Source organism: Lygodium microphyllum, chromosome 12 (genome assembly GCF_053477565.2).
Source record: "Lygodium microphyllum isolate KBCC chromosome 12, Lygodium_microphyllum_v1.1.10, whole genome shotgun sequence".
Lineage (NCBI taxonomy): Eukaryota > Viridiplantae > Streptophyta > Polypodiopsida > Schizaeales > Lygodiaceae > Lygodium > Lygodium microphyllum.
This window is the reverse complement of record NC_141146.1, coordinates 57,731,952-57,804,040: the sequence shown is the minus strand read 5'-3', so window position 1 is coordinate 57,804,040 and position 72,089 is coordinate 57,731,952.

The window sequence follows — 72,089 nt, the reverse complement described above, 5'->3', positions numbered from 1 at the left end:
ACATATTGTGCCCACTGTGCCCTTTCAACAAAACATTGCAAACAGTAAGTATTTGAAACTCATTGAGAATGAGAAATTTCATGATACCTATGAAACAACTTGTCTTGCATTTATAGAAGTATACCCTTCAAATTGCCGTGAGTGGCAAAATATTAAGAGTTTCACTAGTTCTTTTAAGTGTTACCACCTCGAAATTGGTAGATTGCTCTTTGAGGGGCATACAACTAAGCAGCTCGTAGAGGACCTTGTTTTTTTCTATGACTCCAAGTGCATATTGCCTAAGGGGAGTTGAGAATATGGAACCCTTGAGTCTATGCACATATCGAATCTCAATAGCATAGAATGGCCATTCTGTACTAGCGACATTTTGCACATGTGTAGCACAAAAATTTCAGCAGACATATTGAATTCTGTGAAGACAAGCATCGGCTCAAAGAATGTACATCTAAGCTAGTTCATAACGATTGAAATTTTTGCACACATGTTCAAGGAATGTAAGGGTTTGAGACGTGCCAAAAGCACGTGCGTCATAAAAAGTGCATCAGAGGATTATGTAACAAAGATTCTAGGCAAATATTGGACATAAGAAATAACTCACAGTCCTAACACAGTGGAGTGTCGAGTCACAACAAGGGACATGGCTTTCAGGTAAGATTTTTCTCTCTTAGTTGACTATTACCTTACTTTGGGATGAATCGGCTAACTTTCCTTTCCAATTATAGGTACTTTGTCACATGACAGACTTTATGCTTAGTGTTCAAGTATCGTAGATGGAGGATGCTCAAGGGTAAATGGTTGTGCCTTGATCAAGGCATGCGTAAAGTGTAGCTGTGGATGTTACTGTCATTTGTGAGGATCGCGAGCACCAAGTGTTGCAAATGGAGGATGATTGGTCCTTGAGTATAATGCACTAGGAAATTACAATGTTAATGCAGAATCCTCCTGTTAGCTTCTATTTTAAACTAGATGGCAGGAAAATTCAAAGCTAAGCTGAGGATACTGTTATCAGTGGAAAGTGTGTGGCTCCACATATTTTAGAAATTGTAGAGTCTCCCTAAAAATCCCAACACCACAAGTTGTAATATCACCTATAAATCTTTGGATTTTTTGGCCAATAGAATATTGTCGCTTGCAAACTTGCAATATTTAAAAATTATGGTATTTATGTAAAATTATACACTTTCTATACACTTTCCACATCAACACATTTACATATGCATGTAAACTTTACAAAGACGTAAGTAAAGACATAACTAAATATCGTATGCGAACAACCCTTTATGGTTTAAAACTTAAGGTATTTAAGGTAGAACTAGTTTAGTTCTTGTTTCATTGTTTCATTTCACACTTTCTCTCTTCATCTCTTTATATCCACCACATCTCTCCTACCTGCTACGATGGATGCTCGCACACACTTTGATGAGTGGATCCACGAGACTATCTCTGTCGACCAGGGTGACGATATATTCCAGGTTTTGTCTAAGAACTTCAACCTTGAAAGCATGCTCTCATTGCTGGATCCCCCCTTCAGGTTTTGGAAGACTTTGTGAGCACCATTGCTACCTACACATACTCCATCGAGGGATTCGACATGACTTGGTGCCTCTCGAATAGCTCATGGTATTTCAGGCAGGGAAGAATCACCAAAAAGTGGTGAATAGGTGTCTGGCCCATGTGGATCCTTTGCACAAAGTATGCACTGTTCCCATGGGCAGTGCACCAGGTACGTCACCTTTGGATCTTGTGGAGTGTGATTGCGCATTGGCAATTTACCTCCTTGCATTGGATACACCCCTAGAGGAGGAGAGCGATGAAGATACAACTCCACAGGTTGTTGCTATCACATACATGGAAGAAGAGCTGATTGAAGATCTCATAAATGTTGAAGAGGAACATCGGGTGGTGGTAGAGCAAGGGTTGGCTCTCATGGTGCCATCTTCTTCAAAACAACCACAAGTCGACAAACCCAACCTTGCCTCCTTGACGCCCATTGAAGTAGATGGTGTACAATACTTGCTCCTATCAGATATGCTGCAATAATTGGAAATGAAGGATGGAGAGTTGTTTTCCATCCTAGTTAGGGATTTGATGGAAGACTTGATAGATTATGATTACATGGATGTGCATCCAACGATGGTAGAGATAGGAAGATATGATGGCACAAGCTTACATATAGTGAGTGCCATCATAGCAGCACAGGAGCATATCACCTCAGTTGAAGAAGATTACCTTGTACCGGATGCTGAATTTGAAGCACTATAGCATGATTTGTTCGGACCAAGGCCCCAGCTTTCTACCAAGGAGTTTGTAGATCCCTTTGCCCAAAGAGGTGCCTTGCTGACACACGAGGAAATGAAGATACAAGATGATATGGAGAAGGTGAGATTTCTAACTACCATACATTTTTATGCGATGAAACTTGATGCTAGGGTGTGTCGGGTCCCCTGGAGTCCACTAGTGAAATCTTGGCCAAAAATGATTTCTGCAGCAGCTGCCCTGTCTGAAGTCTGGTATCTGGGTCACTTTTAGATGCCAGACTTTGAACAAGGCAGCTGTAGACATCATTTTTTGCCAAGATTTCACCGATGGACTTCGGGGGACCCGACAAACCCTACCGTCAAGTTTTATCACTTTCTAATAACTCTAGATTAGTCGCTAAATATATTGTTTTATTTGACTTTGTCTTCAAGACATATTGTATATAGATGAGTTTGCATCAAGGCAAGGAGGAGCTCGACATGCGGATCGATGGAAGGATTTAGCTATGAAGGAGTACATTGGCAACCTTGTTGCAGACTTGGTGGTCTTTCATAAGAAGTGCTCACCAGGAGGGCAAGACATAATCATGAAAATTCAAGTTTTGACCAATTTTGGACATTTTCAAGCGATACCTATAATATCGAGCTTGGAGAAGGTGGTGCTAATCAAGCAGTCAAAGCTTCTTTACTAGTTTGACCAAACACGTGGTGGAGCAATATGTGTGCTTGCTACATTAGATGACCTTGCCAAAGTGTCAGATCCGCTTCTCCTGGAGAAAGAGCTAAAGGGGGAGCACATCATTTTTGAAGCAAAGAAGGAACTTATGTTTTCATCGAAAGTTGGCCCCTCCTCTCCATCGATGAAAAAGCCAAGGAACAATTGAGAGTTCTTGTTAGCTATCAAATTTTTGCATCTACCATCACTAGCAGCCATCACATGTATTTTTCTTGATGAATATAAGATAATTTTACTTTGTCCCTATAAATAAATATTAAATAAATTTGTGATTCGTATAAGTGTGACGATAATGTGTGGTACATGAATGACGCATTCGCATACGTTAACATAGTTCAACACATAGTACTGCACTTGCCATTGTGTAAGTGTGACGATAATGTGTGGTACGTGAATGATGCATTCGCATACATTAACATAATTCAACGCATAGTATTGCACTTTCGATTGTGCATAAGCAATAACATAACTTGTATTCGTACATATTACTACTTCGATACGTTTGTATGTTAAACAAAAATTAAGAGTCGTGCGTTTAAAGAAACAAAACAAAACAACTTTACTCAATTATTTGAATTTAGTACATATCGCATGAGATATTATATATATATAAATAAATATTCCAATCTGGTAGAGTATGCAAAATTTTTTGGCCTTCCAAGATGCTATGGTGCTATAACACTCATTACAAAACCTTGCACCATTAATCTAGTAACCTATGGCGGAGTCCCCTTGCCGTATCGAAGCCGAATAATAAAGTTCATATCTTTATCTATGATTGTGACATGCTTTGCATGGATGTTTGCAAGCTGTGTATCATGGAACAAGTCGACGAGAAACCCCTCTATTTGTAGGGCCTCCATAGCTGCAGCAGTCCACCTTCCTATTGGTGGGCCATCCTGCACTCGTGCCCAAAATCTTCCCATCCCTTTTAGCTCCAAGTCTTGCATGATTTTTCGAACAACCTTATGAAAAGAACTTTTCGGGATGAGAAGCTCATATCTGCGTTGGATTCTCCTTATCTCTCGAAGGGCGATAGTGCCAGGTTTCCATCTCCTCTTCTTCTGTGGTGGTCCTTGTGCGCTATGGGGAGCACCTGTTACTGCACTAGAGGAGGCTCCACCTCTTGTGATCCAGGTGGCGGGCCTTGGCGTGAGGTCTTTTCGAGGCCGAAATAGTGACATGCTTGCTTAATGAGTGCCATGCAAGCTCGAGGAGGGCAAGATGGAGAAGGGACAGAGGTTGGGGATGTGAAAATGGAGGAAGAAAAGAAAGCAAGATGTGAAAATGAGAAAAAGAATGAACTTTTAACCCATTTAAACCCCAAAACTAGGTTAACGTAGCTTCATACGCATTGTCCATCGTGTGATCATAAATCCATAACCTTTTATCGGAATACGATGAAACTTCTCCAGACGCCAAACTTCGGACCAGGGGTCTATAGGTATTATTATTATTATTATTTTGGGCTCTTGGCCACCTAATGAGTGCATATGTGAAGTTTCGTCGCATTATGATATACTTTAGTATTTTAAAATTATCCAATATCAAAATTATGGATGGATTGATAGTTTAGAAATCAACATCGTGACTATCGGCCCTTAGAAACTTCGCACCACATAGACTATACAGAGGCATCAGGAGTAAAGTCTGCAACAAGAAATGGCAAATTTTTGCATGTTTTTCCTATTGAAATCGATAGTGCTAACAAAAACTGTAAGTAAGAATTGAAAATACAGCAAAGATGCACAGTCAAAGTTGAGAGCGAAGGACAAGCATACAATTTTAATTCATATTTTAAGGGCACATACAATAGTTTTGCAATGGGACATAGTCATATGTCCAATGCATAAGGATAACACTATGCCAAAAAAGATAACATTACAAACTGTGTTCATTCCATTGGAACGAATGCATCCTTCATTGCCTCAAGATTTCTTACAAGTTGGAAGTCCTTGGGAGTTACAGTGATGCACTTCGCATGTATTGCACAACACTAAGCATCAGTCACATCAAATCAACTAAAAAGGCCTCTCTAGCACACTATAGAGCATGAAGATATTCTTTTGTGAAGCGATTAGGTCTATCCTGACCTTGTGCCAAAAACCACCTCCTACTTTCTGTGCGATAGAGGTCTTGCACAATCTCGCGAACAAGTCTCGAGAAGCTCGCCTTCGGAATGATGAGATCAAAAGAGCGTTGACACCTCCTAATTTCTCTCAAGGCCACTGTATCTGGCTTCCACTTGTGTTTCTTGTGGGGATGCTGCGGAGGACCCTTGTGAGGATGGCTTGAGGAAGGAGGGTTAGGTTAAGAAGGGGGTGGATCTGAGCTAGTAGATGCTCCAAGGGACTGAACACGATATGAGGTTCTGAGCAAAAGCTTATTTGCAACTACCTTAGACCTAGCCATCTTTCCTGCACAAGAGATGTGAGAACTCAATGAATAAGATAGAAAGTGAAACCTAACCCTAAATGGTAAGACTTATTCACATAGATGCACACTCTCTCTTTCTCTCTTAAACTATGAATTGCATTCACATTGAATACATTGTTCATCTTACTATTTTAGCTCTCTTCGAACCCATTTGCTGCCTTGTCGAAGCCTTGTTTCTAGCCACTTGGCATGGTTTTCTTTGGCACTTGAGGCTTCATAATGCACTCTTTTAGTGACATGACATGATTCCATCATGTCAGTAGCCGATTCATCAGCACTTTCATTTGCTCTCTTTTGAGAGAGTTTAGCTTCATTTGCTATTATAATCCTATACCACCAAGATAGCAATTGGATAATCGGATTTCTACCATTCAACCCTCCACCGTGATCAATTTTTCTTTGGTATGCACCACACGCTATCCAATGTGAATTTTCCATCCCTTGTGTGGACCAAATTTTGATTCTTCCCTTTTTTGCAAAGTATGGCCCATGTGCCTCAAGGATATGCTACAAAGACACATATCACATATGAGTAAAATTATGCTCAATAGTTTATACAAGGTATACAATTTTAAAATATTAACTTAGTACGCACCATGTAATGTGTGATAGAGCTTTCGCCCCATGCTTCCACCATGTTTTCATAAAAGCTATGCATAGCATTGATAAATTCTTGCTTATCTTCATTGTTAAACACCATCTTGAGAAGTAAGGGAGCCAATTTGTTAAGACTTATCCAAACCTTAGGTTTGGCCAATCTTGTTTTTCCTCCATTACTTCAATCAAGAACTGCAAAATGTAACTTTTCCACCCATCGTACTCTTGCGGCCTACGAACCATGACATTCTCTTCCTCATTGATAGGTGCTGAGAGAAACTTCCTAGCCTTTATTCCTCCAAATCAAGGCCTTTTTTAGCAAGTTACTAGATTTTCCTGATCTCTTCTCATCTTTTTCAATCGTCACTTGATGCTTGTGTAGCCCAATTTCTGATAGCACTCACTCCACATTCCTACATGTTGCAGTGGCTTCTTTTTCTGGTTGCATCCTATAAGCAAAACAAATGTATTCATATACAAGTTTCTCTATGATTCTGACAAAAGCACGCAATGAACAAATGTGAATATGATCCAATGGAATGTTGAAGATGGGCTTCCAAGTGGGATCTTCTCTATTGCGCGTCGGTGCAACACTTGTCACCATTTGCCAGTTCTTCTTTCCATCCTTTCCTTCCACCCTCTCTATCAAGCAATATAGGCATGGATTCTTTGTATTTGCACCATTGGAGATTCCACACATGCATTTAAAAGTTTTCAAGTTTCCTGCGAGATGCCATTCAACCAAGTATTGACCATACCCTTCAACCGAGAGCATCTCACCATGTTCCTGACAATTAGCGATGCTTGGAATGCTTGTGTGCATAAAGAACAGTTGCAGCACCTCAAATGCTTCCTTCTTAGGAACTTCAAATGCAATGAGCCACCACACATGACACTCAGATTGAACACTAAAGTTCCCTGGGTTGTTCTTGTCAAATTGTAAAGCTCTATTCATCAGAGTTACACTAACTCTTTCAAGCTTTACTCCTTTGACGACCTCACTTTTATCTAATTCTATAACAAATTGCAATTTACCATTAGATTCCTCAACAGACATATTGTAGTACATTACCATTGCCGACTGTACCTTGTACAAATCTAAATAGTAATTGTTGAGTTCGATGAAATTCACCTCATATACATTTTTAGTGCCAACCTTTAGTGTTATCATGCATTGAACATGCATGGGATCTCCTATTAGCTCCAAAACCTTTGTATTAAGTTTCCGTCGGGCCTCTATTAACTTTGAAGGTTGAGGAAGAGGCACAATTCTATTTCTCTTCAGCACATGACCAAACCCATCCTTCACACCTTTAAATATCTTTGAGTAAGTCATTGTGCTAATATCAGCCCTGTCACAAATAGATTGTGCATCCACAGCTGAGAACTCATTTGACACATCTTTTAATGTGCACTAAATCACATTTTCCTTCATAGCCTTAAACTTAGGTGTAACGTGCCGCCTATCGATTGTCCAAGCATGTTTTTAGTAGTCCATCGAGAGACGAGTCTAAGCGACGCCGCCCCACATTCCCATGGAATTTCACAGGGTTTGTTGCCTAGGGTTTCTCGAGTTCGCCACGCAACGGAATGTTTGTGGTCGAACCCACTCGGATTGAACTGAAACTTGTGTCCCTAGTGGTCAAGGTCTCTTGACAGCATTCTAGCTTCGGGTTTTGGACATCCTACTTTATGCAGAGATACCCAAGCCGAAGTAGACTCATGCCGCACTTGGTTCAAAGAGAATGGGAAACGAGAGGGATGCGGCACTCAACCTCTCTGTCCATAGGTATAGTCCCATTTTGGTCCCCTAAAATGACATGAATCGGGGTTTTAACCTAATGATTGCTAAGCATTGATTGTCAAAAAACCCTGTGAGAAGCCTCCAGTTCTTTGGGACCACCCTGCCGTAGGACAGACCCATCGAGGGTTCTACCCTCCCGCTTCCCTCATTTGGCATACTTTAGTTGTCTAATTAGCCCTATCACTTTAGGTGTGACATGTAAAAACAACTTCCTTAATTAACCTTTTTAAAGGACAGGGTTTTTCCACGTAATCTTATGGCACTAACACAGAAACAAATTCAAACAGGTTCCCTGGAAGTAAACTTAATATTAGCAATTTATTAGAGATACAAATCTTGTTAAAAAGGGACAATATCTCCAATCCGCAAGGATGCACTTTATTTCCACCAAGTTTCCGCCTTGTACTAGTAACAAGGGCCCCTCGAGAATCTATCTCGAGTCACGCTGATTATTTGAGTAGGACCTAGAGGTAGGAAATTTACAGCTAGATCCCCTCGTGGCATCCAAGTGTCCTCCTATGTTCAAACCAACTTGTGGAGAGACCTCTCATGGTGGGTTCGGTCCACGTTCCCATCATGACTATTTAGAACCCCCTTGGATAGGGTTGGCGGCCAACTGGGGGTGGTTTGGCACGCGCTCCAAAAGTTCAACTTGATTCATTATGCTCATTTATGAGTTTGGGGTTACATAATATTTTTTAAAAAAATAGAAACAATGTCCCTAAATTTACAAGAACAAAGGTGTAGGTGAGTGCTTGAGACATCTGCTAAGTAGGAGGTCCATAACTTAACACTTAGCGTTTGACCTTCTTGCCTTGGCGACAATTTCAATATCCTTCGAGGGTTAGAGAATACTTTCTTCCCGACCGCGCTCCTGTGTGAAAGGAGTGAGCAATTATGCAATTGGATCTATATTCGATAATTCTTGGGATGGAAGCTATCCTAGCTTGCTAGTCTTTAATCCAGGGTTCTTGTCATTGGAAGAAACGACACTCAAACCTCTTGTATTAACGACAGATTGCATCATGGTTGAAGGTGGTATCTTCAAGGTTGTTTCAGCTTTATCGAGGTTAGATTTGGAATAGAGACCAGTGAGTGTTTTACTTGTCTCATGGTCCACTTATGAAGTACAATAGATTGGCTCAATTATTATTAATCCTAAATAAGTAGAGTTGAGCCCCATATAGGATTTATCTCATTGAACTACCTGATCAATTAAGGTTAATGCTTCATATGTGTGTCTTATAACTGTCTTTAAGATAGCTCGTTAGCATTACCATTGAAACCGTCCATAATACCACGTAATCTAAATGCGAGTCTTTCCTAGGACGATGATGTAATATGGAGTTCTACTCTTGGGAATTTCTTTTCAATGCACTTACGCAAATTATAAACAAAGGCTTGTGTTTTTCTTTTGTACAAGGAACATGAAGTCATCGGCCTAATGCATGTGCGAGCTACATTGCTCTAAAGGATTATAAGAGCCCGAAACCCGACCTATTGTTGCAATGACCTAAACATACTTATTAACCCAATTATTGTAGCATTCACGACTCTCATGGACTTGATCCAAGCCTTTACCCCTACCTTTTCAGTTTAACCAATTTTGCGATGCAAAAAGTACGATTTTTGCTTAGTGAAGAATATGCATAAGCATCCTAACAACCCATTTTTCAGTATCTTCAAGCATGCCAATGTTAGTGCATAATCTAAAGCATTATGTGCACAATCAATAAGGCCCCTTATTTTTTTAGTGTGCATGAATGCAAAATCTTTCGTACAATTTATTTGTTCAAAGCATACTAAAGTGAACATAAACACAGTTTCCAACATGATAGAATGATGCAACCTAAATGCTGGTTAGTTATCATAGACCTTCACTGAATACTTCTCTCTTCCCAATGAAGTCATCCTATGTTCTTAAGGCCTCCCATCAAGGTAGGATTTATGGGACACACCTGAGTACCAAGTGACGCGGTTCCTTGACCTGCAGTTCCATCGGTTGAAGCAGGATTCACGTTTTATTGGACTTTACTTCGCTTGGGAGGAATCGTATAATTTTGGTTTTTCCTTTGTGGCTACATGCCCAGGTTACGAGAGAGATGAATCATTGTAGAGGGAATTCGTCTGTGAGAATCTTCTCGAAGAGGGGGAAAAGAGAAAGATGGCAAGCTCGGAAGTCTTCAAAGAGAGAGAAATTCCCTCTCTCTCTCTCTTTCTTTCTCTTTTCTCTTACTGTCATTTTTTTTTCTTACTCTCCCTTTCCCTCTCTTTCTCTTTCTCTTAGTATCTCCCTCTCCCTCTCTCTCTCTCTCTCTCTGTCTCTCTCTGTCTCTCTCTGTCTCTCTCTGTCTCTGTCTCTCTTCCTCTTACTCTCTCCCTTACTCTCTCTCTCTCTCTCTCTCTCTCACTTTCTTTACAAGTAGCCCGTAGACAAGAACCAGGACCACGGCCAACAACGATCCCCCCTCTCCCTTTTGTTCAATGCCCACAGTCCTTATATAGAGGGGGGAGCTTGGGTAAGCTATGGAGGCTCTCCCCCTCCTCAATCAGCATGCGGTAGCCCCCCTTGCCTTCTTCATGGCACGTGGCACCCTCCTGCCTCCTCTTGAGCACACGGCACCCCCCGCCTCTTCTCCGCCATGTGGCACCCTCCCCCGTTGACATCACGACCGCAACCCCTCCCCCCTGGTGCCGACTGCTAGTTGGTGGCATGAGTGGGGGGATTTATCTCCCTTTTTTAAAATTATTTTTAATTTTGTTAGGGGGAATCCATCCTACGGTGAGAATGTTACATTAGGATTACTCAAAGCATTTTCCAATGTACTTGCCTTCAGCAATCTACTAATACATGATCCAACCTCACCCTCACCTAGGTTCTCTTTCTGAGCTACCGTACATGCTTTGATACGTCACTTCCACTGGCCGCTATTCACAATTAACTGATTGATTGGCTTCTCCTTTCATTTGTGCTCCTGTGTTAGCTTGCTGTTGATCTTTCTCAAGTCATCCAATTGTGCATTTGCCTCCTCATATGAGATACCAATGTCATGGATAGTGTCCTGCATTGAAATAATTTGATTATTTTGTTGAATTATAGTGTCATTCAGCTATACCACTTTTCCTATGAGTTGTTTTATATAAAGTTGATGTGCAACGATCACATCATGGCAATTTTTTATGGTTGCTTGGGAAGTTGTGAATACTTTGAACACCTGATCATTGAGCCACCTAGTATAATCGAGTAATCCATTTTCACCCTCGCACACATACTTCAACAAATTTATGATTCTTGAGAAAGTTGGAGGTCTATTGTTTAAGGGGTTAATTGGGTAGATTCCCCTATCAACCCACAAATCCACATGTTTCAATCCCATTTGCCTGTAACTTTGCAAAACCTGAGGGTTGACACTGGTATGTTGGGTTCTTTTGAATAATGGGGCATATTCAATCTCTACCTCAATATGCAACTCCTTCTTTCTTGTATTCATTTTACTACTAATAGAAACATGGAGCCCTTTGGTTGTCATAGAAGGTAGAGTGGAGATGCATAGAGAGGCACACAAAGGTGCCAAGGGAAAGGAGGGTGTAAGTAATTCACTCTGTTAATGAAGGTTGCATAAACACAGAGAAGGGGTCACAATAGAGCCATGAGAGAGTATAGATATGGGGAAAATAGCTCAAAGGATAGGGATGTCCAAGACTTTTCGTATTTTAGACATTTCTATTTTACCTCAAAAAACATCTCCAAAAAATACGAAATTTGACCAGTTGGTTTGTTTTGTGACCAAAAGCAAGAATATAAAAAATCCCCAAAATATCTTAAAAGGAACTTTTGAAATTTCATTTTTCTTGTTCTCAATTAAAAAATCAATTACATCGTATCTACTAATCATTTTGCATTGAAAATGAAGCACCACACTCCCGTAACTATCTCATTTTTGAATATAAAATTTGGTTGAAAAAGACTTCTTGAATGAGGAGAGAGATGGAATTTGAGTATATCTTTGTAGATAATATAAAAAAGGCAAAACAAGATTGCAAAAGTGGAGAGAGAAGAGGATTATTTTACTATTCTTCTCCCCTCTTTTCCTGTTTTAAGGAGGAGAGAGGGGGGGCTAAAAGGCCCATTTGTGAACTCATTTTTTTCCTAATGTAGGCTATGATTTTGGACGATGGATTGATTTAGGCCCTATTGAGCTAGACTTTGGAGGTTCTATGGACTTAGCGGCCTGATTCTCTTGTGTTGTGAGTGTCTCTGGCATGAAGTTTCATGTGGTCAAGCTTGCGGGTGGCATTTGAGTAGAGCCTTTGGTTGTTTTGGCTTTAGGCAGCCACAAATCTAGGTGTTACCCGCATAGTAGCCTTGCGCATGCAATAAGGCCTTGGAGACTCATCTGGACGTATGTTGATGTTTATAGTTTTGTCTTGGCTTCCTAGGTTTTGAGTGTGGATCATTAGCCTTGCGAGGCCGTGGGTTTCTATTCCTAGGTTGCACTCTTTGTTTAGGTACCCATTTGAATTGGGGTTCATGGGCATCAGTGTTGGTTCTAGTGGGTTGATGGCATCGAGGCTTGGTAGGTTATGACAAGTCACAACCTCCGTCCTTAGTCTTGATAGTGGGTTCCTCTACCAATGGCTTTGTGGTCTTGGAAAGAGTGGTGCCACCCTTGTTGAAAGCTATAATAATGTGAATGTTGCCCATGGTTAGGTGGATATTCTGCGATTGATAGTTGACATTGCAACAAGCCTGCTTCTTGAAAGTTCCTCCTAACAATGATTCTGTGCTTGTATTCTTAGTGTTGGCCAACACATAGAAGATTATCGGCACGCTTTTAGGCTTGATAGAAACTGCAACCTTGCACTTTCCTAAGTGTGTAGGGTTGGCCTCCATAAGGGGTGAGATTAGCATTAGTGGGCTGCAACTGCGGTTTGCCAATTTGGGTCCAATGGTCATGAGTCAAGATATTAAAATCAGCTCCCTCATTGATCAATGTGTTGATGGTGCATGTGTGTTTAGGAGTGATCATCATTTATAGGTAAGCTAGTGCTATGGCTTCCTCATCATCAATGTCCATCTTAGTGATAGTGGCTACTCGTATGTGGATGGGGGTGCTAGCATTGGGGGCTCATGCAACGAGTGTGTGGGAGGGAAATAATTATTTATGCAGCTGCCATTAAAGAAGCCTATGTCCTCACCCTCTAGGGTTTCTAGTTCGACGTTGCCAATCGGCTGATGGTTTGAACCTTAAAAGGTCCTAGCTCCCCTGAAACTTTAGCTTTTGCTTATGTCCCTTGATTGAGTATAGCAGTACTAAGTCACCTTGTTTGAAGCTGCATTGATATGCTTGTCAAACTAGCTTTTGCATCTTGCCTTCTTGCATATGAGTGCATGGGTGACTAGAAGCTTGGTTTCTGTTAAGCGTTCGAGTTCAATCAAGCGTTCCATCCATGCCCCCTTCCCATCCCATCTTTCTTGAAGGATCCAGAGGCTTGATACAAAGAATTCCAAGGGAAGGATTTGTTGAGATGACAAGCTCAACACATGTGGACATTGATGATGGACCGCCTGGTTAGATGGGTCCACACGTCTACACTTAGCACGTCGGTGGTCATTATGACTCTCACATGGCCACTGACTCACTACTTTTTATATTCAGGTTGTTACACCTATTTACAGCTGGCATAGTTATAGTGCCAGTCGACTAGTGTAGTCGGTTATGCATTGTTTGACTTAGTAGGCCACTTTCCTTTTATCTTGTATCTTATCTATACTTTGTGTATATTGTGAAGTGTGTGGAAGAAGAAGAAGAAATCAGCAAGAAAACGTTTTGGCCTCCATCTCTCTTCTTGTCTCTTGAGTGAGCTTCTCCTTGTGCATTCTGTGTGTGTTCGGCGCAGCATCTTGAGCAATCCCCTCCACCACGCGATTCTTGACATGGTATCAGAGCCGCACCATTGAGAGAGGCTGATTTCGAAGGTTGAAGCAAAGGGGAAGAAGCAAGGTTCGAGCAAGCAAGCCACGGGTAAGAAGCTCTCCCATCCTTCCACTCTTTCTCTTGGATAGTGCCTGTGGAGGCACCGGAAGTAGGGCAGAGCAAAAATCTCAGATTGCAGTGAGATTTGGTGTGCGCGAAGAGCACTGTATATTCTGCAGATAGGCTTTTTAGGGCTTTCCCGCAGTTATTTTGGGCATTTGAGGCCGTTTCAGGGCCCGTTTTAGAGCCGCAAGTTGCGGACAACAGTTTCAGGGTACACTGTGACTTCAGCTGTATCGACCGACAGTGAGTGCGCAGGTTACAGATTTTAGATCTGTAAGATTAAAGGTGTTTACTAGTGAGTAAACACGAGGTTTATCTGCAAACAGGTTGCAGATTGCATGTATTGTTGAGCAGACAGTGAAAAAGGCTGTCTAGTGTATTGCTGTGCACTACAGGTCGAGGATTGCAGAAGATTTGCTTGCTGTTTGGTATTATTCTTGTGATAATGGCAGAGAACAGTGGAAGCCCCATCATTGAGAAGCTTGACAAGAACAACTACCCTTCATGGAAGTTCTGTGTCACGAACTTTCTTATTGGAAAAGGCCTCTACGAGTTCGTTTCAGGTGAAGAAAAGGAGCCGGAGGTGAGTGATCCTCCAACTGCAGAAGAGATAAAGGCATGAAAGGAATGGAATGCAAAAGACAAGAAGGTCATGTATTGGTTGTCTACAGTAATTGACAATAATATGTTGGGACACATTAGAAATGCAGAGAATGCATATGCAGCTTGGACCATACTTGAAAGTATGTTTTCTGTAAATACAAAGGCACGAAAGATTCAACTCAAGCAAGAGTTGAATACATTGAAGAAAGGGAAGATGTCTATCAATGAGTATGCATTGAAGGTAAGGAGCATTGCAGATGCATTGGCAGCGATTGATGCAATGCTCGATGATGATGATTTGGTGTCGTCTACCTTGGGTGGACTTAACAATGAAAAGGCTTGGAAGTCTTTTGTAACTTCCGTATATGTCAGAAAGCCATTTCCAGATTTTGATGAGTTGGTCTCTCTAATGATCACTGAAGAAATCAACATGCAGAGTGAGACATCTGAAAGAAGTGGTGAATAGGTCAAGGCTTTCTACTCCAGTTCAGGAAGGGGACATGGTAGGTTCTCTTCAAGAGGCCGTGGTACAGGACGTGGTAGTGATAACCAGCAAAATAGATTGAATCAGCAATTTGGCGATATGCAGGTTTCAGGAGGTCGTGGTAACTTTAGAGGCAGGGGGAGCTTTAGAGGAAGAGGTGGATGGCAGAACAGAGGTTCTAACAACTCTAGTATTGTGTGCCACTACTGTGGCAAAACAGGTCATATTGCAGCCCAATGTTATGCCAAGAAAGATGATATTCGGAGTGGTAAGTTGTAGCAAGGAAACTATGCATCGTCTTCACGACAGAATGAAGACAAAAATGAACGTTTGTTTGTTATGCAGCATATGCTGAATGCTGTTACAGGAAAGGGAACACATGAAGATGTTTGGTATGTCGATTCAGGTGCATCCAATCATATGACCAGCCATGCAGAATGGTTTGGAGAGATGCAGGATTTGCAGAATGCAGGTTATGTGCAGACGGGTGATGACTCATGCTACCCAATTTCACACATTGGAAAAGTTCCCTTGTCCTTGCATGATGGTAAGACAAAGAGTCTTTCAGATGTATTACATGTGCCATCTATTACAAAGAATTTGGTGTCAGTCGGTCAAATGGTAGAGCAAGGGCTGCAAGTCAGATTTAATGCAAAGGGCTGCTTTGTAGAAGACTTCAATGACAAGTGCAGGTTGGTAGCAAAGGGAAGTAGAATTGGACGTATGTTCACTCTAGATGCCGGAATTCCTACTATGAATGCTGCTATGTATGCCAAAGGAAAAGGTGTTGTTGCAGACATTGAAATTTGGCACAAACGCATTAGACATGCAAATGTACAAAGGCTGAAACTAATGCAGTCCAAAGGGTTGGTTACAGGTTTGCCTACATTTAGAGTTGCAGAATTTCAGAAGGTATGTGAAGCATGTCAGTTTGGTAAGCAGGCAAGGCAACCTTTTTCACATGATAGAGATGTAAGCAGAAATATTCTTGATGTTGTACATACAAACATTTGGGGGCCTACACAAAATGTATCTCTTGGAGGCAGTTCATACTTTGTCACATTCATTGATGATTGTTCTAGAAAGCTGTGGGTATATTTTATGAAGGAAAAGAGTGAAGCGTTTGAGCACTTTAGAACTTTCAAGGGTGCAGTTGAAAGAGAAACAGGCTTGAAAGTAAAGTGCCTGAGGTCAGATGGAGGGGGAGAGTACCTCTCAAATGAGTTCAGTGATTTTTTGAAGTCTCATGGGATAAAGAGATAGTTCACATGCAGGTATACCCCACAGCAAAATGGGGTTGCAAAAAGGAAAAACAGGCATATTGCAGAAGTTGCACGTGCCTTGATGGCTGAAAAGAATATGCCTAAGCATTTTTGGTGTGAGGCTGTTTATACTGCTGTTTATATTATGAACAGAACTCCCACAGTTGCAGTTCATGGTATGACCCCCGAAGAATGTTTTACAGGTAAGAAGCCTGATGTTTCACACTTGAAAGTATTTGGCTGCATTGCGTATGTTCATGTGCCAGATGAGTTGCGGAAGAAACTGGATCCAAAGGCTGAAAAGTGTGTCTTTATTGGATACTCTTTAGAGCAGAATGGGTATCCCTGTTACAACCCTGTCACATGTAAGTTCAGAGTGAGCAGAGATGTCATCTTTGATGAAATGAGCAGCTAGTATGCATCTAGTGGTGATGCATTGGATGTTGATGATGATCATGACACTCATGTGCAGGCTGAAAAGCAAGAATCACGGACTCTTAGTGGACCAGAGACATCATCTAGTAGTCCTTGGTCTGGGAGACTAAGGAGTACCTCTACATCTTCAGGTGCATCTAGTAGCACTACAAGTAAAGACAAAGGAAAGAATAAAGTGTCAGAAGGCATTGATGCAGTTCTTGATGGAGACTCCAGTGGCTCAGAGAGCTTAGATGATGAGCTTGGCATTCCTTCAGTGAGAACTCCAGGTGTGCAGAGAGCACGGGCTGATGCAAAGACTCCATTGAGTGATCCAGTGGTACGCAGGTCTAGCAGGGTGAGATACCCTGTTAAAAGATTTGGTTTTGAAGGTTATGCAGCTCACCATTATGCTTATATGGTGAAACTGGTTGAGGATGTTGAGCCTACATGTTTTGAGGAGGCTGTTGGTCATGCTCATTGGGATGCAGCAATGGATGAGGAGATGGCTGCATTAGAGGCTAATAAGACTTGGGATCTAGTATCATTGCCAAAGGGAAAGAAAGCTATTGGATGTAAGTGGGTTTATAAGATTAAGCACAATACAGATGGTTCTATTAGCAGGTACAAAGCTAGGCTGGTTGCAAAAGGCTATGCCCAGACATATGGCATAGATTATGATGAAACCTTCAGTCCAGTTGCTAGGATGGCAACTGTCAGATGTGTGATTGCTTTGGCAGCAGCCAAAGGTTGGAGGTTGCAGCAAATGGATGTAAAGAATGCCTTCTTGCATGGTGATTTGCAGGAAGAAGTGTATATGGATCAGCCAGCAGGTTATGAAGATTTAGAGCATCCCACGTATGTGTGCAGATTGAAGAAGGCACTCTATGGGCTCAAGCAAGCACCTAGAGCATGGTCTGACAAGATTAGAGAGTATCTTGTTAATATTGGTTTTTATGTTTCTGATGCTGATCACTCACTTTATGTGAGAAAAGGAGATGCAGGTTTGGTCATCATAGTCATCTATGTGGATGACTTGATTATTACAGGTGATAGTGATAGTGGGATTGCTGAAGTCAAGGGTTGTTTGAAGATGAATTTTGAGATGAAGGATCTAGGTGAGCTAAGGTACTTCCTTGGCATTGAGGTGGTCAGATGTGACGATGGTATATGGCTGTCCCAAAGACAGTATGGCTTGGATATGTTGTCCAAGTATGGTATGACAGCATGCAAACCACTTTCAGTCCCGTTGGAGCAGAATGTAAAGCTGAGTGCTGATGTTGGGGATGAGATAGAAGACCCTACTATGTTCAGGAGGATAGTGGGGAGTTTGATTTACATGACTATTACAAGGCCAGACTTGAGCTACGCTGTTGGTCTTGTGAGTCAATTTATGCAAGTACCTAGAAAACCACACTTGGATGCAGTGAGATGCATATTGAGATATGTCAAGTCCACATTACATTATGGACTTTTCTATGAGGCAGGTACAGATGTACATGTGTTTGGATACACAAATACAGATTGGGCTGGTAGTATGTCGGATAGAAGATCTACCAGCAGATACATGTTCTCTCTTGGTAGTGCAGCAGTTGCTTGGAGCAGCAAAAAGCAATCTACAGTTGCTTTGTCGAGTACAGAGGCTGAGTATAGAGGTGCTGCTGTTGCAGCATGTGAGGTAGTATGGCTGCAAAAGTTATTGGCTGATTTGGATGTGCAGGTGGAAGGTCCAGTTGTCATTTATTGTGACAACATGAGCAGTATATAGTTGGCTAGAAACCCTGTGTTTCATGCCACGATAAAACATATTGAGGTACACTACCACTTTGTGAGAGAGAAGGTACTAGCAGGTGAGATTGACTTGGTGTATGTCAGCACACAGGATCAGATAGCTGGCATCTTCACGAAGGCATTGGGTATAGAGAAGCTTCAAAAGTTTCGAAGCTTACTTGGAGTTGTAGAGTTGCAGTTGAGCTTGAGGGGGAGTGTTGAGATGACAAGCTCAACACATGTGGACATTGATGATGGACCGCCTGGTTAGATGGGTCCACACGTCTATACTTAGCACGTCGGTGGTCATTATGACTCTCACATGGCCACTGACTCACTACTTATTATATTCAGGTTGTTACACCTATTTACAGCTGGCATAGTTATAGCGCCAGTCGACTAGTGCAGTCGGTTATGCATTGTTTGATTTAGTAGGCCACTTTGTCAAGATTGTGGGAGAGAAGGAAGGAGTCTCGCTTGAAGCTTTCTTGCTTGCACAATGGGGGAAGACACACAAGGGTGGAGGCTGAAAACAGTTTTCCTCTTCTTAGTTGTGTAAGCCAAAAGAACTCAAGTACAAAGAAATAGAAGAACCCTATATATGGGTCTCAAACCAAACTCAACTAACTAAAGTGGCATACTAACTGAGCCACGAACTAGAGTAGATAAGGATAGCTATCATGTAGCTATTATTCATGGGTGGTGTACCAACCGTGTCTGCAACTGACAAGTTAGTGACATAAATACACAATGGTCACCCTGGCGTATCACGAGTGGAGCTCGATATCTCAACACTCCGCTTCGAGCTCAATCCCAATTTCTGCACACCAAGCAGGTCTCTGAACTTGCGCAGCTTCTCTGTGCCCAATGCCTTCGTGAATATGTCAGCTACCTGATCCTCTGTGTTGACATAAACTAGATCAATAAGACCTAGTAAAACCCTCTCTCGCACATAGTGATAATGCACCTCAATGTGCTTTGTTCTAGCATGATAGACTGGGTTATTGGCCAAGTGTATACTACTCATGTTGTCACAATAAATGACAACTGGTCCATCTGTAGACTGATGCATATCATAAAGTAGCTTATGCAACCAAGCTACCTCACATGCAGCCATTGTTGTACCCCTGTACTCAGTCTCTGTGCTCGACAAGGCAACTGTAGGCTGTTTCTTGCTGCTCCAAGTGACTGCAGCACTTCCAAAAGAGAATACATATCCACTGGTAGATCGTCTATCAGAAATACTACCAGCCCAATCAGCATCAGTGTATCCATGCAATTGTATCTGAACCCCAGTCTCATAAAATATTTCATACTGCAATGTGGACTTCACATACCTGAGTATGCGTCTAGCCGCATCCAAATGTAGTTTCCTTGGAGCCTGCATAAATTGACTTACCAATCCAACAGCATAGCTCAAATCTGGCCTGGTAATAGTCATATAAATCAAACTTCCTACTATGCGTCTGTACATAGTAGGGTCTTCTAGAAGCTCACCTGCATCTGTGCTCAGCTTCACATTCTGCTCCAAAGGAACTAAAATAGGCTTACAGCCTGTCATCCCATATTTGGATAGCATGTCCAATCCATACTGCCTCTGCAAGAGCTGAATCCCACTTGGTGATCTAATCACCTCAATGCCCAAGAAATAACGCAGCTCTCCCAAATCCTTTATCTCAAACTTCTGCTTCAATAGCATTTTCACATGAAGGATATCTTCATCACTGTCACCTGTCATAATCAAATCATCAACATAAATGACAAGTAGCATAATACCTTTCTCTGTTTTTCTCACATAAAGTGAGAAATCTGCCTTGGAAATCTGAAAGCCAATAGTGACAAGATACTGTCCTATCTTGTCAGACCATGCTCTAGTTGCTTGCTTCAAGCCATACAAGGCTTTCTTCAACCTGCAAACAAACTCAGGATGAACAGCATGCACATAACCTGGTGGCTGCTCCATATAGACCTCTTCTTGCAAATCACCATGCAAGAAGGTATTCTTTACATCCATCTGATGTAAAGACCATCCCTTTGATGCAGCCATAGCAATGACTGCTCTTACGGTTGCCATCCTTGCAACCGGACTGAATGTTTCTTCATAGTCAATGCCATATGTTTGTGCATACCCCTTGACTACTAATCTTGCCTTGTATCTATTCACAGAACCATCTGCATTGTGCTTCACCTTATAAACCCACTTACAGCCAATTGCATTTTTACTTTAGGCAAAGGTACCAATTCCCATGTAGCATTTGCTTCCAAGGCATCCATTTCTTCATCCATGACTTTCTCCCATTTTGCTTTTCCCATGGCTTCCTCAAAAGAAGTGGGTTCTGGTTCCTGTATCACTTTAACCATATATGCATAGTGAATGGCTGTAAATCCATCATATTTCAGCCTATCCACAGGATACCTAGCTCTCGTAGACCTGCGCAAAGTAGGTTCACTCCCAGGTGCTCTCAAAACATCCCTGGTCTTCCTTACTCCAGGTGTAACAATAGAAGGAATACCCAACTCATCATCAATGCTCTGTTCTGAGCCACTGGATTCACCATCCACATAAGAGTGACCTGCATTCACATCAAACATGGACTGATCAACCTTCTCTTTTCCTTTTCGTGATACCTGCATATCACTATCTGCATTACTTTGAGAAGATTCTCCTGATCTCAATCTGCCTGTCCATGGCAAAGAATGTGAACCACTGCTAGAGGACGCTCCAAGTCCACTAATTTTTTGTGATTGCTGCTGTGAATTTTGTGCATCATTACCATTTTGTGCATCTACATCATCAATCACATTTACTGGTTTATACCAGCTACTCATCTCATAAAAAACAACATCTCTACTCACTGTAAACTTACGAGTAGAAGGGTTATAGCATCTATACCCTTTTTGCTGCAGAGAGTAACCAATAAAGATGCACTTCTCAGCTTTTGGATCCAACTTGGATCTCAACTCATCTGGCACATGTACATAGGCAATGCAACCAAAAATTTTCAAATGAGAAATATCTGGTTTCCTACCAGTATACCTCTCCTCTGGAGTCATTCCATGTATTGCTGCAGTGGGAGTCCTATTCATTATGTAGACTGCTGTAGCAACTGCTTCAGCCCAATAAAAATCTGGCAAGTCTTTTTCATTGAGCATGGCACGAGATACCTCTCCAATATGCCTGTTTTTCCTTTCTGCAATTCCATTTTGTTGTGGGGTATGACTGCATGAATATTGCTGCTTTATGCCATGCTCCTGCAGGAACCTTGCAAACTCATTTGAGAGGTACTCTCCCCCTCCATCTGACCTTAGGCATTTTATTTGCAAGCCTGTTTCTTTTTCAACCATAGCTTTAAGAGTTTTGAAATGCCCAAAAACTTCACTTTTCTTTTTCATAAAATACACCCAAACTTTTTTGCTATAGTCATCAATAAAACTGACAAAATAATGATAGCCTCCAAGAGATGCAGCTTTAGTTGTCCACACATCAGAGTGGATTAATTCCAATGGCTTCTTACTCTCTTGAACATGTCTAGGAAATGGTTTCCTTGCCTGTTTTCCAAACTGACAGGCTTCACATACCTTATGTATTTCTGCAACCTTGAATTTCGGCAAACCTGCAACAATATTTTGGGCCTGCATTGATTTAAGTTGCTGTACATTAACATGACCAATGCGTTTATGCCAGATATCAATATCTGCAACTACACCGGTCCCATGTGCAAACATTGCTGCACTCAATTCAGACATGTCTGCATCCAATGTAAACATTCTGCCCTTCTTCTTTCCTTTTACTATCAAGCGACCTTTATTTTCATATCCTCAACAAAACATCCATGAGGATTAAATCTGACCTGCAAGCCCTGCTTAACCATTTGACCAACAGAAACCAGATTCTTGGTGATATTTGGGACATGAAATACATCGGACATGTATTTCTTTTTCCCATCCTGCATAGACAAAGGAAATTTTCCAATCTGCACAATAGGATGTGCAGTATCATCACCAGTCTCCACAAATCCTGGTTTTTCCATTTTCCTTGCATCCTCCATCCATTCTGCATGACCTGTCATATGGTTTGATGCACCTGAGTCAACATACCATACATCGTTGCTTTCTTCTGCACTTGTCACAGAATTGTTCATGTGCTGCACCATAAACAAATGCTCATTTCTGTCATCACCCTGTCTACTAGAGGATGCATAATTTCCTTGTTGCAGTTTTCCATTCATGATGTCATTCTGCTTTTTATAGCAGTCTTTAGCCATATGACCCATTTTACCACAATAGTAGCATTCAACATTACTGTTTGCATTTTGGCCTCTTTGCCATCCACCACGACCTCTTTGGCTCCCCCTGCCTCTAGAGTTACCAGGTCCTCCTCCATAGGACTGGTTTTCTTGAGTTTGCTGCATATTCTGATTTCTACCATGGCCTCTAAATCAGCCTCCTCTACCTCTAACTCTACCTCTTCCAGCATTTGAGTAGAAGGCAGCTTCTTTTGAAGTTCCTCCTGAAGAAGATGCACCACCATTTCTTTGCTCCTCAGAAATTAGAAGAGCAATCAGCTCCTCAAAATCAGGAAATCTTTCACGAACTGAAATGGATGTCCGAAACTGTGCATAATCCTTTCCTAGACCATTCAAGGTCACAGAAACTAAATCATCATCTTCCACTGGTGACCCAATGGAAGCAAGTGCATCTGCAATCTTCTTCACCTTCATGTGGTAGTCGTTGATGCTCATATTTTCTCTTTGCACATTGTGCAACTCTTCCTTGAGCTGCATTTTCCTGGCTTGCGTATTTGTGCTATACATTTTTAACAAAGTATCCCATGCCTCCTTTGGTGTACTTGTATCCTGAATATGCACAATCATAGAGTCTAAAATGCTGATAGACAGCCAATACATAACTTTCTTGGCTCTCTCATGCCATGCTTTAAATGCCTGCATTTGCTATTGATTGGGAACATCAAGAAGAACTGGTTCTTCTTCATTTCCTGCAACAAATTCCCAATATCCTTTTCCCATAAGGAAATTCGTCATTCTAAACTTCCATGCTTGGAAGTTGTTCTTGTCAAGCTTTTCAGTGACAATCTGTGAAAGAGAATCACATGCCATTACAGAAGACTGCAAAAAATTTTGGCACTGCAAAAACCACAGCTTCACCCTCACAAGGGAAAATCTGCAAAACTGGCGAAAGTGGTATTTGACCACACAGTCACTTCATAGTGACGATTTTGCATCAACAGGCAACAGGAATGATTCTGTAACTCCCAATGTCTCTGCGCGCAAGCATACAATGCAATTTTTATAGTAACTATTCACCGACCTGTAGAACAGTGGCTGCAAAGCATAAAACTGGGCCTTTTCCTGAGTGCGTGCAGAAAAGTTCCGCCTCCAAAACAAGCCCCGAAATGGCCTCAAATCAAAAAAACAAGGTCGCCAAGGGCTAAAGCCCTTGCGCATAGCATATACTGCCCTCTTGCTTCACCGCGAAGGGCATTTCAACCTGAGACAATGCACTCCTGCACTTTCCGGCTGTGCTACCTGCAGAGATATGCTCCCAAAACAGAAAATGAAAGCAAGAGTGCTCCTCTTACCAGAACACCGCGAGCTTGGCTTGCTTTCTTGAGCTCCTTACCATGAACAAGGCTCTGATACCATGTCAAGATTGTGGGAGAGAAGGAAGGAGTCTCGCTTGAAGCTTTCTTGCTTGCACAATGGGGGAAGACACACAAGGGTGGAGGCTGAAAATAGTTTTCCTCTTCTTAGTTGTGTAAGCCAAAAGAACTCAAGTACAAAGAAATAGAAGAACCCTATATATGGGTCTCAAACCAAACTCAACTAACTAAGGTGGCATACTAACTGAGCCACGAACTAGAGTAGATAAGGATAGCTATCATGTAGCTATTATTCATGGGCGGTGTACCAACCGCGTCTGCAACTGACAAGTCGATGACATAAATACACAACGGTCACCCTGGCGTATCACGAGTGGAGCTTGATATCTCAACACACTTTCCTTTTATCTTGTATCTTATCTATACTTTGTGTATATTGTGAAGTGTGTGGAAGAAGAAGAAGAAATCAGCAAGAAAACATTTTGGCCTCCATCTCTCTTCTTGTCTCTTGAGTGAGCTTCTCCTTGTGCATTCTGTGTGTGTTCGGCACAGCATCTTGAGCAATCCCCTCCACCACGCGATTCTTGACAGGATTGCCTCTGTAACATGTGTCAATCTAAAGGGGTTTTGTCCTACAGTCGTCTTGTAAGTCGTGCGGTAGGTCCACAAGGCCGCCATCAATTTGTTATCCCAATCACTGCGTGAAGCAGAGACGACCTTAGTTAGGATGTTTACTAGGATTTTATTTGTCGATTTAGCTTAACCATTTGCATGTGGGTAATAAGGTGAGTATTTTTTATGGATGATTAGGAAGGAGGATAGAAGGTGAGCTATTACTTCATTGATGAAGTGTGTGCCTTGGTTGCTGACTAGTTTGATGGGATAGCCGAATTGTGAGATCACTTGCTCCCATAGGAACTTAGCAGTGGTCATAGCATCATTCTTTCTCGTAGTTTGTGCTTTTGCACATTTGGTTAGATAGTCGCTGGCCACAATGATGTATTTATCTTGTGGATATTGTGCCGCGGGACTAATGGGTTCAATAAAGTCAATCCCCCATTTCTCAAAAGTTTGTCGTGCAATAATTGGGGTTAGCTCCATGTGATCTTTAGGGATAGGGACTTTAGTTCGTAGGCACTCATCACAATGCTTCACAAATCGCATCGCATCTTGAAAGAGGGTAGGTCACAACAACTCGGTATGCATCACTTTGCGAGCCGTCGTGTCTCTGATGAAATGTCCTCTTGTGATTCCACTGTGTGCCTCTGTCAGTACGTCATGCATCTCATGCTCACACATGCATTTGCATAGTAACTTGTCTTGTCCTAGCTTATAAAGTTGGCCATCTATCAACTGATAGGGTTGGATTTTCAAGATAAGTAGTCTAAGTCGGACCTTTCTATTGCTCATTCTGATAGTTCGTGTTCAAGCACTTGAACTATATCATTTGCCCAATATGGCGTCATGTGAGCTCTAAACAAATCTTTTTTACTGGATAAGCGAAATACATGCACATCTGGTAGTTCGTCCATAATGCCTTGTCTAGCTGCTTCTCTCGTGGGGATGTGAGATAGATGGTCAACCATGTAATGCTATTTTCTCTTACGCACCGTCACGGAGAAATCAAACTCCAAAAGTAGAAGAAGCCATCTAGCAATGCATCCTGTAGCGCATGGTTTGTTAACAAGGTACAACAAGACTTGATGGTCAACAAAGAAAGTAAAAGGAGTAGTTAGAAGATAATGTCAAAATTTCTTTATGGAAAACACCATGGCCATGCCCTCTCTCTCCATTGTTGAGTAATTCATTTCTATCTCAGTGAGTTGCCTACTAGTAAAGCTCATTGGGTAGTCTAGATTGTGTTCACCAGGTTGGCATAACATAGCTGCTACTGCGAATTTTGAAGTGCCGATGTGCATGTGGAACATGAGTGTCTAGCATGGGGCCCGTAGTATCGGTGCGGTGGTTAGAACCTTTTTTAGTTCCTCATATGCGCGTTGGCATTCCGCGGTCCATTCGAATACAATCAACAGCTTGTATAGAGGTCTAGCAATCAATGCATAGTTTAACACAAACCCTCGATAGTAGTTGGTATGTCCTAAGAAGCACTGAACATCCTTGTAATCAGGTGGGGGTGGAAGATTGACAATGATCTTGATCTTGGAGGAATCTATGGCAATGCTATTCTTTGACACCACGTGTCCTAGGATACATCTATGCTTCACCTAGAGCTGGCATTTCAAGGGGTTCAACGAGAGGAAGTATATCCAACATCGTTCAAAGAGTGCTCGGAGCGTGCCTAAGTGTTCTCGCCAAGCAGAGTGAACGCACAAGTCGTCCATGAAGACTTCTAACTCTTTCCTCAGCATGTCTTTGAATATTGCACACATTAGTCATTGGAAAGTGACTGATGCATTAGTCAATCCAAAAGGCATGCCTATGTAGGCAAAGACTCCCCATTCAGTGGTGAATGTCATCTTATGCCTATCGTTAGGATGCACTTGCACCTGATTGTACCTAGAGAACCCGTCCAAGAAATTGTAGGCCTCCTTGGTAGCCACTCTCTCAAGCATGTGCTCGGTGTATGGGCAGTGGGTAATTATCTCTCTTCATAGCTGCGTAAACCTTCTTATAATTGACACACATTGGAATCTTCCCATTTTTCTTTAGGACGATGACTATGGGCGAGACCCAATCCGTGTGTTCAATTTTGTAGATAAATCCCGCTCTCATTAGTTTGTCAAATTTTTCCTAAATAGTGTGCTTTGGATTCATGGGATACAGTCCGTTGCTTGGTAGACATTGCGTTAGGTGTCATGGGTATGTTGTGAGTCACCACACTCGGGTCTATCCCTTTAAGTTCTTCTAGGGACCAAAGACGTCTATATACTCTCACAGGAGAGTAATGAGACTTGCTTCATCTTGCTCAACCAAGTCATCTGCTATAAAGACATGTCATGGGGTCTCCCTTTCCTTAGCTAAATTGACCTCTTTAACCTTGGCAGGTTCCTTGATTGGTTCGCTCGCTTTCCCCTATTGTTTGGCTCAACAAGATCACCACCCTATCTCTCTTTTTGAACCTTGTGAATCATTTTGGTAGGTCTTGCGGTTTTCACTGTTCGTCTGTCCATGTTTCTTTGCTTTGTTTTGCATTTCCTCCTTTAACCGTCTACATCACAGGTGGATGGCTAGGTCCCCTTTAGTGTGTTTGGTCTTGGAAGTCCATGGTATTTCTGGGTCACTATTTGAGTTGACTAATTTGGAATTGAACTTTGCATCTTTGCTAGAAGAGGGGCTCTCTCTTGGTGGTCATAGCTCAAAAGGTGAGTCCGTTTGCAGCAGTGGTATGCCACTTGATTGGGCTAGGCCTACCTGCTAGTAGTCGATTGCACCCATGTACTCCATCCGAGTTCGATCGCAGTCCTTATGTTTGATTGCCCTTTCCACTCTTAGTGCACTCCGCTTGTGCGGTCTGGGGTCTACTTGTATTTGTTTGAGTGTCGTACTGTAGGGTATCGATTTCCCTTTCACTATCATCACCGAAAGAAATAAAGTCCTCATATTGGTTGTCGAAGCTATCTTTGAAGCTATCTTTGTCCTTGATTCTCATGGTTTTGGCAATTCGCTTCTTGTTGGTTGAGTAAGGTCCAGTTGTACTTCAAGTTCAAATCGTGTACCTTGGACTATCGCCATTTAGGCTCATCCAAGAGATCTTGGAGTGGCTTAAGGTTCATTGTTGGATTGCCAACAAACTTATTGGTTAAGTACCCTAGGATCTCATGGAGCTCGCGTCTATTGTTTGGGACCTGGAATGCAACACGAGTGGGTCTTCCACGTAGACTCCTGGTCATCATGCAGACTGGCACTAAAGGTGTATCCTTGAACTTATCAGTTGCCTTGACGGCTTGTTTGTATGCCTCAGTATTTGAGAATGGTAGGTCGATGGTAGCAAGAACGTGCATCCAGTCTCTCTTGTGCTCAGGGCATGGGATATACTTGGTAAGAGCCCCATAGAATCCCCTAGTCTGTCCATTGCCCTTCAACATGGTGGAGATGGTGTCGAGGTCAATTGGCATAGTCTTCCACATGTCCATATCTACTCTCATAGCTTCTACGGGATTACCTAAGTAGATAAGATCGTTCTACAACTCTTGCATTGTGCATCCAGGGTCGGCCTAGTAGGATGTCGTAGTCCACTCCCTTCATGACTATGAAGCCAATAGAGAGTTGAATCCCTACGATCTTTATTGGCCAATTTTTCAACACTGTGAACGACTTCACCTTCATTCCATTTGCCAATGTGACGTTAAACCTAGCAGTCTCGACCGGTGGGTTACCCCAAGTTTGGAGTACCGCATGTCTTAGTACACTCACTCTTGCTCCTCTATCCATGATCCCCTTTCTAGTGACATCTTCCAGTGCTAGGGCTAGTAGGATTGCATGCATTTTCATGCCTCTCCAAAAGGCATTGATGTGCATGGATTTAGGTATGGAGTGCAGCGTCAGGCTTGGTATTTGAGTTTTTGCATCATGCTCAGAAAAGTCTATGGAAATTGGCTCATTTGATTCTTCAACCCACTGCTTAAGCTCCCGCCATAGTGTTGGGTGCTGCCTAAGTAGGTTGCCTAAGCTCAGAGTTATCGGGGTGGTCACAGTGTATTGAGGAGGTTGCTAGTCACTCGCTTATCTTCTAGGTCTGTGGTTCTTGGCCAATGGCCTTGATTATTTTGTTGGCATGAAGCATTTAGACTTTGTCCAGGAGGCCTAGCTTGTACTCCCCGACCTTAGCACTTCCCTTTTTAGCTATTTGAGGCCCTGAATTCCCTTCTTCTACATCAATGACTTTTCCTCCAACCGGCAGTATCGTGTCACTTTTGGTTTTGAGGGTGACCTTGGTGTCTGGTCTCTTCCTCCTTCGTCTTTGACTCTTCTTTTCAACTGAGGTTGCGTCAAGGTTGCTAGGCCTTGGCAATGATATGTCGTCCTGCTTTGTTTGTACATGGGTTATGACATGCATCGGGATAGGTGTGACCTCCCCATCAAGTGTCTCGACACGAAAAAACCCCAATGGAACTGATAGCTCAGTTGCCGAACTAAAGGATGGCCTGTGCCTAGGACAATCGACAAAGAGATGGGTGATTCCACACTCAGCGCATCTCAGGTCAGCGTTATCTCTATTTGCTTGCTCCCTCTCTGGGGGGAGTGCGAAGAAATGCATCCTGGGTGACCGCAACTCCAACGTACGATTGGTTCTTGGGTTTGCCCTCCTAGACCTGTGCCTCTCCCTCTACCCAACACCATCACCAGTACTGGTCGATAGTCCATGAGGACAGTGTTGTGTTCCTCATCGTATGACATGTATGGGTTTACATAACGCTCATCGTTACTAGGCTCGTCCACATAGTGGACTGGAGCGTCACTCAGTGGATGGGTCACGTAGGGTCTAGGCAGTCTAGCGATACATCTGGGATTGATTTCCATCCTAGGAATGGTCAGTTTAGTGTCATTCGGTGCCGGGAGAGCCAATGGGGCTCCCCTTCCAAAGAATTTTGGTGGCCTATTTGCAAGGTGGGGTTGACAGTAAGGTTGTGGGTATGGGAGCCTCCGAGGTAATCGACAATGCATGGTGTTATGGCCACGAACCTACCATAATCAGCACAAGGTTGTGACCTAGGGTCATGATACTCAGTTGGCAAGTGGTTTTAGCCACAATGCACACATTGGACGTGTGGGCGTGTTGGTCGTCTCATCATCTCTTGTAGTTTGGTTATGTCCATCCTAATATCTGCTAGATCTTGTCCCAAATCAATGCCCTTTCCTTTGTCCTGAGTGCTTGAGTCTGCTCTCTCACTCATCATTGAGGCTCTCTTGGAACTCATGGCACTAGACTCTTCCTGATTTTAGCCTCTAGAGACTCTTTCCTTTAGCTGGTCATCCACTCTAATAGCTTCTTCAAAAACCCTTGCCAGTGCATCTTGCTGCAAGCTTGAGTTACCGGCTAAGGCTTTGTAGAGCACTTCCCTTCATATTCCGTTGATGAATACTGTGGATACCGCCCTTTCGATTGGTCTCTCACCCATGGGAATTCTCTTGAAGAGGCTCCTCACATGGGTCACATAGTCTCAAATATCCTCTCTCTCTTTGTGCTTGATGTTCATAAGTCACACTGATAGGTTATCAGAGTATCTAGGTTGGGAAAATCTCTTAATGAAGATATTTTTCAAGCCATTGAAATCGGCATGCTCTGCAGCATCTAGACTTGTGTACCATGTCTGATTGACCCTTATCACCTAAGCATAGTCCGAAGGATTGGGAGTGTTGAGTAGGATCAGTGAGGCCGTTGGCCTCGCAGACCTACTCAGGCAACTCCACAAAGCTGTATGGGTCATCGGTTGCTTGGTATTTATCCAGCTGCTTTGCTACCACAGGGATTTTTGATTGGCTCCTATAGCCTTGTTTGACTCCAGACCCTATTAATAGTGATGTTGCTAGAGCTGCGGCACTTTGTTCTGCAGCCATGTTATCTAGCAGCCACTTTGTCAGGAGCACGCTAAGCATGAGGTCTCCTTCTAGCGCTCTCTTACTTTTTGACCTATTTCAACATGCTAGGGCTAGCAGTCTCTGGATTTCTCGCATTTCTAAACTCTGGCGTAAGTTCCTAGTTTGCTGATCTTGGTTGTGTGCAGCTAGTGTTGGAAGAGAGGGAGAGAGATAGAGTAGAGTGGAAGATGAGCCTCAGCTCATTGTTGTTGTTCTTCCATTATTCTTCCATCATACTCATCGAAAGAGACTTACACACATAGGTATGACTAACCAAGACTAACTGTGGTTAAGTCACTAACTACACTGACTTATTAAATGTCACACACATGTACAACTGTATCTAGCTAATGTCGGTCATACACATAAAGATAGACAGATTGAAGAGTAATGGGAGTTGATATTCTAACACTCCCCCTCAAGCTCAAACCATCTGATAAACTCCAAGTAGCTATCTAAAGTATATGAACTTTTCTTTACCAAGAGACTTGGTAAATATGTCTGCTACTTGGTCTTCAGTCTTCACATGAATCAAGTCAGTCTTCCCTGTAAGAACCATTTCTCTGATGAAATGGTAGTGAACCTCAATATGTTCTGACCTAGCATGGTAGACAGGACTGCTAGCCAACATAACACTGCTGAGGTTATCACAATGCAATCTCACTCTGCTTTCAAGCTATATTTCCAAGTCTTTTAGTAGTTTCATCAACCAAAGTCTTTTAGTAGTTTCATCAACCAAGTCTTTTAGTAGTTCCTAGTTTGCTGATCTTGGTTGTATGCAGCTAGTGTTGGAAGAGAGGGAGAGAGACAGAGTGGAGTGGAAGATGAGCCTCAGCTCATTGTTATTGTTCTTCCATTATTCTTCCATCATACTCATCGAAAGAGACTTACACACATAGGTATGACTAACCAAGACTAACTGTGGTTCAGTCACTGACTACACTGACTTATTAAATGTCACACACATGTACAACTGTATCCAGCTAATGTCGGTCATACACATAAAGATAGACAGATTGAAGAGTAATGGGAGTTGATATTCTAACACTCCCCCTCAAGCTCAAACCATCTGATAAACTCCAAGTAGCTATCTAAAGTATATGAACTTTTCTTTACCAAGAGACTTGGTAAATATGTCTGCTACTTGGTCTTCAGTCTTCACATGAATCAAGTTAGTCTTCCCTGTAAGAACCATTTCTCTGATGAAATGGTAGTGAACCTCAATATGTTTTGACCTAGCATGGTAGACAGGACTGCTAGCCAACATAACACTGCTGAGGTTATCACAATGCAATCTCACTCTGCTTTCAAGCTGTATTTCCAAGTCTTTTAGTAGTTTCATCAACCAAACTGCTTCGCAAGCCACTAAGGCAGCTCCTTTGTACTCAGCTTCTGTACTAGACAATGCAATAGTAGGCTGTTTCTTACTCTGCCAACTAATCATACTGTTGCCCAATCCAAATGCATAACCACTAGTTGACCTCCCGTCATAGGCACAACTGGCCCAATCAGCATCATAAACCCTGTTAAGTCAAGAGATTTTCCATATGCATAAAAAAATCAATAATCTATAGTACCTTTTACATATCTCTAATTGCATCTAAATGTGGTTTGTGAGGCTTCTGCATGAAGTAACTAATTAGCCCCACTACATAACATAAGTCAGGATGGGTAATAGTCAAGTATATCAAGCTGCCCACCATTTGTCGATACATTGTCACATTCTCTATGTCATTCCCAACATCAATCTATCGATTGACATTCTGATCAAGAGGTGTCTCCATAGGCTTGCATTCAGCCATACCATACTTCTACAACATGTCATAAGCATACTGCTTTTGTAGCAGCCATATACCTTGAGACATAGAGACTACCTCAATCCCAAGAAAATACTTTAGTTCACCAAGGTCTTTGACTCTAAATTCAGCCTGTAAACATGATTTAATTTCAGCAATGCCCTCTTCATCATCTCCAGTAATGATAAGATCATCTACATAAACCACTAGAAACACATATCCATGATCTGCATCACCCAATCTAAATCCATGTTGCTGTAAATAACTATTGATCCGAGCATTCCATGCTCTAGGTGCCTGTTTCAGTCCATATAAAGTCTTTTTCAGCTTACATACATGTGTAGAAAGTCCAGGTGAACATAGCCTTCATGCTGCTCTATATATACTTCCTCAACCAAATCACCATTCAAGAAAGCATTCTTGACGTCCATTTGCCATAATTTCCAGCCTTTGCATGTTGCCAAAGCAATGATAGTTCTGACTGTTGCCATTTTAGCCACCGGATTGAAAGTCTCCTCATAGTCAAGGCCATATTGCTGTGCATACCCTTTTGCAACCAGCCTGGCCTTATAGCATTCTAACGAACCAACTAACTTCCACTTAACCTTGTACACCCATTTGCAGCCAATGGGGACTTTGCCTTCAGGCAACTCAACCAATTCCCATGTCTCATTTTTAGCTAGAGCTGCATACTCCTCATCCATGGCAGCACACTAGTTGTCATTTGTAATTGCATCAACAAACTTTGTAGATTCTTTGTAACCTGTCACACTAGCCATATATGCATAATGCCAGGCTGAATATAACTGTAGCTCACTCTGAGCTAGCCTCTCATGAGGTAGTACATAGCGACTCTACCTTGCTCTAAGCATCATAATAGACAGAATGCCCAGCTCAGTATCCAAATTGTTTTTGTTAGATGACTCATAACCTGCTGTAAGTGGATCTACTGTCACATCCTCAAGCATCTTTTCTTTTCCTTTTCCAATGTAACGTGCCCACCTGTTATCTTCAGGACGCGTCTTAGCAGTCCATCGAAAAGGATGTCTAGAAGACTCCGCGTGGCATTCCCATGGAATGTTACGGGGTTTGCGATATAGGACTTTCCACGTCTGCCACGTAGCTGAAGTATTCTGGCCATTCCCACTTAGGACCGACCTGAATTAGGGTTTTCCCTATTGGTGATTTCCTAACGGCAACTAGCGTCGAACTCGAGCGAACTACTTTACGCAGAAACGCCAGGTCCGAAGTGGATTCATGCTGCACTTGGTTCAAGGAGAATGGGAAATGAGAGGCATGCGAAGCTCAACCTCTCTGCCATAAGGCATGGTCCCATTCCGTTCCCCTAAAATAGCATAAATTGGGATCATTTATAACTTAGACTCTAGGTCAGCGCCCTTTTTCTGTTCGTATCCTTTGAAATGATCTTCTCGCTGTCCATCATGATTGAGAAAAGTTCTCGGCCAACCGGGACCACCCATCCGTAGGACGGACCTATGGCCACATCCTCCGCACTTTCCTCAGGTTGTTTTAGTTATTTAATTACCTAACACATTTAGTTGGACATGTATCAATCAGCTTCCTTAATTAGCCCGTTAGGCACTGGTTCCTCCCGTAATCATACCACTTGACATAGAAAAAAAATGTCAAACAAGTTTCTTTTCAATAGGTTATCATTTTATCTTTGAAATACATAAAGTCCAGCCCGTAGGCTTATCCATAATCTGCCTGAAGGCTATCTAGCAATCCACATGGATCACTAATCCAAGATTCCGTCCGTAGACTAGTATGCGGGCCTCGAGATCCAATCCCGAGTCATGTTGGCCTCTTGTGCAGGGCCCGGAAGGAGAGGGATTTACGGCCAGAGCCCCCTCTGGCACCGAAGCGTCATCCTGCTCCAAGTAGCGCTCAACAGAGAGACCTCTCGCGACGGATTCGATCCACCTTCCCGGTGCGGTTAACAACCCCCTTGGTTAGGGTCACACAGGCAGTCCTTGGGGGTAACTGAAGTTGGCTCTCCCTTCAAGCCTTCAATTTGAAGCATTAGATATCCATTTATCCTTTAATTCTTTGAGCAAACAAAGCAAAACAGTGCTCTTAAAACTGTTACACGCACAATCATTTCCATTGGTCGTTATTTTGGCCAACTTCTAAGGAGTGAATCCTTCTTCTCGAATACATCCAACACTTGATCCGGGATCAATTGCGACTTGGCAAGATCCCCAAGGGTTTATTTGTTAACCCTATATCCTTGGGTTAGGGCCGTGCCCTATTAACCCGACTTAATCAAAATCTTAAGTTCTATTAGCAGTGAATATGTTATTCCAATTCATTGATTGGTATTTTGCTTCAAGAAAATATCTAATCCCCGTATCTTGGTCACTTTACCCAAGAAAGGTACTATATCATGACGATTATTCATCCTCTTGCAAGATAAACTTGCGTAAGAATCTGCCAATCTCATTCCGAGGAATTGGCCATTCCCTTGTGATCAAATCACAAGATCATGCGACTCTGCAACTTGTTGCACAAGTGTCGCATCAAACTATGGGACTATTCTACCCATCAACGGTGTCTTCTAATCACGGTATCATGATTAGATATAACAATCCGTTCGTGGTTGCATTAGGCTGACATTGTCGGTCCTACGGTTCCGAGTTTCATCTTTTTAGCGAGAGATTCTTAGGAAAAACCCTAGATCACTTCTCGCAAGTATGTTCCAATGTCCCTACATTCCATGAATGTGGGAAAGTCTTTAGGGTATAGGAGTTTTAGCTTTTTTTTTTGACAATAAAAGCGATTAGGTAATGTCCTCAACGATCTAACCCTAGTTAGCTCTTTGGGAAATGTTGCATTGAATTAACCCTTCCTAAACGAGACTCTCGCGGTTTTTAGGTGTTTAGGTGTAAACCAATTTAACTTGTTTATTCTTGAAGTTAATTACGCTACCATTTTCGTAACCACATGATTCATTGCCTACGTATAAGTTGGTTTACAAACCCTAACTTTTTAGGTTATGATCAAAGCATAGATTAAGTTATAACATATTTCCAATTGATCATCCTATAACATGCAAACATTATTCATACTACTAGGCTTTAGGGTTTTATGTTTAAACATGCAGCCTTTTTCTACTTTCATTTCCAAATGAATTTGTCGTATGTAGAACTTACACAACCTTTCGTTGATTTGAGTTTTTAGGTCACTTGCCTAGAGTTAAATCTTCCTCATGCAGCCCTAGCAATTTCCTATGGTTGCTAGTAACTTTCCCTAAGAATCATCTCGAAAAAAAATGTTCAATAATGCGATAAGTGGTTTATTCCTTCCATGCTGAAGTGTACTATCATAATTTCGTTTTGTAAAGATGGGCATTAATTAATCTAATTAATGCATAAACCCACTTGCTAGACATGCATAGAAACCTTATGCTTGCTTTATTTTGTTCGTTTATTGAAAAATACTAATGACCGAATTCTTCCATCGTGAGCTATTTCCTTCAAATTAGTCAAAGTATTTAAATCAAAAGATGCATCCTATCTCCAAAAATGATCCATGCACAATTGGATTATAATGACATAAATCAAAATTAGGAAGAAAAAACCTAGACTTGTGGTGAAATGTCCACATGGATGTTAGGAGACGATCCTCCTGTGGTGGTTGCGCCTTGTGCTTTCTTAGGAGCCATCGCGAATGCAGCCTTTCCATCTTGGATGCAGATTTATGATGTTGGCCGTCTCCTTTGCACGCGAAACTCCCTTTGTAATTCCATCGTCCTTTATGAAAATTTTTTCCTTCCTTTCGTAGAAGATCCGGTGCAAATTGTATACATGGAAAGGGGTTTAGCACTCGGGCTAATTGGGAGATTGTAGGAAAACCAAGGGAGAAAGAAGGGCTTAACTTCGGGGTTAGATGAGTTTGTAAAGGGCCTTAGGTGAAATGAAAAAGGGAAAAAAAAAAGTGTTTGTGAAGGCCAATAAAAAGGGGTTCTAAGGGACCCCGAGATTAAGATAAACCTTTGAGGGACTTTGTAATATAAAAATGGCTTAAAGGACCCTAAGCGATGTGTGGGGGAAAAACCCACGGGGAGGGTTTTAAATCCTGGGGAGGGTGGAAAAGAGGTTATAAAACCCTTCAAGAGGAAGGCTTAATAAAGCCACGGAAAGGGGGGCTTTGGATTCCGGGGGGGGGGGGGGGTTATCAAGCCCGCATGCACAAGGGCTAGGAGGAAGCCCCACAAGGAAGAATTTGGGGGGTGGAGGTTTTATCAAGCCCACATGCACAAGGGCTAGGAGGAAGCCCCACAAGGAAGAATTTGGGGGTGTAATATGAAAGGGGGCTTCGTAAGGGCTTTGGAAGCTTCCCAAGAAGCTTCCAAAGCTTCTGGGCTCATCGTGGAGATGCCATGTGGGGGTGATGAAGCAACTGTTAGCAGCAGCTTGTACTTCCCAGGTAGCATCTCACGAATCTAGGCGGCAACCTCAGCGGCGCAGACAACTGCGTCTCTGGTCGATCGATGATACTCTCCCCTCACTCAACGGCAGCGTCAGCAATCTGACAACTCTTTTCTCACAGCCTTCCTCCTCCTTTCTACGGCAGCGACCACTGAATCCCCCTAGCTCTCTCCCACACAATCTTATATAGGAGAGGAGAGGGGATCCTCCCTCCCCCACGCAGCGTCACACATGCCTTCACCCCCTCCATGAGCTCCAGCGTGGTGCTCTGTCATCGCGCCTCCCCTCCCTCTCCTCTAGCATGACTGTTGGCTAGGGGAGAAGGAGGGGATAATTAAAAAAATTTGCCCTTATCCATTTGGCCTCGACAATATTACATCCAATCTCCCTTTCACTAACATATCTATGTCAATAGACGTAGGAGTATGACTCTGCAAGAGTCCTGACCAAGGACTTACTGTAGGTGACCCATTACCTATAGGACCACTCATAGATGTACTCATTGTAGGTGTATTTTCATCATTACTAGTGCTAGCTGATTCATCATTAGCCATTGTAACAAGATTACCATACCACGATGCCAGCTCATCAAAAACAACATCTTTGCTGATCAATGTCTCATGTGTAGATGGTACATAACAATTGTAAGCTTTTTGGATTTGTGCATAACCAAGGAACACACTCTTGATAGCTTTAGGATCTAATTTCTTCCTCTTTTCATCAGGAACATGCACATATGCAATGCTGCCAAATACCTTCAAGTGTGAAATGTCAGGCTTATGACCATACAACCTCTCATATGGAGTTACATCATGAATCCATGTTGTAGGGGTTCTATTCATCACATAGATAGTAGTCGCTACTGCTTCAGCCCAATAACCATTTGCCAAACTCTTCTCATTCAGCATAGCTTTTGCCGATTCCATTAGTACCCTATTTTTCCTTTCTGCTACACCATTTTGCTGCGGTGTATAGTTCTGATCCCATGTTTAGCAAGGTACCTATCAAAGTAATTAGAGACATATTCTCCACCTCCATCTGATCTAAGACATGACATTTTACAGCTCAACTTATTTTCAGCATGCTTCTTGAAGTCCTTAAATGCATCAAACACATCATCCTTATGTTTCATTATGTAAAGCCAAGTATACCTGCTGAAATAATCAATGAAGGATACATAGTAACGAGCACCACCCAACGAAGCATTATGAGATGTACCCCATACATCTGAATGTACCAATTGCAAGGGTTGAGAGATATTCCCTACATGTCTCATAAATGGAAACCGTGATTTCTTTCCAAACTAACATGCATCACATACATGCCCAAAGTCATGATACTTGAACTTAGGTAGTTCAAGCACAATCTCCTTTTGCTACATATATTATAGCTTTTGTACATTCACATGGACAATCTGCTTATGCCATATCTCAACATCCCCTATAGCACCATCATCATGTGCAAACATGGATGCTTTCAATTTTGGAATTGACGCATCAAGAGTAAAAATTTTGCCATCTCTTCGGCCTCTAGCAATCAATTTGCAACCATTACCATATTCTTCAACAAAGCATCCATCTCTATTAAATCTCATTTGCAAATTCTGTTCTGCCATCTGTCCAACTAACAAAAGATTCTTGGTTATTGTAGGTACATGTAGTACATCATGCAGGCTCTTTTTCTTGCCATCAGGCATCAATAACGGAACAATTCCTATGTGCTGTGCTGAATGTCATGTTGGGTGTCATCTCTAGTACACACATAACCATGTGAATCTGCAACCATCTCATCAAACCATTCTCCATGGGGTGTCATATGATTTGAAGCCCCTAAATCAATGTACCATCTCTCATCTCGATTTTGCCTAGATGCATTCTTAGACACATGCTACATGGCAAACAATATGTTAACCTACTCATCATGAGCACCGCTAGAAGATGCATAGTGCCCATGTTGTTTGCCCTTTGCCTTCATATCTCCTTGCTTCTTGTAACAATCCTTTGCAATGTGTCCATATCTGCCGCAATAATGATAGTCCTTATCTTTGTTTGACTGATCATTTGACTGCCATGAACCAAATCCACCACCTCTACCACGGGGTGATCTCCCCCTGCCTCTAAAGCCACTGGATCCACATTGGCCCTGTGTATTTGTGCCATACTAGGCATTCTACTGATGCTGTCCATGAGCATTTCGAGTGTCTCCTCGACCTCGAAAAGAGCCACGGCCTCTGCTATTTCTATCATGCTGGCTAGAGTAAAGTATAGTGTCTCTGCTTTGAGATGTACTAAAATCTATATGTAGCCCAGTCTTAACTTCCTCATGCAGCAGCAAAGTAATTAACTCATCCCAATCAAGGGATTCAACTCTCATAGAAATAGACATATCAAATGCTTTATACTCTTTGCCAAGTACATTCAATGTCATTGCAATCATATCATCCTCAGATGACATTGAAGATCCAAAGGTAGCAAGCTGATCCGCTATATTCTTGATCTCTGTAGTGTAGGCATGAATGCTTTTGCCATTCCTAGACATGTTATTGAACTGTTGCTTTAGCTGAATCTTTCTTGCATGTGTTACATTTCCATAATTCTTCATGAGTATGTCCCATGCATTCTTTGGGGAATTGCAGCTAGTAATCTGTATAACCATAACATTTGATATACATAAGAAAAACCAATGTATCTCCTTGCGTACTCTCTCAGTCCATAGCTTATGAGCCCTTTTTTGATCATTTGTCAGATTTCTTTCATGTATTTCAGGTTCAGCCTCATCACTTGTACATAAGTCCCAATAACCTTTGCCAACCAAAAAATTCTTCATACGGAACTTCCATAAAGCAAAATTTTTGTTGTCCAGCTTTTCTCCCACAATTTGAGTGATATTGTTAGTGTCCTGAGCATTTTCCATAGTTGCTGCTTAGGTATTCAGTGATGTATACAACCTGTAAGTATCTGATTCCTTTTCCTACAATTCAGGACCAGTTTCCTACTATTCAGAACAGTTTTCTATAATTTAGGATAGTTTTCCTCACAACCTGCTTGCTGTAAACCGTATTTCAACAATGAAAAAACATAGTCAACTAAAAAACCAAGCTCAAATCAATTCAAAACATTCTATGGTAGTGGCAAAACATCCTAGCAACAAACTATGTCCATACAAGTATCAATGTTTGTACTATATGTAAGTAGTAATACCAATACAGCTAGCCCACTGCTATAACTAGCAGTATTTTCTCTGTTAAAACAAGAGTATTCAGACCTCAAAACATCCCCAAAACATCTCATTCAGTTGCCACTCTATGGAAGAGTTGATACATGCCCAATCGGTTAGAATATATTACATGTACGTCAAGTGAAGATGATAGGTATCCTTCCTATAGACAATAACTAGTTAATACCTTGGTATAACCATAAAAAAATCAGTCCAAAATTTGGAATTTCAACACTCACAATATCCCAAAAAGTATCTACCACTCAAGTGGTATGATCCAAGTATTTCACTAGCAAATAAACATTATAGATACTTCAACCCTGTAGATACATTGTTTCCAAATTCAAGACAACAACCGGTTCACTATTTCCATCCTACAAATAAGCTCCAAAATTGAGCATTTAACACTTCAATATCATGCTCAAATGCATGATAATAAGGGCATATACATTGTTAGGATGAAAGCCACCAGTGCCCTGGAATCACCAGTTGTTTAGTACAGTAAACAACCAGTCTACATAGGTCTGTGCTGAATATCTCAAAATCTGTGAGGAATTTGAATTTTTTTAAAATGCAAAGTTGTAGATCACGTTGAAATGGTCAGGAATAGTGGGCCGTTTCTTCAAAAATAATTTCTGTAGCAAGATATAGCTTCTGCAAAAAAATGGGATGTAGGCACAATCTCCTTTGGTGACGTTTTCTTTAGATCTGATGTCTTGATGTCAAATGGCCATTGCCAAGCCTTCAGGCTTCAGGCATTCAAGCTCTGATGGAAGAGAGGGAGAGAGACAAAGTGGAGCAAAAGATGAGCCTCAGCTCATTGTTGTTCTTCTTCCATTATTCTTCCATCATACTCATTGAAAGAGACTTACACACATAGGTATGACTAACCAAGACTAATTGTGGTTAAGTCACTAACTACACCAAATTTTGGATGTCACACACATGTATAGATGTATCCAGCTAATGTTGGTCACACACATAAAGATAGACTGACTGAAGAGTAAGGGGAGCTTGATATTCTAACAACTAGGCCTTATAGAGCTTTGCAGGCCAATTTTCTTTCCTCCTCTAGGTCTGCTATGATGTTCTCGATTGGTCTACCATGGTGTTCTAGCCGGGTTTGAGTATCGTACACTAACTATTGGACAACGTCAAGAAAGTATCCTAGGTTAAGCTCCTCATTGCTTCTATGGCGTGAGCTGCCCTCTTCCATGTCCATGGCTTCCTATTTTGCCAAGTTGTCGATCAAGTTGATAAGGCCGGGTAGATCCACTTCCACGATAGTGTCTGTTCTTGCTGCATCTGACTTTTTGGCTGTGGTCTTTGCTTGGGCCTACTTTTGGGGATTCGATCACTCGTCTATGTCTTTGGGTCTTATCTTATTAGTGGTTTCCTTCAAGTTCTTAAGTTTGGGTAGGTTCCTTGTTAATTACAACTAGTGCTCAACTTACCCTCACTATGTGTGTGCGTGTTTTCTTTTTCATGCACTATGAGAAATCAAGCTTTTAGCTCTTTCCAAGTGTGCTTTGAGTGATGGAAATCAGAGTGAGTGAGAAAAAAAGGCTTTTGCAGCTCCGATATCCGTGTCTACGGGTCGGTTCCTAGCTGTTCTAGCCAGCTTCTAGGGTTTTTTGTTGTGCTATCCCATTTGGCTCGAGTCGGGGTCTTACAATTAGCCCACAACAGTAGACACCATTTCAGACTGTTTGACCACGATTTCTAGGTCTGTAGCCACATGTGAGGTGCTTGGTGTGTTCTTCCAGTGCTGCGGGTTGCCCTTCTCGTTTGTCAGGATTTGTCAAATTCCCAGATTTTCTTTCTCAGGTTGTGTCTAATTTACCAGTGTCCGATTTACTAGTGTTCGATTCTAGGGATCAGATAGGGTCGGGTTCGATTGTCACAATCGATAGGTGTGTGTCTGATCATTGAACATCTTGAGTTGATCCAATTCTGGGAGTCCCATCCTAGGGATCGGACGTCCGAGGCGATAGGTGTCCGATTTTAGAGTGTTTGATTCTAGATGGTTCGATTGGGTGATTGGAGTGTCCAATTGGATGGAAGTGGTGTGTCTGATTGTCGCAATTGGATGGGTTGAGCGTTCGATCAGACGGGTTGTATGTCCAATTTGAAGTTGGTATGATTTTCAAAATCAAACAGGGGTGTCCGATCGGAACAAGTGGGTTTGTCTAAGTTCGATTTTGGGGATTGGATGGGTTGCTTGGTCCGATTCTGGGAATTAGACACTATGGAAGGAGTCCGATTTCACCGGTGGAAGTGTGTGTCGATCACGTTTTTGCCCCAAATCCTCACCTAAACGTCGCTAGCATCTATAAAGACTTCAAGGAATCAATGAGTGTAGGCCACGAGCATCCTATACCTCGATCTCACTAGAAGTCCTGTTATGCTCCAATCAATCTGAAAGCTCTCTCTCTCTCTCTCTCTCACAAAGCTAAAACTGTAAATGAGGTTTTCCATGGTTATCCAGGACCTTAAACCCTAGCTGGTCAGCACCTCAGTCCTTCCAATCACTCCACCTACAACTCCAAGATAGCTGAGCCCTCTTCTTTTCCCCCTTTTCCCTATTATTACCTTGTTCAGGACTGTTTTACATCAGTGAACTTCAAGCTTCCCACTCTGATTTCTCTTCCTATCCTACTCCAAATGTGACAAAAATCAAAAGCAAAGTACTAAATCAATTTCTCCTACTCAACTAATCATAAAAAACCTGAAAATACTTGTAGCATGGATTAAAGCCCAAAACTTCCTATCTATCTCAAGCTTTGGTTTACCCTTACTTCAATGCTCAATTTGAAGCACGCAAGTGCTCATGCTTGAATCTGTTGTCTCGACAATGGAACCAAAATGTAGAGTGAGAGCTCAAGCTCAACTGCCAAGACCCATGGACCCCACTTATTGTTCAAGCATTTCAAGCAAGCACTAACGGCTACCTCTCACATAGCCGATGCGCTATCCATCTCTACGAGTGTAGTGAGCTTACCTTGATGCTCGATCGAGTTGCTTCCTCTCTCAGGCACTCCAATAGCTCCATGATTCTTGATGCAAGCTCAAGGATCCTCAAGCCTCCACCTCCAAGCTCCATTCTCCATAGCTGCATGTGAGACAAGAGAAGAGAAGAGAAGAGGAGAGAAGAAGAAGGGAGGAGATGATGGAGAGCTTCACCCCCTTGATCCCTCACTCTCACACACTCACTCCCTCACACTCTCACACTCCCTCCCTCAAGCATACACAAGCAAGCAAGATAATAGAAGAAGAGAAGAAGGTGAGTCTATTGTTTTCGCACACCAAAAGAATGAGCTCTCATTCATCTTTTGAAATTTATATATAAAGTCCTAAATCCCATTTGGGTGGTCATCCCCTTTTTACATGGCCGGTCTTAGCTAGGCCCTTTTTCTATTGTTCTCCTATCTTTCTAGCTTCCTTCCTACCATCCATCTACATTTACAATTTGCACAGGTTAGAGCTCGACGCTCTTAAAATAAATCATGGTGCACCTTGGACTCTTTTACAAAAGTATTGACTTGCACTTTTTCTTGAGCGCCTCCCTTTGATTTAGGACTTTTTCACACTTCTTGTGTTTCCCGATTTTTCTTAGCGTGCCTTCGTTCTCCATTCTGCTTTTGCCTTGGCCCTGTCTTCTGCTTTAGATTTTCTGGATTTTTCACCTTGTTCATTTGAGGGTTAACACGCAAGGAATACATAGTATGCAAGTTGAAGAAGAGTCTTTATGGAATTAGTGTACTTAGGAAATTATATCGTAAGTTTGATGCCTTTATGCATTCACATGATTACTCTCATAGTGATATGGATTCGTGTATTTACACAAATAAGTCCTTGATATGGTAGTCTTATCATTTTGATACTATATGTTGATCATATGTTTATTGTTGGGAGTGCTCATGATGAGCAAGATGCTTCAAAGACTTAACTTAAGAAGAGCTTTGAGATTAAGAACATGGGATATGTGTCTCACATCCTTGGTATACACATTATACATAATTTCTCTAAGCGACTTCTCTTTTATCATAGAAGGAGTACATTCATAAAGTCATTGAGCACTTCTAAATGCAAGGTGGTAAGCATATTGGCTGCCCATTACCTTCCCATGTGAAGGTCAGCCAGGTAGAATATTCCAAGTCAAATGATGAGAAGGTTAAGATGGCCAAGATCTCATAAGCATATGTGTTAGACAACTTTGATATATACCATGATAGCTGCTAGATCTAACATAGCATTTGCAGTGGGAGTTGTGGCTCATTCTATAGTGACATCATACCAACAACATTGGAATATTGTGAAGGGTATTATGAGATACCTTATGAATATTATAGATATATGCATTTGTTATGGTACCTAGGATATTGGAGTCATGGCCTATACAAACTTGATTATATAGGGCATGCAGACAATAGAAAGTCCAACTCTGGCTATGTTTTTACTTTTTCTTGGAGTGCTATTTCATGGATGTTTAGGGTGAAAAAATGCACTACCTTGTCTACTATTGAGGTCAAGTACATTGCAACTACTAAGGCTTGCAAGGATATCCTAAGGTTAGGCTATCTAGTTGTAAACCTTGGTATGACTATGACTCCTACACTATAGTTAGAATCTATGAGTACCATCCAATTGGCATGTAATTTGGTCTTACACACACATACAAAGTATATTGATGTTCATTATCACTTCATAAGAGAGGTGATTGAGGGTAAGTAGATAGAGCTCAACTAATGATAATCCTACAAAATTTCTCATTAAAAGTCTCCTACTAGTGGAATATTATACCTTCTCTTACGAAGATGATGGGTGTAGGATGAGATAACATCTATCAATCTAGTTGTATTTATATGTATATATTTACTTTCACTTTTTTCTTATTTCCTTTGTACTTATGCTCATTTTTCTTTAAGTGGGAGGTTACCGGGTTAAAGGCCACATGTGCCTAGCCACCTACATTTACTTATGCTTACTTATAATGTCCTCATTACTTAGTTTATTTTAATGTGCGTATACATTCCTAAGAAAATTGATTTATGTTACTGACTCTCATTATGAAGATAATAATTAGTGAGAATCCTTATTTTCTCATGTTATATATATGTTCATGGTAGAATTTAGGAGCCATCACCTCTCTTAACCTTCCATCATTTTCATTTCCATTAAATGGATAAGTCAAAAGTACCAATAAGCAGCTTGTGGGTATCCTATCCAAGATAGTCTCCGAAAAGAAGCGGGATTGGGATACAAAATTATATGTGGCGATTTGGACATATAATATGATGTTTAAACGAGCCATTGGCCACACCCCATTCAAATTAGTTTATGGGGAGGAGTGTGTCTTGCCCTTAGAAATTGAGTTGCCAACCATTAGATTCACAATCAATCATTCTCTAGGTGATGAAGATGCCCTATTTGAGCGGTTTACGACTATAGGCCGCTTGGAGAGCTCAAATTACAGAGTTTGTTGCACCAGGAGGTAGCTAAATGTCAGATGAAACGGTTGCATGATCTGAAAGCGAAGAAATATACCTTTAAAAAGGGGTAGTTAGCTCTATATTACGATGCCCATAGGGAGCTATTTCTAGGAAAGCTAGAAACTCGATGGGATGGCCCTTATAAGATAGTTCGAATAGGTAAAAATAAGTCCACAGTTCTATTAGCTGATCTATAAGGGGTGGAATTTAAGAATAAGTTTAATCTTAATAAGATTAAACCTTATTATTTCTAAATATGCTAACGTAGAAAAATGCATTGCAAGTCCATGCTGGGGCTGGTTGGAGACCTGTAGGAGAGCTTAAATTGGTTGATGGGGTGGTTAATCCCTTATTTGGAGCACCCATATCTCGAGCAGAGATATCATCAGGGGAGGCTTATCTGGTAGAGCAAGGGATATAAAGTGATTGAGCACAAAGACGGTATCTTTGTATGGGAAAGTAAAGTTTTCTGCCATCACTGCTTACAAATCTTGACAAGCATCCCTATTGAGTTTAATGAAGAAGGTGCGATGGAGCCGTCAGTTCATCCTCTAAATATGTTGAACTTTGGCTATCGTAATTACGAATAGGGGAGTTCTTGATGGCTGGCTGTGTAAACCCATTATGGACGTATACATTATAATTCGATGGAGCGTCCAAGGGCCCTAATAGAAAATGAAGTGTTGGGGTAGTTATCCGAGATCCCCGACTTAGAGTTGCAATGAGATTAGCTACTTATCTCGAGGTAGGATTTACTAACAACATGGCAGAGTATAAAGCCCTGATTATGGGATTGAATATTGCTAAGAAAGGTGGCATTAGGCAGTTGTTAATAAAAGGGGATTCCCACTGATCTTAAATCAACTCAATCGGACATACACAGTCTGGAATCCTCTTCTTCGTATGTATCATTGAATTGCTATAACCCTACTTGATAAATTTGAGAGCATATCTCTTCAGCTGATTCCACGTTATTGAAATCGGTTTGCGGATTCCTTAGCTAATTTTGCTTATGAAGAGGACCTCTTTTTCAACTGTGGTCCTAGTCCAGATGTTGCTATTGATACTGAGATAGGACCTGGTTGCTTGTGGGGGATGTTATCAGGCCATACGTTATATGGCAGGCGATGATTGATATGGGTAATGAGAAGAGTGGCTGAGACCCATCTACCATTGTTATCCTGGACCCATAGGTTAATCTGATGGCATATTCTATGTACGCCTCTTACTATATATGCAGGAGGTATGGGCCATAATTTGTTGCATTTAGTTTGGGGCTAAGAGCCCTATTTTTCCCCTTGGAATGGAGCGTGTTTGCATATATCTGCCTTCTTCCAAGGAGGGATCTCTATGAGTTGTTTTGTTTGATTCCATTAGGCCAAGAGGGCCAGTAGCTTTAAGTAGTTAATGTCTAATTTCTTTAGGCCAAGAGGGCCTTTTGTTTTCAGGTTTTAATAATCTATCTCTTTAGGCCAAGAGGGCTAGTTAGTTTGCAGTGAAATGTCCTATTTCTTTAGGCCAAGAGGGCCCTATCTCTGTTTGGTGCAAGTACATTTAATGCTTTGTTGTTTTAGTGATTGCACCATACAGGTTGACGAAGTCACTGGAGGGAGTCTTTGCTGCAAAGGAGCTTCTTGTGCCATTCCACGTGGTTTTGTCCCCTTTTTGAGTTTTTTCCCTTAAGCAATTAATGATATATGTGCGGGTGAGAGTTACTTTCTTTTGTTTGTTGGGGACCGGCACTTGAGGGATGAAGTCCCAGGTTTAGGTTAGGTATGTCTGGGGGAGGTCTGAGTAGTCATTGCCTCCTACAAGGCATTGTCAGGCATTGAAAGACTTGTTTTAGATGGGAGTTCTAGTGACCTTGTTCTGCCAACCCACCAGGAGGCCGTTCTAGGAGTTCCTACTAGTTGTGAGGCAGTTAGAGAAGCCTATTAAAATACTGATGGAAAGAGACAAAACCCTAAAGCTCTGAAAGACAATATATGAATATACGGAGGTGTGTAAAAAGGGGTTTTAACCCCTATAACAAAACAAAAGAAAGAAAAATACTTGAGCTGTTATTTATCGCCTTGTGAAGGCCTGGTCAGTTCCTGGGGACGAATCAAGATCTGGGGCCAATGCCTTGTCTTCCTAGGGGTGGCATCTAGTAGAAAAGAAGAAAATAAAAGAAGGTTGGAGCGAAAATAAAAGTGAGTGTTAGAAAAGGATTAAGTGTCGCCTCGCAAGGGCTTGGTAGGTTCTTGGGTACTGAGACAGGACCTGAGGCCGATGCCCTGTGTTCTCCTTGGGTCACTACGCTTAGCTCCCTCCTTTTTACACGCCCAAGTATGGAAAAATAAAAGCCTAAAAGAAGAACTGTGCTAAAAGAAAATATTTTTTGACCAGGCTATAGGAGTCCTTACCTAGGAGGAGCTCCTGGTTGAGTTATCCCTAGTTAGGTAGGTAGTTCAGACCACCACTTAGGGCGACCTCTCTGATAGTTCTTTTTAGTTTGGTTGTGTTGTAGCAGTTGGTTAGTGATTGGCTTCAGAGTTTCTGTCAAATTATGCTAGGCCTACTCCTCATGGATTTCATGCCTTGATTTTGTCCGGGGGTAGGGTATGAGGTGTGATGTGTTGCATAGTGTATTTTTTGTATCAGCTTGATGCTCCTTTTTGTTGTTTATGTGCAAGTCTATTCATGGGATTCAACCGGCTGAGTCGTCCTATCCCGTGATCGCCAAGAACATATGATTTTTGATTCCGAGAAGTGCTTAAAAATAGCCAAAAATTATGAATTTCAAGGGAAAAATAGACTTCATCGAAGGCGGCGGTGGCAATCGGTACAATTTTAAGCGGCAATGCCCGGAAAGTGCTTAAAAGAGCCACTAGACGGTGGCTGGGAAATTCTCATAATTTTTTGGCATGATAGACGAGACCCTGGGAGATGCTCGATAGTATGGCGCTTCAAGACGGACGCCCATGATTTTTCGGACCAAGAATCGGCCATCGGACGCGAAAGAGAGAGTGCCCAAAAGGCCAAGGGCCAAAATGCCAAGTGTGAATAGGATTTGGGGGGGCCCAAAGGGTATAGCTTTGGGGGCTCCCCTTGGAGCCTCAATTTTTGGAAAATCGTGGGGATGAAGGTGGCCATTTTTTTTTTTCATGATTAGAAAGAGGATGAAGGTGCCATGTTTCTTCACGCTTGATGGATGGGTTATGGGGGTTGTAAACAACCCCCCCAACTGATCGGATACATGATCTACACTCTATCTATGCTTCCAATTGCCGGTCTCCACTCCTCCATTGGCTACCTGGTTGTGGAGATGCAAATCTAGTCTTTCTCTCTCCTCCCTCTCTCTCCTGCATAGAGACAATTCATGTGCAAGAAATCAAGAAGAAGAGGGGCTGAAGAATGCTTGTCCGGCTGTGATCGGATTGCTTCAAGATGAAGAGGAGACTGAGGAAAGAGGTTCAACACTAAAGAATGGTTGTTGGTTGGTCCATGGGCTGCCCAGAATAATTATTAAAAAACCCACAACATGCAAGACTCGCGGTATGCTCCAATTTTATGAAGAAATTTGCTTGTTTTTGTTGTTTCATGGTCCAAATGTTGTTCATATGCGATGAATTTTTGTTTGAACCTTATTTGCATCATGTTTGAGGGCTGTAACTATAGAAATATAGAACCCGTAATGATTTAGAGCCATTATTAATTCTTTAAAACCCGCAAAATGTCATTTTTAATGGAAATTAGTGGTCTTTTTCGATTTTGAGTTGGGAGAAAGGAGTGGAAATGGGATAAAATTAGAGAAAATATTGAGTTTCAGTCAAAATAATAAGCCAACACAAACAAATCAGAAAATACCTATTTTTCATGAATAATAAATAGGAAAAAATAGTGAAAAATAGGGGTTTTCGAGCTAAAAAAATATGGAAAAATAAGATTTATGTGTGTGAATGTTTGGCGAAGTTAAAGCATGAGGTTAAGCCTCATTTTGGCCTCGTTCTTTGTGTTATAGTACGTGTTTATTGGTTTTTTCATACAAAAATGATACAAAACAACCATTTACACCTATGCATTGCAGTAACACCTAAATAGTGAGGGGGGGAGGAAGTTTGTGCGATGAATTAATTGCTGCAAAGATACAAATTTTGATTTTCCTTTTTGTGTATAGTATTTAGGGATTATTTCATAATTAAATATAGGTGACTAGTAGTACGAAAGTTCCGGTGCTAGTCCTTAAAGTAGTGCAGCATGTAATGCTTAATTTAAATTCATGAAAGGGCTGTTTTCCACACCTCACATGGCTGTTTTTTAAAATCATAAAATGGTTGTGCACAATCTTCATACACCTTGCATCAAGCATGTCACGTGGTATCTCTTGGAATGGATTGCAATTGATTGATAAACTTTGACCAACGCTGAGAGGACAGGAAACCTAAGTCGTGGATTAGACGGGCGCTTCCAATATGGAAAGTTTTGTGAGGCAAATCAAAATCTCCTGGAACATTGAATTATGAAAGAGTGGAGTTTGTGTGAATGTTATATGTGTTAGCGACACATCGAGGGGCCAATCCCCGAGGTATAGGAGACTTGTAGTGGAGCCGCGGCAATCAGCCGAGAGGTGCTTCCCTATGTGTGTATTACGAGGCATTATGCCTATATGTTATGGGATCTACCTGTGAGGAGAAGGGAGAATGAATGTTGGACTACATATTGGATACAAATGAAAAATCATCATAAGCATTTAGTGCAAAGTGAGTTTTAGATGCTCCTGGCCCGCGAGGCCGTGTGATGGGGTTGTCTGTCGTATGCATGATGTCCGGCTAGTGTCATAGCCAGTGCCAGCCTATTTTAGGTCCCATCAAGTTGACTCAGAGAATGGAAGAAGAATAATGGAGGAGAAGATAACATGGAGCTCCTGGTCTATGATTTTCTCTATCTCACGGACTGCCTCCACTTCAGTTTTTCACAGTTGACCCACTCTAAGGAGCTCCTGTGGAGTGACGAAAGTGAAAGGTGCTTTCACGAGGTGAAGAAGGCTCTCAACAGCCTTCCTATAATTTTACAGCCTTGCTGGGATCAAGAGTTTTTTGTCAACTCGAGTTTTGGGGAAGATGCTCTAGGGGACACCACTAATATAAAAGGATACTAAAATTGTCCTGATGAGGCTACTTTACTTTTCTAGCAGAGTAATGATAGCATCAGAATGAGGGTACAAGATGGTGGTGGTCATGGTTTTGTCTCTAATGTTTGATGTAAAAAAGTTTCGTTCTTATTTTCTCCTTAGGCCATTCACAGTGATCACTACAGAAGAGCATTTTCCCTATGCCTTACAACACATGGATGTTTCAGCCAGAATCGCTAAGTGGGTGATATAACTCCACGAGTTTGACTACACCTTCAAGGTGGAGGACTCTACTCGGGCTTGCCTAGTTGATTTGCTGACCCATAGATGCCATCAAAAAAAGAAAAAAGAGAAGGGAAAGGTAAAAGAGAAGACACCTCCTCTTGAGGACCCGCCATAGGTGGAGAATTTCCATGCCCTCTACTTCGATGGGGCCTACAAGCATATTAAAGATAGAGCGGAGCTGGAATAGTGATGTTTAGTCCCGAAGGTGAAAAAATTTATGGAGAAGGTATCGGTGTTAACCCCAACACGAAGAAAGCAAAAGGAAGTAAAAAAGATGCAGAGCAAAGGCGGAAAAGAGGTAGCTCGATTAAAGAAAGGAGAGGAGAAAATGGAAAAAAGTGCAAGGGAAACCTTAAAAGTCCTAGGCAGCTACAAAAGGGAAAAGGTGCATTTTAAAATACAAAGGCGCATCCTGAAATCTTGTAAAAGAGTGCCAGGCAGTGGAAAAGCCGAAAATACAAAATAAAAGACAAAGACAAAGACAAAGGCCAAGGCGAGAGAAATGGAAGGCAAAGGCGCACAAGAAAAAGCACAAATCAATACTTTTGTAAAAGAGCGCAAGTGTATCATGGTTTAATTCAAGGAGCGCCGGGCTCTCACCCGTGCAATTTGTAAATGTAGACGGGAGGTGGAAAGGAAGCTAGGAAGATAGAAGAACAATGGGAAAAAGGGCCTAGGCTATGGCCGGCCATGTAAAAAAGGGAAAAAGGGGATGATTGCCCAAAAGAGATTTAGGGTTTTGTATATAAAGTTGAAAAGTGAATGAGAAGCTCATTCTTTTGTGTGGCAAAAAGTAGCTCTCCTCCTCCTCTTCTTCTTCTTCTTCTTCTTCTTCTTCTTCTTCTTCTTGCTTGCTTGCTTGAGCTTGTGCTTGAGAGAGGGAGTGTGAGAGTGTGAGGGAGTGAGTGTGTGAGGGTGAGGGACCGTGGGATGGAGAAGCTCTCCATCTTCTTCTCTCTTCTTCTCTTCTCTTCTCTTCTCTTCTCTTGCTCGCGGTGATGGAGCTTGGAGCATGGAGCTTGAGGATGGAGCTTTCTTGAAGCTTGCACTTGGATCGTGGAGCTATTGGAGTGTGCGGGAGAGGAGGTAACTCAAATGGCATGGAGGTAAGCTCACTACACCCGTAGATATGGATGGCGCTTGGCTATGTGAGAGGTAGCCATTAGTGCTCGGCTTAGAATGCTTGAAACAATAAGCGGTCAATGGGTCCTGGCAGTTGAGCGAAAGCTCCCACATTTTGGTTCCATTGCCGGGACCAACAGATTCAAGCCTTGAGCGCTTACGCGCTTCGAATTGAGCATCTAAGTAAGGGTTTCCCCGAACCAATGCTTGAGATAGGTCGGTTGTGAGGGGGTTGAAGATGGTATTCAATCTCCTTGGGAAGTAGGTTTTTTGCTTTTTGAGAGTTATGTAATGAGATGGAGTGGAGTAGGTATTTACTTTGTGAGTTGTATGCATTAGAGTAGGAGAAAACAAAGAAAAACAAAGAAAATAAGCATTAGGGTTACTGTTGCAAAACAGGGCAAGAATCGTGCAAAAGGGGTAAAAAACGTACTTGTGATGCCTAAGGGCGGTAAGTGAGTTATTGGGGGTGCCAATACCATACTTGGAAGAGGGTATAAGGACCAAAAGTGGCAAGGAAGGCCACATTATGCATTGCAAGGTTTCAGGAGAGCAGGAGAGAAGAGGAAAGCTTGGCGAGGAAATCTGCTTCAATCTTGGCATCAAAGAGATCTTTGGCTAGCCAAGTTAATTCTACACCTCCCCCTACAGTAGTAGGACCACTCTGGAGTTGCTCGACAAGGGGGACGGCCCCCAGCACCCTGCACGACGAATTTTGGGAGCTTCAGCGAAAACACACGCGGCGTTCAGTGCGTCCAAGTCACGTCGACTTTGGTCCAAGGCCTAGACTTGGCCCTCGGACCAGTCGGCCACTCGGCCAATTGGCCCTCCGTCCGAGTCAAAACTGTCCGAGAGAGCCCATTCGGCCCGTCCGAATCAAAACTTTTGCCACGTGGCACATTTGATGTCGGCCCGTCCGAACTACCCGTCCGAGCCTCCAATTCAATCCTTGGCCACTCTCCACATTCGACCCTTGGCCCAAGTGCCATTCGGCCCGTCCGAATCACCTAATCCGAATATGCCATTCGGCCGTCCGAATCAAAACCGTCCGATTCAAACCCTGAAATTCGGCTCTTTGCTCTGTGTCTCGGCCTGTTCGAGTGACCTACTCGGACTCTGCAATTCAGACCAATTGGTACGAGTTCAAATTTTATCCAATTTTTAGAAATTTGACCTGGCCTGGCTAAAACGCAATAGCACGAACTGTTGAAAGCCCGTAGGACACCTAGAACACTATTCTGGCTCATGGAATAGGCAAAATCGTAGGGCACAACCTTAGGAGCTAGAGGCAGGCAATCATAAGACTAAGGACTTAGGCGCAATCTGCCGAGGGGGAAAGCCTGATTAGACCCAAAAACAAACAAGGCAAGGAAGTGGAAAAGGAGCGCCGAGCCTTGAAATCGACCCCACACGCTATATAGAATGAAAGGCGCACTGTAGACCCACGACTGGCCTGAACCCTCGAGTAAGTGGGTCAAGATTTGGCGGAATGATCCTCCAAGTTGTGCATGGTGCCTACCGCAACGATCTTGCGGGTCGAGGAGGGGACCGCCTCCAGGACCCTCGCAAAGGGGGCCCTACCCCCTCCTTTTCCACCCCAAGTAGGTTGGAGAGAGAACGCACGCTGTGATAGGCCCTCCAACTTAGACCCTCGGGCAGTAATGGCTCTATGCGAGCATGGAAGCTCCCTTGCAAAGGAGCAACCAAAAGGCCACACTCAAATAGAAGCAAACAGAGACCCTAGAACCTTAACGGGCCAATCTAGCCATCAAGGGAAAAAAGGCCACACCCTGAGAACACAAAGACATTGTGTTCAAACCATGTCTAGTCAGAGCGAAATGCAACATCAGCAAGCTACAAATGCCAAGATGACTAGACATGACACTCTTGATGAGAGATGTACCTTGAGCAACACCACACAGACGACCCACGACATTGGTGGAGAATCCACATCTGGTCATGCAAGTGTGGACTCAAGGGCATTTGTCAGAAGGCTTAAATTTACAAGCCAAGACCCGAAAGATGAAGACATAGTACTAGTTGCTTATCTTAGGGTCAAACTCACCGCAAAGAGAGAGCATACTATCGATGCTCTGATTGATGAAGGGGCAGATTTTAATGTCTTGACCTATGAGACATGGACCCTACTAGGCCAACCAGAGCTGACACTGACTAATCCAACTCTTAGCCCTTATGGGGGACCTCCACACGTACTCATAGGGAAGTTCAATATCCTTGTAACAATTGAGACTGAAAGCTTGCCTATCCTGTTTCATGTTCCTCCAAATGGTGCTAAATATGGTAAGGAAACCCTCCTGGGAAGACCCTTCAAAAGGGCGACCAAATGTGAGGCTGACTATGTAGAACAAAGGATACACCTGACACTACCAGGCGTGAGGATAGTCACAACCTTTAGCAAGGGTGACCTTAGCGAACCTCGAGGGAACAGTAAGGAGCATTCTGACATGCCAAGCAAGCCGGGTAATGAGAGCAAGGAGTTGTTGAGAGAGTTAATACAAGTGCAGGTTGAACGGAAAGAACCAGCGAGTGAGGCCATACTTGAAACAAAAGGGTTAGGAGACAAGGCCAAGGATAGGATTTCATAAAAATATCATAGAAGACCAAGAAGAAAGTCCAAGCCTTATAGACGAAGGCATCGATGGAGAGCTAGCTCAATGCCACGATGGATATCCAAGGCGTTGCTTCGTGCTCAAGGGTATTATGCAGGCAATCAATGGATTTGGGTACCAAAACCCCTTGCTAAACCACTTCTGTTAGAAGCCCAACTTATGTCCAAAGCAGAGAGGCGTAGGAGGAAACCTAAACGAAAATCCAAGTCTCGAACCAAAAATATTGGAGTGATTGAGCCCCTCACTATTGAAATCAAGAAACCAAACATGGCCTATCAAAAAGTGGATCCTCAGTCTAGCGTACTTAGCAAGCAGATATCAGAGGTAACTGTCGAGCGTGCACGAGGTCCACTAGTGCCCAGGGAGCCTTTGACTTCCCAATAGGATAATGAGCACCATAGGCACAACATTGCTCAAGATGAGGCTGATTGCTCAACAAAGCCAATGACAGAATCGTCTAACAATCATGAGCAAATCCTCCAGGTAGTGCCAAGCCCACGTAGGAGTCCCAAATCTCCTACATCCTCTTTTTCCAAACGGACACACGAAGAACAACAGCCATCGTCAATGGCGGCTGCTCACTCTCAATCTCTATCTCCATCAAGGCTTCCAAATACCCAAGAGGGAGGACATGACACTAGCCGTGTCTCTCGGCCCACGGATATGCTTGTGCAACCCAATGTGACCAGATCAACTCATGCTCGATCTACATAGATGAATGCTCAAAGGGAAACAAAAGATGCAAACACCTCCGATTGCCTTAAGGACCGGATATCACAACCCACCAATAGTAGCAAGACCACCGAACTAGCTGCTAGTACTTCAAATCAGGGATCAGCCGTCACAGCCTTTGGCCGTGACAATGCCCCTTGCGGAACGGGTCCTTAGTAGTTTACCTGTGAAGGAGGTGTTGCGACCTACCTCCTTGACAACTCCAGCACTTCCAAAGCGCCTAAAACCTAGGCTGGAGGGGTTAAGCATAGGGGAACGAGCGGAAGAGCTAGACTCTCCCAAAAGGGAGACAGTCGTACCTGTGCAACCTGGCAAGGCTACTCCGCAGGCCACGACTAGGTTCCATGACAACCCACTAGAGAATGGAAAGGCTGAGGCCCAACCAAGCACATCAACGGTCGATGTAGCCTAGGGTCCTGAGCCGTTAGATGCGCCTGCACTGACCAAGAAAAAGAGGAGAAAACAGCGAAAACAACAACAGTTGCAGGTGATTGTGGACCCCAAGAACATTGGGACGAAGAGTGCTGGAGAGCTAATGAATAAAGCATCAAGTCCATCCACCAATGAGCCCACTGATGCCTCTCCCAATAGCGGTGAAACCTTAGACACATCCGTATGCTCCGACAAATCAAAGCTGTCATTGCTATCAATGGCTGCTTGCAACACTCTATCCACTGACAATAGAACTCGCATTGACAAATCAAGAGTGGATACAACACTGTCACAACGGGGTGACGAATTCACACCAGTCACACCCAAAAAGAACCATGATGCAATAACGAAGCCTCAAGAGAAACATGGAAACCCCAAGAGCATGAGCAGTCCTAGCATTGACCAATCTTGCTCATATAGGCCTGAACCCCCAGCCATGCTAAAGCCTAGGCAAACTCCTAGAACCTTGCATGAGATAGCAACCAAGCAAGCCCTCGTTGAACATAGAAGTGTTGCAAAATGCTTAACTGAGTTGGATGCTAAGCTCAAGGTGTTCACACGAGTTTACATCCTTGTGGACATGGGCACAATCCCCAAGGAGCAGCTTGGAGATTACTTGCCCTTCCCTTTATCTTGGGAAGAGCAGGAACATCTAGATGAGCACTATAGCAAGCTCCTACATGAACGCTTACGACTCATCTCGGGCGAGGAAGCTGACAAACTGCCCTTAACCGTCATGTTCAATGAAGTGCTTTGCCAACCAAATCTCGTAGACATAGAGCAACTAAAGCGACTCTCAGCACGCCAGGGTCGATTTGAGCAGGGTTGGTGTGAAAACCGCGTTGCAATGGCCGAACTGGGGGCTCAGATCATGACAGTCTCTGAGGAGCGATTGGCTAAATGGCAATCCCAAAGAGACCCAACCTATGTGGCACCAACTTCCCTTCGAGTGCTGGCTGCCATTCGGGGCAAGGACTTGGTCGAACCAAGCCAAGAAAACCCTCTATTTGATAAAGTTCTTGCTGAGGAGGAGTTACATGTCGCCAGTAGACTCGGACAAGGTTCCATGCTACTCGATGTGGTGAAATATTTATCGGTATTGAGTAAGCTACCACGTGTGCTAGATGCGTGTGCCACGCTTCAGTACAACCCCGAGTTCTACCATTGGTTCCTATCTTAGTGGAATGACAAGGGTTCGGACAAATGTGTGTACACATATATATACAATGATTTTTGTGTCACCTTATACAGACATTATCAACATGCACAAGCCATAACGAGTCAAGCGTAGACAGACAAGTCAGGGCTGCCAAGCTATGCTAGGCCGGCTGTCAATATTGTGGGAGAGAAGGAAGGAGTCTCACTTGTAGCTTTCTCACTTACACAATGGGGGAATACACACACAGGTGGAGGCTGAAAACAGTTTTCCTCTTCTTAGTTGTGTAAGCCAAAAGAACTCTCATATAAAGAAATAGAAGAACCCTATATATGGGTCTCAAACCAAACTCAACTAACTAAGGTGGCATACTAACTGAGCCACGAACTAGATTAGATAAGGATAGTTGTCATCTAGCTATTATTCATGGGTGGTGTACCAACCGCATCTACAGCTAACAAGTCGGTGACATAAATGCACAACGGTCACCCTGGCATATCACGAGTGGAGCTCAATATCTCAACACTCCCCCTCGAGCTCAATCCCAATTCCTGCACACCAAGCAGGTCTCTGAACTTGCACAACTTCTCTGCGCCCAATGCCTTCATGAATATGTCAGCTACCTGATCCTCTGTGCTGACATAAACTAGATTAATAAGACCTAGTAAAATGCTCTCCCGCACATAGTGATAATGCACCTCAATGTGCTTTGTTCTAGCATGATAGACTGGGTTATTTGCCAAGTGTATACTAATCATGTTGTCACAATAAATGACAATTGGCCCATCTATAGACTGATGCATATCATAAAGTAGCTTATGCAACCAAGCTACCTCACATGCAGCCATTGCTGCACCCCTGTAATCAGCCTCTGTGCTCGACAAGGCAACTGTAGGCTGTTTGTTGCTGCTCTAAGTGACTGCAGCACTCCCAAAAGAGAACACATATCCACTGGTAGATCGTCTATCAGAAATACTACCAGCCCAATCAGCATCAGTATATCCATACAACTGTATCTGAACCCCAGTCTCATAAAGTAGTCCATACTGCAATGTGGACTTCACATACCTGAGTATGCATCTAGCCGCATCCAAATGCGGTTTCCTTGGAGCCTGCATAAACTGACTTACCAATCCAACAACATAGCTCAAATCTGGCCTGGTAATAGTCATATAAATCAAACTTCCTACTATGCGTCTATACATAGTAGAGTCTTCGAGAAGCTCACCTGCATTTGCGCTCAGTTTCACATTCTGCTCCAAAGGAACTGAAATAGGCTTAGAGCCTGTCATCCCATATTTGGACAGCATGTCCAATCCATATTGCCTTTGCAAGAGCCGTATCCCACTTGGTGATCTAATCACCACAATGCCCAAGAAATAACGCAGCTCTCCCAAATCCTTCATCTCAAACTTCTACTTCAATAGCATTTTCACATGAAGGATATCTTCATCACTATCACCTGTCATAATCAAATCATCAACATAAATGACAAGTAGCATAATACATTTCTCTGTTTTTCTCACATAAAGTGAGAAATCTGCCTTGGAAATCTGAAAGCCAATAGTAGTGACAAGATACTGTCCTATCTGTCAAGATTGTGGGAGAGAAGGAAGGAGTCTCACTTGTAGCTTTCTTGCTTGCACAATGGGGGAATACACACAAGGGTGGAGGCTGAAAACAGTTTTTCTCTTTTTAGTTGTGTAAGCCAAAAGAACTCAAGTACAAAGAAATAGAAGAACCCTATGTATGCTAACTGAGCCACGAACTAGAGTAGATAAGGATAGATGTCATCTAGCTATTATTCATGGGCGGTGTACCAACCGCATCTGCAACTGACAAGTCGGTGACATAAATGCACAACGGTCACCCTGGCATATCACTAGTGAAGCTCGATATCTCAACACTCCCCCTCGAGCTCAATTCCAATTCCTGCACACCAAGCAGGTCTCTGAACTTGCACAACTTCTCTGCGCCCAATGCCTTCATGAATATGTCAGCTACCTGATCCTCTGTGCTGACATAAACTAGATCAATAAGACCTAGTAAAACGCTCTCCCGCACATAGTGATAATGCACCTCAATGTGCTTTGTTCTAGCATGACAGACTGGGTTATTTGCCAAGTGTATACTAATCATGTTGTCACAATAAATGACAATTGGCCCATCTATAGACTGATGCATATCATAAAGTAGCTTATGCAACCAAGCTACCTCACATGCAGCCATTGCTTCACCCCTGTAATCAGCCTCTGTGCTCGACAAGGCAACTGTAGGCTGTTTGTTGCTGCTCTAAGTGACTGCAGCACTCCCAAAAGAGAACACATATCCACTGGTAGATCGTCTATCAGAAATACTACCAGCCCAATCAGCATCAGTATATCCATACAACTGTATCTGAACCCCAGTCTCATAAAGTAGTCCATACTGCAATGTGGACTTCACATACCTGAGTATGCATCTAGCCGCATCCAAATGCGGTTTCCTTGGAGCCTGCATAAACTGACTTACCAATCCAACAACATAGCTCAAATCTGGCCTGGTAATAGTCATATAAATCAAACTTCCTACTATGCGTCTATACATAGTAGGGTCTTCGAGAAGCTCACCTGCATTTGCGCTCAGTTTCACATTCTGCTCCAAAGGAACTGAAATAGGCTTAGAGCCTGTCATCCCATATTTGGACAGCATGTCCAATCCATATTGCCTTTGCAAGAGCCGTATCCCACTTGGTGATCTAATCACCACAATGCCCAAGAAATAACGCAGCTCTCCCAAATCCTTCATCTCAAACTTCTGCTTCAATAGCATTTTCACATGAAGGATATCTTCATCACTATCACTTGTGATAATCAAATCATCAAAATAAATGACAAGTAGCATAATACCTTTCTCTATTTTTCTCACATAAAGTGAGAAATCTGCCTTGGAAATCTGAAAGCCAATAGTGACAAGATACTGTCCTATCTTGTCAGACCATGCTCTAGGTGCTTGCTTCAAGCCATACAATGCTTTCTTCAACCTGCAAACAAACTCAGGATGAACAGCATGCACATAACCTGGTGGCTGCTCCATATATACCTCTTCTTGCAAATCACCATGCAAGAAAGCATTCTTTACATCCATCTAATGTAAAGACCATTCCTTTGACGCAGCCATAGCAATGACTGCTCTTACGGTTGCCATCCTTGCAACGGAACTGAATGTTTCTTCATAGTCAATGCCATATGTTTGTGCATACCCCTTGACTACTAATCTTGCCTTGTATCTATTCACAGAACCATCTGCATTATGCTTCACCTTATAAACCCACTTACAGCCAATTGCATTCTTACCTTTAGGCAAAGGTACCAATTTCCATGTAGCATTTGCTTCCAAGGCATCCATTTCTTCATCCATGGCTTTCTCCCATTTTTCTTTTCCCATGGCTTGCTCAAAAGAAGTGGATTCTGGTTCCTGTATCACTTTGACCATATAGGCATAGTGAATGGCTGTAAATCCATCATATTTCAGCCTATCCATAGGATACCTAGCTCTGGTAGACCTGCGCAAGGTAGGTTCACTCCCAGGTGCTCTCAAAACATCCCTGGTCTTCCTTACTCCAGGTGTAACAATAGAAGGAATACCCAATTCATCATCAATGCTCTGTTCTGAGCCACTGGATTCACCATCCACATAAGAGTGACCTGCATTCACATCAAACATGGGCTGATCTACCTTCTCTTTTCCTTTTCGTGATACCTGCATACTACTATCTGCATTGCTTTGAGAAGATTCTCCTGATCTCAATCTGCCTATCCATGGCAAAGAATGTGAACCACTGCTAGAGGACGCTCCAGGTCCACTAATATTTTGTGACTGCTGTTGTGAATTCTATGCAGCATTACCATTTTATGCATCTACATCATCAATCACATTTATTGGTTTATACCAGCTACTCATCTCATCAAAAACAACATCTTTGCTCACTGTAAACTTACGAGTAGAAGGGTTATAGCATCTATACCCTTTTTGCTGCAGAGAGTAACCAATAAAGATGCACTTCTCAGCTTCTGGATCCAACTTGGATCTCAACTCATCTAGCACATGAACATAGGCAATGCAACCAAAAATCTTCAAATGAGAAATATCTGGTTTCCTACCGGTATACCTCTCCTCTGGAGTCATCCCATGTATTGATGCAGTGGGAGTCCTGTTCATTATGTAGACTACTGTAGCAACTGCTTTGGCCCAGTAAAAATCTGGCAAGTCTTTTTCGTTGAGCATGGCACGAGATACCTCTCCAATATGCATGTTTTTCCTTTCTGTAATTCCATTTTGTTATGGGGTATGACTGCATGAATATTGCTGCTTTATGCGATGCTCCTGCAGAAACCTTGCAAACTCATTTGAGAGGTACTCTCCCCCTCCATTTGACTGACCTTAGGCATTTTATTTGCAGGCCTGTTTCTTTTTCAACCATAGCTTTAAGAGTTTTGAAATTACCAAAAACTTCACTTTTCTTTTTCATAAAATACACCCAAACTTTTCTGCTATAGTCATCAATAAAAGTGACAAAACTCCCCCTCCATTTGACTGACCTTAGGCATTTTATTTGCAGGCCTGTTTCTTTTTCAACCATAGCTTTAAGAGTTTTGAAATTACCAAAAACTTCACTTTTCTTTTTCATAAAATACACCCAAACTTTTCTGCTATAGTCATCAATAAAAGTGACAAAATAATGATAGCCTCCAAGAGATGCAGCTTTAGTAGTCCACACATCAGAGTGGATTAATTCCAATGGCTTCTTACTCTCTTGAACATGTCTAGGAAATGGTTTCCTTGCCTGTTTTCCAAATTGACAGGCTTCACATACCTTATGCATTTCTGCAACCTTGAATTTAGGCAATCTTGCAACAATATTTTGGGCCTGCATTGATTTAAGTCGCTGTACATTAACATGACCAATGTGTTTATGCCAGATATCAATATCTGCAACTACACCGGTCCCATGTGCAAACATTGCTGCACTCAATTCAAGCATGTCTGCATCCAACGTAAACATTCTACCCTTCTTCTTTCCTTTTGCTATCAAGCGACCTTTATTTTTCATATCCTCAACAAAGCATCCATGAGGATTAAATCTGACCTGCAAGCCCTGCTCAACCATGTGACCAACAAAAACCAGATTCTTGGTGATATTCGGGCCATGAAATACATCGGACATGTATTTCTTTTTCCCATCCTGCATAGACAAAGAAATTTTTTCAATCTGCACAATAGGATATGCAGTATCATCACCAGTCTCCACAAATCATGGTTTTTCCATTTTCCTTGCATCCTCCATCCATTCTGCATGACCTGTCATGTGGTTTGATGCACCTGAGTCAACATACCATACATCGTTGCTTTCTTCTGCACTTGTCACAGAATTATTCATGTGCTGCACCATAAACAAATGCTCATTTTTGTCATCACCCTGTCTACTAGAAGATGCATAATTCCCTTGTTGCAGTTTTCCATTCATGATGTCATTCTGCTTTTTATAGCAATCTTTAGCCATATGACCCATTTTACCACAGTAGTAGCATTCAACATTACTGTTGGCATTTTGGCCTCTTTGCCATCCACCACGACCTCTTTGGCTCCCCCTGCCTCTAGAGTTACCACATCCTCCTCCATAGGATTGGTTTTCTTGAGTTTGCTGTATATTCTGATTTCTACCACGGCCTCCAGATCGGCCTCCTCTACCTCTTCCAGCATTTGAGTAGAAGACAGCTTCTTTTGAAGTTCCTCCTGAAGAAGATGCACCACCATTTCTCTACTCCTCAGAAATTAGAAGAGCAATCAACTCCTCAAAATCAGGAAATCTTTCACGGATGGAAATGGATGTTCGGAACTGTGCATAATCCTTTCCTAGACCATTCAAGGTCACTGAGACTAAATCATTATCTTCCACTGGCGACCCAATGGAAGCAAGTGCATCTGTAATCTTCTTCACCTTCATGTGGTAGTCATTGATGCTCATACTTTCTCTTTGCACATTGTGCAACTCTTGCTTGAGCTGTATTTTCCTGGCTTGTGTATTTGTGCTATACATTTTTGACAAAGTATCCCATGCCTCCTTTGGCGTACTTGCATCCTGAATATGTACAATCATAGAGTCTGAAATGCTGATAGACAGCCAGTACATAACTTTCCTAGCTCTCTCATGCCATCCTTTAAATGCCTGCATTTGCTGTTGATTGGGAATATCAGGAAGAACTGGTTCTTCTTCATTTCCTGCAACAAATTCCCAATATTCTTTTCCCATAAGGAAATTCGTCATTCTAAACTTCCATGCTTGGAAGTTGTTCTTGTCAAGCTTTTTAGTTACAATCTGTGAAAGAGAATCAGACACCATTACAGAACACTGCAAAAAATTCTGTCACTGCAAAAAACACAGCTTCAGCCTCACAAGGGCAAATCTGCAAAACTGGCGAAAGTGGTATTTGACCATACAGTCACTTCCTAGTGACGATTTTGCATAAACAGGAACCAAGGATGATTCTGTAACTCCCAATGTCTCTGCACACAAGCATACGATGCAATTTCTGTGGTAACTTTTCACCGACCTGTAGAACAGTGGTCGCACAGCACAAAACTGGGCCTTTTCTTGAGTGCGTGCAGAAAACTTCCGCCTCCAAAATAGGCCCCGAAATGGCCTCAAATAAAGAAAACAGGGTCACTAAGGGCTAAAGCCCTTTCCACAGCATATACTGCCCTCTTGATTCACCGCGAAGGGCGTCTCAACCTAAGACAATGCTCTCTTGCAATTTCCAGCTGTGCTACCTGTAGAGATCTGCTCCCAAAACAGAAAATGAAAGCAACACTGCTCCTCTCACCAGAACACCGCAAGCTTGGCTTGCTTTCTTGAGCTCCTTACCACGAACAAGGCTCTGATACCATGTCAAGATTGTGGGAGAGAAGGAAGGAGTCTCACTTGTAGCTTTCTTGCTTGCACAATGGGGGAATACACACAAGGGTGGAGGCTGAAAATAGTTTTTCTCTTCTTAGTTGTGTAAGCCAAAAGAACTCAAGTACAAAGAAATAGAAGAACCCTATATATGCTAATTGAGCTACGAACTAGAGTAGATCAGGATAGTTGTCATCTAGCTATTATTCATGGGCGGTGTACCAACCGCATCTGCAACTGACAAGTCGGTGACATAAATGCACAACGGTCACCCTAGCATATCACGAGTGGAGCTCGATATCTCAACACTATCTTGTTAGACCATGCTCTAGGTACTTGCTTCAAGACATACAAGGCTTTCTTCAACCTGCAAACAAACTCAGGATGAACAGCATGCACATAACCTGGTGGCTTCTCCATATAGACCTCTTCTTGCAAATCACCCTGCAAGAAGGCATTATTTACATCCATCTGATGTAAAGACCATCCCTTTGATGCAGCCATAGCAATGACTGCTCTTACGGTTGCCATCCTTGCAACCGGACTGAATGTTTCTTCATAATCAATGCCATATGTTTGTGCATATCCCTTGACTACTAATCTTGCCTTGTATCTATTCACAGAACCATCTGCATTGTGCTTCACCTTATAAACCCACTTACAACCAATTGCATTCTTATCTTTAGGCAAAGGTACCAATTCCCATGTAGCATTTGCTTCCAAGGAATCCATTTCTTCATCCATGGCTTTCTCCCATTTTTCTTTTCCCATGGCTTGCTCAAAAGAAGTGGGTTCTGGTTCCTGTATCACTTTGACCATATAGGCATAGTGAATGGTTGTAAATCCATCATATTTCAGCCTATCCACAGGATACCTAGCTCTAGTAGACCTGCGCAAAGTAGGTTCACTCCCAGTTGCTCTCAAAACATCCCTGGTCTTCCTTACTCCAGGTGTAACAATAGAAGGAATACCCAACTCATCATCAATGCTCTGTTCTGAGCCACTGGATTCACCATCCACATAAGAGTGACCTACATTCACATCAAACATGGGCTGATCTACCTTCTCTTTTCCTTTTTGTGACACCTGCATACCACTATCTGCATTGTTTTGAGGAGATTGTCCTGATCTCAATCTGCCTGTCCATGGCGAAGAATGTGAACCACTACTAGAGGACACTCCAGGTCCACTAATATTTTGTGACTGCTGCTGTGAATTCTGTGCAGCATTACCATTTTGTGAATCTACATCATCAATCACATTTACTGGTCTATACCAGCTACTCATCTCATTAAAAACAACATCTCTACTCACTGTAAACTTACGAGTAGAAGGGTTATAACATCTATACCCTTTTTGCTGTGCAGAGAGTAACCAATAAAGATGCACTTCTCAGCTTTTGGATCCAACTTGGATCTCAACTCATTTGGCACATGAACATAGGCAATGCAACCAAAAATCTTCAAATGAGAAATATCTGGTTTCCTACCAGTATACCTCTCCTCTGGAGTCATCCCATGTATTGCTGCAGTGGGAGTCCTGTTCATTATGTAGACTGCTGTAGCAACTGCTTCGGCCCAGTAAAAATCTGGCAAGTCTTTTTCGTTGAGCATGGCACGAGATACCTCTCCAATATGCATGTTTTTCCTTTCTGTAATTCCATTTTGTTATGGGGTATGACTGCATGAATATTGCTGCTTTATGCGATGCTCCTGCAGAAACCTTGCAAACTCATTTGAGAGGTACTCTCCCCCTCCATTTGACTGACCTTAGGCATTTTATTTGCAGGCCTGTTTCTTTTTCAACCATAGCTTTAAGAGTTTTGAAATACCCAAACACTTCACTTTTCTTTTTCATAAAATACACCCAAACTTTTCTGCTATAGTAATCAATAAAAGTGACAAAATAATGACAGCCTCCAATAGATGCAGCTTTAGTAGTCCACACATCAGAGTAGACTAATTCCAATGGCTTCTTAATCTCTTGAACATGTCTAGGAAATGGTTTCCTTGCCTGTTTTCCAAATTGACAGGCTTCACATACCTTATGCATTTCTGCAACCTTGAATTTAGGCAATCTCGCAACAATATTTTGGGCCTGCATTGATTTAAGTCGTTGTACATTAACATGACCAATGTGTTTATGCCAGATATCAATATCTGCAACTACACCGGTCCCATGTGCAAACATTGCTACATTCAATTCAAGCATGTCTGCATCCAACGTAAACATTCTACCCTTCTTCTTTCCTTTTGCTATCAAGCGACCTTTATTTTTCATATCCTCAACAAAGCATCCATGAGGAATAAATCTGACTTGCAAGCCCTGCTCAACTATTTGACCAACAAAAACCAGATTCTTGGTGATATTCGTGCCATGAAATACATCGGACATGTATTTCTTTTTCCCATCCTGCATAGACAAAGAAATTTTTTCAATCTGCACAATAGGATGTGCAGTATCATCACCAGTCTCCACAAATCATGGTTTTTCCATTTTCCTTGCATCCTCCATCCATTCTGCATGACCTGTCATGTGGTTTGATGCACCTAAGTCAACATACCATACATCGTTGCTTTCTTCTGCACTTGTCACAGAATTATTCATGTGCTGCACCATAAACAAATGCTCATTTTTGTCATCACCCTGTCTACTAGAAGATGCATAATTCCCTTGTTGCAGTTTTTCATTCATGATGTCATTCTGCTTTTTATAGCAGTCTTTAGCCATATGACCCATTTTACCACAGTAGTAGCATTCAACATTACTGTTGGCATTTTGGCCTCTTTGCCATCCACCACGACCTCTTTGGCTCCCCCTGCCTCTAGAGTTACCAGGTCCTCCTCCATAGGACTGGTTTTCTTGAGTTTGCTGCATATTCTGATTTCTACCATGGCCTCTAAATCAGCCTCCTCTACCTCTAACTCTACCTCTTCCAGCATTTGAGTAGAAGGCAGCTTCTTTTGAAGTTCCTCCTGAAGAAGATGCACCACCATTTCTTTGCTCCTCAAAAATTAGAAGAGCAATCAACTCCTCAAAATCAGGAAATCTTTCACGGATGGAAATGGATGTTCGGAACTGTGCATAATCCTTTCCTAGACCATTCAAGGTCACAGAAACTAAATCATCATCTTTCACTGGCGACCCAATGGAAGCAAGTGCATATGCAATCTTCTTCACCTTCATGTGGTAGTCATTGATGCTCATACTTTCTCTTTGCACATTGTGCAACTCTTGCTTGAGCTGCATTTTCCTGGCTTGTGTATTTGTGCTATACATTTTTGACAAAGTATCCCATGCCTCCTTTGGCGTACTTGCATCCTGAATATGCACAATCATAGAGTCTCAAATACTGGTAGACCGCCAGTACATAACTTTTCTGTCTCTCTCATGCCATCCTTTAAATGCCTGCATTTGTTGTTGATTGGGAACATCAGGAAGAATTGGTTGTTCTTCGTTTCCTACAATGAATTCCCAATATCCTTTTCCCATAAGGAAATTCGTCATTCTAAACTTCCATGCTTGGAAGTTGTTCTTGTCAACCTTTTCAGTGACAATCTGTGAAAGAGAATCAGACGCCATTATAGAACACTGCAAAAAATTCTATCACTGCAAAAAACACAGCTTCAGCCTCACAAGGGCAAATCTGCAAAACTGACGAAAGTGGTATTTGACCACACAGTCACTTCCTAGTGACGATTTTGCATCAATAGGCAACAAGGATGATTCTGTAACTCCCAATATCTCTACGCACAGGCATACAATGCAATTTCTATGGTAACTTTTCACCAACCTGTAGAACAGTGGTCACACAGCAAAAAACAGGGCCTTTTCCTGAGTGCGTGCGGAAAACTTCCGCCTCCAAAACAAGCCCCGAAATGGCCTCGAATAAAAAAAAAGGGCAACTAAGGGATAAAGCCCTTTTCTGCAGCATATACTTCCCTCTTGCTACACTGTGAAGGGCGTCTCAATCTGAGACAATGCACTCTTGCACTTTCCGGCTGTGCTACCTGAGCAGAGACTTGCTCCCAAACTCGAAAAATGAAAGCAACACTGGTCCTCTTACCAGAACGCCGCGAACTTGGTTTGCTTTCTTGAGATCCTTACCACGAACCAGGCTCTGATACCATGTCAATATTGTGGGAGAGAAGGAAGGAGTCTCACTTGTAGCTTTCTCACTTACACAATGGGCGAATACACACACAAGTGGAGGCTGAAAATAGTTTTCCTCTTCTTAGTTGTGTAAGCCAAAGAACTCTCATACAATGAAATAGAAGAACCCTATATATGGGTCTCAAACCAAACTCAACTAACTAAGGTGGCATACTAACTGAGCTACGAACTAGAGTAGATAAGGATAGTTGTCATCTAGCTATTATTCATGGGCGGTGTACCAACCGCATCTGCAGCTAACAAGTCGGTGACATAAATGCACAACGGTCACCCTGGCATATCACGAGTGGAGCTCGATATCTCAACACCGGCTCCATGTTCACCAGATCATTCCCGCCTCCGAGCAAAGAGCATGTGCTCCGCATTACCACCACGGTAGCTCTATCCAAAGGATGTAAGCAGGGCGTAGTCTCTCTCTGGCCTATCCTTCCGAGGAGGAGCCTTCTAAACGTAGGGCCACCAGCCAATGTAACTCGGCGTGAGCCAAGACCTGCTAATGGCGGGAGGCTGAGTCAACAACATCACAAGGGCCACCACGCTACAATGAGCAGAGCGCGTCCCACTCCGCCTCTTCTAAGTCATATGCATTAGATAACCCACATTGTAATGCCGCAATGCGAATGCCCTTATCCCGTATCAAAGCCTAACTCTTATATTGCATTTTGCAGGTTTCTAGAAGAAAAACATGGAGAACCACGGTCAGCTTGCGTGCAAGGACGCTCTTCGCACACGGGGAACATGCGGCACGTGCCCCTACACCGGTGAGCTACGTGCCCACCCTCAAAAGGTACGCGAAGAAGCAAGGTCCTAAGCGACAACGTCCAGGATGCAGGCCGAAGAATCCCCAGGCTAAGAAAGTCGAGACTCAAAGGAACGTGCAACATGTGGCAATGCCAGTTGCACAGACCCCCAACACGCGCCCGAGCATGAGGTGCTCACGAAGTGACAAGGCGGCCCGGGATAGGGAAGAATTTAATGAATTGTTTAAAGACATGCTGGCAACAGTAGCGGCCCGGGACTACATCATTCATGTCCCGACTGACATGGTCCCTGCACAGCCTCACGGGAACCCCGCACTAGCACCGCCCTGGTCGCCTAGCCAACCAGACTCACTCCGCCTCGTACTTATCGACTAAACCCCAATGATGTGCAAGTAGGTCGACAAGTCAGCACACCATAACTTTTTATTTTTGATGAAGTAAAGGGGCAAGATCCCCACTTGTACACATTTCCGTTACCTCTCATTAATGTATGCAACCTTAACAAGCAATGAAATAGGCATCCCAATAGACATCATAGAATTCTGAAAAATTATGTCTTAGCATGATTGCATTTGTTCGATGTACTTAACGCAAGCGAGCATATACTCTCACGAAGTGACAAGTGGATGTAGGATGACACAGGCCATCGCGCAAACATGTCCAACGGCCAGGCCACCGCAAGACCACAAACCGCACATGAACCGCAACATAGCCACGATGTGGAACGCGAAAAATCACCCTTGCGAGTACCCCCATTGCTCGTACCAAAGCATAGTCGTGGGCTACACTCTCTTCTAGGGCCAAGCGCCATAGTGAGCTCACGACGAGTGCCCCCGCAATCACACCAATATCACAACAACGGCTTCCCTAACAACGAGGCTCGAGCACAATCATCGTTGTCATATCCATTTCCAGGCTTGACATTTCCCAGCCAAAAAGGCTCATAGCCTTAGCATATTGCAGTGGTTGTACTTTGGCAAAAAAAAAAAAAACAAGAAGCATCCACGATCACATAATTGCACCTAGGGGTCCTTAAGTGAGGTGCGTCCAGTGACTTTGGTCGACTGGCTACGTTCCTAGCCCCGTAACCCCCTAGCATCACCCACAAAAGTTCAGGGCACATCAAGGGCAGGACATACCAAGGTGAGCTTGTCTCGCCTATGGTTAAACCTGTCACCCTGACCCATTTGCACAGTCCCCTCCGACACTCTACTTTAATACCATTACGATCAATGGTGGTAGGCACCGCACGATTGGCCATGAAAAGTACACCGTCCTCCACAAAACAAGTCCAATAGCTTCCAACTACAACCGAAAGTGCAGTGTCCCTGTATTCAATTATGCTACGTCGTGCAGTCACAATGCAAAGAATGTCTCATACACTTTCACGAGAACTTCTCAACAGGGACAACTTGGCTTCATCCACACATTGTTACGAGAACCTAGCCCGTGGCCTTCTAACTACGTAATATCTAAGTATGCATGCACACTCACATAATATCTGCACCAAAGTCTATACACAGTTTGGGTCCTCAAGTGCGGGGCAATACTCCATGCTTGCTTAGAGTTCGACCTGTCTCCCAAACTAATCCAAATATGTCTTGTGCATGCTATGAAAACTAGCACTGCCCCTTAGGGAGAGACCACCTGAGAGGTTTTCCAATTGCAGGTATTAAAGACTCCAACGAAAGCATCGTCAAATCTACATCAACACTCAACTCTGAACTCTTGTCCTTTACTTCATCATGCAAACCACCAACAAATCATCACGAGCAAGATCCACCATGAGCATCCCATGCACCCCAAACCCTGTGCTAGCCATGAGTGGCCATTCCCAACAAAGAATAGCCCTATCGCCATATACAATAATCCTATTACCCACCAATTGGAACAACACAATGCCACAAACTCCCTTCCTCCACACCAACATAAGAGCTCCTCCAAGGCAACCCACAACAACCCTTCCACTCACGTCTTCGGTGCAAGCTCCGCATGCTACCTTCGATGTAGAGTGCCATGGGACTGGCACTCGTCTAGGAGGGGGTAATGTTAACCCCAACACGAAGAAAGCAAAAGGAAGTAAAAAAGATGCAGGGAAAAGGCGGAAAAGAGGTAGCTCGATTGAAGAAAGGAGAGGAGAAAAGGCCAAAAAGTGCAAGGACAACCTTAAAAGTCCTAGGCAGTTGCAAAAGGGGAAAGGTGCATTTTAAAATACAAAGGCGCACCCTAAAATCTTGTAAAAGAGTGCCAGGCAGTGGAAAAGACGGAAAGCCAAAATAAAAGACAAAGACAAAGACAAAGGCCAAGGCGAGAGAAATGGAAGGTAAAGGCGCACAAGAAAAAGCGCGAATCAATAATTTTGTAAAAGAGTGCAAGTGTATCATGGTTTAATTCAAGGAGTGCCGGGCTCTCACCCGTGCAATTTGTAAATGTAGATGGGCGGTGGAAAGGAAGCTAGGAAAATAGAAGGACAATGGGAAAAAGGGCCTAGGATATGGCCGGCCATGTAAAAAAGGGGAAAAGAGGATGATCGCCCAAAAGGGATTTAGGGTTTTGTATATAAAGTTGAAAAGTGAATGAGAAGCTCATTCTTGTGTGTGGCAAAAAGTAGCTATCCTCCTCCTCCTCTTCTTCTTCTTCTTCTGCTTGCTTGCTTGAGCTTGTGCTTGAGAGAGGGAGTGTGAGAGTGTGAGGGAGTGAGTGTGTGAGGGTGAGGGACCGTGAGGTTGAGAAGCTCTCCATCTTCTCCTCTCTTCTTCTCTTCTCTTCTCTTCTCTTCTCTTCTCTTCTCTTCTCTTCTCTTCTCTTCTCTTGCTCGCGGTGATGGAGCTTGGAGTGTGGAGCTTGAGGATGGAGCTTGCTTGAAGCTTGCACTTGGATCGTGGAGCTATCGGAGTGTGTGGGAGAGGAGGTAACTCGAACGGCATGGAGGTAAGCTCACTACACCCATAGATATGGATGGTGCGTTGGCTATGTGAGAGGTAGCCATTAGTGCTCGGCTTGGAACGCTTGAAACAATAAGTGATCCGTGGGTCTTGATGGTTGAGCGAAAGCTCCCATAATCGGCTTGGAGGACGTCCATTCTAACAATGAGGCAGAATATCAAGCCTTGCTTTTAGGTTTGAGGTGGTGTCTCTCACATGTTATCACTCGACTTAATGTTTTTGGGGATTCTATGCTAATTGTTAAGCAAATGAAAGAAATCTGGGCTTGTAAAAATGATAACTTCGC